Raw genomic sequence first — 72,089 nt, forward strand, 5'->3', positions numbered from 1 at the left:
ACCTTGATCAGAAAATCCCGCCACCACCAACAAAGTGCTCTCGAGTCAGTAGCTGCTCCTTTGGATGCCCACTGCAACTCCCTCTGTCATTGGAATTTGTGACACTCTTCAGGAATGGTGTCACATGTAAAGGTGATTGCACTCTTTGGGTAGCCTCTGTTGTCACTCCACCACCAACTTGGATTTCAGACTCACCACTTCTTTGCACCCACAAAATACATAACTCCAGAAGTGTTGGTAGAGAATGTGGCTTTTACTAAATGCTTCATGAGACCCTGGGAAGATCTCATCACGGACCACAGAGGAAAACTTAACCTGTCCATTTGGACATCCTCTTTTGGCAATTCATGTTTTACCTCTTCTCTGCCTGGTACTCCTTCTTTACTACTCTCCCTCACACAGATTTTAAAACTGTCCCAGCTGTAGCCACTCAACTTTGGTCTGAAGAATATATGTCCCTCTGTAAATCAATGGCTTGTGGTAAACAGAGAGCATGTATGTTCTTCAAACATGTTCTTATTGATGGCAGGGGTATCTCAATTCATTTGGCTAGACCTGTGACTTTTGGGATACTGATTCCTCACAAAGACGGATCTAAAGTTAAAAGGGCAATTTGGATCTGAGTATGAAATCATAGATATTGGCAAAGTAAACTGGTGTCTAGACTTTTCTCCTTGTGTCACTGGTTTCAGTGAGTGCTTTCCCTATGAGGCACTTGTATCCTACACTCAACTTAGTCCCAGAAACACTAGCCTGGAAAATACCAACTCTTCACAAAATGCTTATTGAACTGTATTGAGAAATGTATATCACAAAATTGTGACTTAAACCATGGGTGTATCATATGTCATAATTCAGAAGCAAGCATATTATGTGAAAGGCCCCTACTCTTAAAAATAATATCCCACATAACAGTGGGAAATTAGGTCTTTGGGGACATACCCTTGAAGGGGTACTAGGGACCCAGTCTCTTCCTCTCTCTTTTTAAAAAAAATGTTTAGCAGGGCATGGTGGTGTATGCCTGTAATCCCAATGACTTGGGAAGCTGAAGCGTGAGGATTGCAAGTTTGAGGCCAGTCTCAGCAATTTAGCGAGGCCCTAAGCAACTTAGTGGGACTCAAATAAAAAAAATAAAATGTCTCAAATAAAAAAAAATAAAATGGGATAGGGTTGTGGCTCAGTGGTTAAGCACCACTGGGTTAATTCCCAGTACCAAAAAATAATAAATAAATAAATGAATATTTATCAGTGCATTATAGTTATACATAATAGTGGGATTCATTTTGACATACCATACATGCATGGAATACAATTTGCTCCATTTTGGTCCCTATTATTTCCTCTTTTCTTCCCCTCTTCCCTCCCCCATTTGCTTTTCTCTACTCTCCTGGTCTTCTGTCTATTTATTTGTTATTTTTTAAATTTGTGCTTTTTTTAAAGGTCAAATTCACTATAGTATATTCACTTATGTACATAACATAATTTGTTCGATTTCATTCCACAGTCCCTCCCTTTTCCTGTCCCTTCTCCTCTAGCTCGTTCCCCTTCCTCTACTCCACTGACCTCCTTTCTATTTTCAAGAGATTCTCCCTCACCCCCATGTTTTATTCCTTACTTTGCTCTAGCTTCTACATATGAAAGAGAACATTGGACTCCTGATATTCTTAGTCTTTGACTTATTTCACTTAGCAGGATGTTCCTCAATGCCATCCAATTACTGACAAACGCCACAATTTTATTCTTTTTATGGTTAAGTAAATCTCCATTGTGTATGTATGTGTATATATATATATATATATATATATATATATATATATATATATATATATATATATATATCACATTTGCTTAACGCATTCATCTGTTGACAGGCACCAGGGATAATTCCATAACTTGCTTGTTGTGAATTATGCTGCTATAAACATTGATGTGCCTGTATCACTATGGTATGCTGATTTTAGTTTTTTTGGACAAATACCTTGAAGTGGGATAGCTGGGTCATATGATAGTTCTTTTCTTATTCTATTGAGGAATCTCCATACTGTTTTCCAAAGTGGTTGTATTAATTTGCTGTCTCACCAACAATGTTTGAGTATGAGTATACCTTTCCTCCCATAGCCTGGCTAGCAATTATTATTATTATTATTATTATTATTTATATTCTTGATGTTTGACATTCTGATTGGAATGAGATGGAATCTCAGTATAATTTTGTTGTTGTTTGCTTTGCATTTCCACAATTGACAGAGATTCGAACTTTTTATTATATGTCCATTGGCCATTTGTATTTTTTCTAGTTCTGGGAAGAATGTTGTTAATTTGATTGGGATAGATAGCATTGAATCTGTATATTGCTTTTGGTTGTATGGCCATTTTATCCACATTAATTTTGCCTATCCCCAAACCTGGGAGGTCTTTCTATCTTCTAAGTTCTTCCATTTTTTCCTTCATTTTTCTATAATTTTCATTGTAGATATGTTTTAGTCAGTTTTTTTTGCCACTATAACTTAAGGATCTGACCAGAACAATTGTAGAGGAGGAAAAGTTTATTTGAGGGTTCACAGTTTCAGAGGTCTCAGTCCATAGAAGTTCAGCACCATGTCTTGGGGCTCTAGGTGAGGCAGGACATCATGGCAGAAGAGTGTGGGAGAGGGAAGCTGCTATCATGATGATCAGAAAGCAGGGAGAGAGACTCCACTCACCAGATACAAAATATATATCCCAAAGCTATGCCCTCAGTTCCCACCTTCTCCAGACACCCCCTACCTGCCTTCAGTTACCACTTAGTTATCCCCTATCAGGAGATTAATTCACTGATGGGTATAAGACTCTCACAACCAATCATTTCTTCTCTAAACCCTATTGTATTGTCTCACACGTGAGCTTTTGAGGGACACTTCACATCAAAACCATAATATTCCACCCCTGGCCCCTAAAAGCTCACAACTATCTCACAATATTTTTTGTCCATTTCCAAGAGTCCCTATAATTTGAACAGTTCTGAGATTGCTCAAAGTTCAAGTCCAAAGTTTTCTCTGAGCCTCAAGGCAATATCACATTGTGAGCTCCTATAAAATTAAAGGCAATTTACAAGTATCCAATATATACAGGTACAGAGTAAACATTTCCATTCACAAAAATAGGGGCATAGAAAAAAGGGATGGGACCAAAGCAAGACTAAAATCCAGCTGGGGAAACAAGAGCTGTCGTTCTGTGTTTGGCATCTGGCGCACATAGCATGATGTCCTATCCAAAGGGCTTGTGTAGCTCCAACCCTAAGGCCTTGTTGGTTGCAGCCCAAGTGGCCTTTATGTTGGCTTGTCTCTGCTCAATTCCTGCAGCTTTCCTAGAATGATGTCTCACGTTACTGACATTTCTTAATTTTGGGTGTCTCCACTGCAATTTCAACTTCCTCCTCAAATCTCCACACTTTCCCTTCTCAGGAAGTGCCCATAGGGACTCCAACCCTGCTGTACTTTGCCTGGCTTCCAAGGCTTTCCTTTGAAATCTTGGTGTAAGCCTCCATAATCCCCTAACTCCAGCAGCCTGCATTCCTGCAGAACCAAGTACCACATGGTTGATACCCAGGTCTGCCACCATTTTGAGCAGTTCTCAAGCTTCCACGGACCCTGCAGCAGCCTCTAAGCGAGCATATTGAAAAAACTTCCTAGGTCCCCTTGAGCAAGAAAGGTTCCCCACTTGTCTCTTTTCAAGAGAATTTTCACTTTTACTTCCTTGAGCATGGGATGAATGTGGTCTTGCCATCTCCTGAGATGCCCCCAAACTTTCTTTCTTGTTAACTTTGGCTAAATCTTTAGGATTAGTGGCAGTAATGTCTTTAACAACTGCAACTTCCTTAGACGCAGTTTTACTCCTACCTTTCAAATCCAAGTGTTTCATATTTCTGCTCTGCTTTCTGTTCCTGAATATCACAATAAACTTGGCTAAAAGCTGCCAGCAATATCCATGTCACCACCTGAATGCTATGCTGCCTGGACATTTCTTCCACCAGATTAAGAAGCCCATCACTTTTAAAATCAGCCTCACAGAAAGTCTCAGGACGCAGGAAAAATACAGATAAATTCTCAGCCAGAACATAACAGGAATGGCCTCTACACCAAATTCTAATACAGTCCTACTTTTCTAAACCTCTTGAAAACTTTCTTCACTGTCCACGGTCCTATTGGCATTCTAGTCTTCTGAGCACCCACCAGAATTGGCCATTAAGCTCCACTTACAACAGTCTGAAGGATTTACAGCTTGTAATGCTAAGCATCTCAAAATTCCTCCCACCAATTCCAAAATGCACCAAAAACTTCTGAACCACCTGGTTAGGTTAGTCACAGCAACAACCTCACTTTTCAGTACCAATTTCTGTTTTAGTCAGATTTTTTTTTGCTGCTGTGACTTAAGGATCAGGTCCTTAAGAACAATTGTATAGGATAAAAGGTTTATATGAGGGCTCATGGTTTCAGAGGTCTCAATCCATAGAAGTCTGGCACCATTCCTTGGGGTTCCAGGTGAGGCTGAACATCATGGCAGAAGAGTGTGGCAGAAGGAAGCAGCGCACATGATGATGAGTAAGCAGAGAGACAGGTCTCCCCTTGCCAGGGACAAATATATACCCCAAAGCATGTCCCTAATTCCCACCTCCTCCAGCCACATTCTACCTGCCTTCAGTTACCACTAAGTTAACCCCTATCAAGGGATTAATTCACTGATTGGGTTAAGACTCTCAATACCCAATAATTTCTCCTCTGAACATTCTTGCATTGTCTCACATGAGATCTTTTGGGGAACATCTCACATCAAAACCATAACTAGAGATCTTTTACCTCCTTAGTTATATTAATTTGCAAGCATATGTAAATTTTTAGGTTATTATGAATGGGGTGGTTTTCCTCATTTCTTTCTCAGTAAAATCATTATTAGAATATAGGAAAGTTATTGATTTAGACATGTTGATCTTGTGTTCTATTACTTTGCTGAATTTACTTACTAGCACTCGTAGTCTCCTGGTAGAGTATTTTGGTTCTTCTAGGTATAGGATCATATATCATTAGCAAACAGGGATAGTTTAACTTCTTTTCCTATTTGTATCCCTTTGATTTCCTTCTCTTGCCTGATTGCTCTGGCTAGAATTTCTAAGGCTATATTGAATAGAAGTGGTGTGAGTGGGCATCCTTGTCTTGTTCCTGATTTAGAGGAAACACTTTTAGTTTTTCTCCATTCAGTATGATTTTTTGGTTTTGGTTTTGTCCTATATAGCCTTTATAATGTTGAAGTAAGTTCCTCTATGCTTAGTTTCTCCAACAGTTTTAACATGAATGGATGCTATAGTAAGTCAAAGGCCACTTCTTCATCTATTGAGATGTTCATATGATTTTTGTCCTTAATTCTATTTATGTTGTGAATTATAATTTGTGTGTATTGAACCAACCTTGCATTCTTGGATTAAACTCACTTGATTATGGTGTATTATCTTCTTGATGTGTTTTTAAATGTGGATTCCTAGTATTTTTAATTTTTTTTAATATTTATTTTTTAGGTGGTGTTTGACACAATGCCTTTATTTTATTTATATGTGATACTGAGGATCAAACCCAGGACCTCGCACATGCTAGGCAAAGACTCTACCACTGAGCTACACTCTCAGCCCTAGTATTTTTTTTTAAAGGATTTTTGCATCTGTGTTCATCAGGGATGTTGGTCTGTAGTTTTCTTTCCTTGATGTGTCTTTGTCTGGTTTTGGTATTAGGGTTATACTGATTTCATATAATGAATTTGGGAGTGTTTCCTTCATTTTTATTTCATGGAATAATTTGCAGAAGATTGGTATTAGTTATTCTTTAAAGGTCTGGAAGAACTTGGTTGAGAATCCATCTGGCTCTGGGCTTTTCTTTATTGGAAGGCTTTTAACTATTGCTTCAATCTAGTTGCTTTTTATTAGTCTTTATTAGTCTTTTTATTAGTCTTTATTAGTTTTTTTTTTTTTTTTTGGAACTGGGGATTGAACTCAAGGGCACTCAACTACTGAGTTTTATTTAGAGGCAGGGTCTCACTGAGTTGCTTAGTGCCTCACCATTGCTGAGGCTGGCTTTGAACTTGTGATCCTCTTGAGCCACTGGGATTACAGACATGTGCCACCACGCCCAGCTGTCATTAGGTTTTCTATATCTTCAAGATTCAATTTTAGTAGGTTGTATATGTCTAGAAATTTGTCAATATTTCCTAGATTTTCCTGTTTAATAGAGTATAAATTTTCAAAATATTTCCTAATGATTCTTTGGATTTCAGAAGTGTCTTTGGTGATATCTTCTTTTTCATCTCTAATTTTATTGATTTGGTTGTTCTCTCCTTTCTTTTGGTTAATTTGACTAAGGGTTTATTACTCTTGTTTATCTTTTCAATGAACCATCTTTGTCTTGTTACTCAGAATATAACATTCTAATTAGGATCCCATTCTTGTGGTTATACATGGTGTAGAATTTCACTGGTCATGTATTTATATATTAACATAGGAAAGTTTTGTCTGATTCATTCTATTGTCTTTCCTCTTCCCTCCTCTTTACCTTCCCTCATTCTCCTCTGTCTAATCCCAGGAACTTCTAGTCTTCCCTCCCTTCCCCCCTTACTATGTGTCAAGTAACACACACGTGTCAGAGCAACATTTGGCCTTTGGATTTTGGGGATCAGCTTATTTCAGTTAGCATGAGTCTTCAAATCCATCCATTTATTGGCGAATGCCATAATTTTATTCTTCTTTATGGCTGGGTAATATTCCATTGTGTGTGTAAATATACCATATTTTCTCAATCCATTCATTTGTTAATGTTAAAAAGCATCAAGTTTGGGCTAGGGATGTGGCTCAAGCAGTAGCGCACTCGCCTGGCATGCGTGTGGCCCAGGTTCGATCCTCAGCACCACATACAAACAAAGATGTTGTGTCTGCCGAAAACTAAAAAAAAAAAAAAAAAAAAAAAAAAAAACCACAAAAATATTAAAATTCTCTCTCTCAAAAAAAAAAAAAAAAAACAACATAAAGTTTGGTTCCATAGCTTAGATATTGTGAATTGAGCTGCTGTAAACATTGATGTGGCTGTGTCACCGTAGTAAGCTGATTTTAAATCCTTTGGGTATATGCCCAGGAGTGGGATAACTGGGTCAAATGGTGGTTTCATTCCAAGTTTTCTGAGGAAGCACCATACTTCTTTCCCGAGTGATCGCACCAATTTGTCACAGAGATTTTGGCATGTTTTATTTTGTTTCTCAGAATTTTTTAAAATTTCTTCAAATCTTCTATAACCTTATTGAAAAGGGTATTATTTAATCTCCACATTTTAAAATGTTTTCTGTTTTTATCTTGTTATTTATTTCTAATTTCATTCCATTGCAATCTTCTAGGATACAAGAAGTCCCCCACCTCTTCTCTCTCTGTAATTTCTAAGACTTGCTTTGTGACCTAAAATATGATCTATTTTAGAGAAGGTTCTGGGGGCATCTGGGAAAAAGGTGAATTCAGTTGTTGGTGGGTACATGTTCTGTAGATGTCTCTTAGGCCCAGTTGATTCATAGCAATTTTTTTTTTTTAGTTCTAAGAGTCTCTACTAAGTTTGTGTCTGAATGACCTATCTATTGATGAGATAGGTATATTGAAATCACTCAGTATTTAGGTTTATCTGATTCTTTATATTGAGTAGGGTTTGTTTTATGTGCATAGATGCACCAACATTATTGCACTGATGTCTAAGGCATAAATATTTGTTTATTTATTTTTAAGGGTTGATAATAATTTCTTTTTATTTTTGAGGCATAATTATTTATGATCATTATATATGGTTGTTGGACGATTCCCTTAGCCAGATTGAAATGACCTTCTTTGTCTCTTCTGATTAATTTTGGCTTGAAGTCTACTTGGTCAGATACTGGAGCAGGTAATCTTCTTTGCTCTTGTTCTCCATTTGCACGATGGGTCTTTTTTCAATCCTTTCACCGTCAGCCTATGGGTATCTTCTTCTGTAAGGTGATCTCGTGCAAACAACATGATTTGATTCCGCTTTTTAATCCATTCTGCCAATCTATATATTTTGATTGGAGAGTTTAGACCATTTGCATTCAGTGTTATTATAGAGAGAGGATTTTTATTTCCTATCATTTTGATTTCTTTCTGATATTTAATTAAGATTTAATTTTCCCTTGATTATTCTAATGAGATTATCCATATCTTCTTGGACATCTTCCAAGACTTGTCTCTCTTTTATCTTAATTTGCTTCCTGGCAGGCATAAATTAAGCAGGCTTCTCCATCATATGCTCCTACCACGATGTACTGTGTTGCCACAGGCCCAAAGCAGTGGGTTCAAGTGACCATGGATTGAATCCATGAACCCAAATAAACCTTTCCTCCTTTAAGTTGATGGATGAGTTTATTTAGGTATTTTGTCACAGGAACAGAAGGCATATTAACAAAGTAAAAGCTTTTATTGCTAAAAAGAATCAAAACCTTATACATACTGGTACCACTCAGAAACATATTGTTAATCTGCAAATATTTTGATGTGCATATGAGTCCTTTCTGGATTGAATTAGTATAATTCCATTGCATTCTTAAAATACCATGTAGTTATTTTGGATTTCAGTGGTGGGAAGGGATTTTACTTGTGTTTTGGATTTGTTGATCTCTTGTAAGTGTTTGATAAAGAGTCAAGAAATACATCATTAGGGCTGGAGATACAGCTCACATGCTTGCCTCACGTTCACAAGGTCCTGGGTTCAATCTCCAGTACCCCCACCCCCCAAAAAAATACATCATTGCTCCTAAAAGAACAGAAGAGTTGGTAAATATTAATTATATGATTGTGAAAACTTTGAGTTTGTATTGTCAGACTCGGAAAGAGTACATTTGGATGATTTCAGTTGTATTATTTTTTGTTCCCTTCTCATTGTCAAATGGTCCTTTAATGAAATGTTTTCCTTTGTAACATCTACCATACTTTTTTTGAGGTCATCTTTAATGTGATGAGGATGCAGCCATCAATGTTGTAGCCCACACACTGAGAACTCCCCAGGATAATTTTAATGATTCTGGACATTTCTCTGGGATAAAGAGCAGCTGCCTCTGTCAGGTGTTGTTGACAATGTCATAGAAGGAGATATTTTCAATGTGTTTCATGTATAAATGTCCCTTTCTATCTGTGGATGATTTGGCAAGAGCTTTGATGATCAGGGCAGAAGAGAGAGGTGCTAGCTCATTCTGGCTCTTTCTATTCTGAACTGTCAGTTTCATTGGAAGCCACAGACTGCCTTGGCAATGTCAATGCCATCATCTGCTTTTCTGAAGGCAGACCCAGGGGACTGATTCGGGAGCTTACTCGGATACGATATCCACTTCCATATCTACTTGGCACACACAAGATGTGCAGCTTTGATTTCCTTGGGTTGCACTTAGGTGAAACGATGACTGATGTTGGCTGAACCCGAATGCTGGACCATAGAAGAAAGTTATACCTTCATCTCCTCCAGCCAAAAGCTGGGAGTCAGATTTATTCTTAACTAAAAATTCAGTTGAATGTTTAATCGAGTGCATCCTGGTGTGGTGGAAAGAGAATGAACTAAAAATTAGAAAACTGGCAGCTGAGTCCTTTATTACAATGATTATTTGTCCTTGAGCTTGTTATTGAACTTTTCTGAGTCTCAGTTTGCTCATCTGTCAAGGAGCTGTGACAATACTGACCACGATTATTCCATAGGATTGTCTGGAAGATGAAAATAGCATAGTGGATAAACAATTCATTTGATAAATTACAATCCATTATGTAAGGTGATATTCCTAACCATAAAATAACCTTCAAACAGTATTAATTATTCCTGGAAGAATAGGTTTTTGTGTGAATGTTCTAATTGTCTGAATCCATACAATTTTATAGCTATTTATATCATTTTTTTCTCTTTTCTTTTTTTTATTGGTTGTTCAAAACATGACATAGCTCTTGACATATCATATTTCATACTTTAGATTCAAGTGGGTTATGAACTCCCATTTTTAATTTTCCATTCATTTGATCAAAGAAAAGAGATTTTGGTTTGGATCTGGAACGTCCTTCGATGGTTCATGTGTTGAAGGTTTGGCCTCCAATGCAGCAATGTTCAGAAGTGGGTTTTTAGGGAGATAATGGGATCACGAGAGCTCTAGACTCATCCATGGATTAATCCATACTGTGTATTAGTAATTTTGAATATATCATTAGGTGGTAGGGCGTAGTTGGAAGTGATGTGCACTGGGGTATGCACTGGAAGGGCTGATCTCGTCCCCAGATCTTTCTTGGCTTCTTGGCTCCCATGAACTGAGCCGCTTTCTTCCACCATGTTCTTCTGCCATAATGTTCTCCCCAAAACAATGGAGCTGGTTGACCAAGACTAAAACCTTAGAATCTGTGAGCCAAAATACAAATTTCCTCCTCATATGTTTGTGTCAGGTATTTTGGTCACAGCAATGAAAAGCTAACACATTTGCTAAGTCCTTTTATGTGTTACTTAATTTTTTTTTAGTAGTTTTAGGTTACCAAAAAAAAAAAAAAGAAAAATGAGTGAAAAGTACAGAGTTCTTATATATTTCCTCATCTTCCTCACTCCTAATTTCCCTATTACTAACTAGCATTTCACATTAATGTGATGCATTTGTTACAACTTATGGCTCAATGTTAATACATTATTATTACATAAGTACTGCAGTTTATACCAGGGTTTGTTCTTTGTGCTGTAGGTTCCGTGGGTTTTGACAAATCTGTAATGACATGTATCTACCATCGCAGTGGATCATATGCAATTGTAGTTTAACTGCCTTAAAAATCTTTGGTATTTCACAGTTTATCCCTCCCTTCTCTCTTCCTGAATCTCTGACAACCACTGATCTTTTTATTATTTCCATAGTTTTCATCTTTTCTGGAAGGTCATATAGTTGGAGTCATACAATCTGTAGACTTTATAGCTCATTTCTTTTTATCCCTGAGTAATATTCCATTGTCCGAATGCTCCAGTGTGTATGTATACTGTCCTGTTGAAGGACATCTTGGTTGTTTCCCAGATTTGAGGATTGTGAATAAACCTTCTGTAAACATTTGTGTGTGGGTTTTTGTGTGGACATAAGTTTTCAGTTCATTTGGGTAAATACTGAGGAATGTCATTGCTGGATCGCGTCATGGTAAGAGTTTGTTTAGTTTTGTAAGAAACTGTCAAATTGTTTTCTGAAAGTGGCTGTACCATTTGCATTCTCGCTATCAGAGAATGTAAGTTCTTATTTTTTCACATCCTCACCAACTTTTGATGGTGTCACTGTTTGGGATTTTGTCTGTTGTCGTAGTAGTGTTGCCAGTGATGTTTTAATTTGTGATTTCCCAATGATATATGAAGTTGTTCATCTTTTCATAAGTTTGCTTGTGATCTGTATGTCTTTTTTGGTGAGCTGTCTGTTCAGATCTTTTGTCCACTTTTTTGATTGGGTTGTTTATTTTCCTATTGATGAATTGAAGATTTGTTTGTCTATTTTGGACATCAAAAACATGTGCGTGTTTTGCAAAGAATTTTTTTCAGCCTCTGGCTTGTCTTTGCATTCTCTTAATATTGTTTGTTTTAAATTATTTAACATTATGGTCCAACTATTTTTAAATACTCTTGGTTTCCAAGTTTACAGTTGTTAAAAAGGTTGAAAAATCCTCATGCTCCATTCCTATTTACCATTGACCCTTTTGCGGTTGGTTGCATTTGTACAATGGATCAAGTCATCAAGCCCAACATGGGCCCAACCTCAAACCTCACGTTCTTAACCAGGATCATCGCTGCTATCATCTGAGAGCTGGCCTGTGGCCTGTCCAAATTGGCTGGTCTGGCGGAGCTGATTGGAGCAGCGGACATTTTTGCTGACTAGAGTCATGCTATCTTTGCCAGTTTGCTGGAATAGACACAGACACCGATTGGGTCACGCTGAAGACATTCCTGTCTTGTGAAGCAAGTCTGTTTGTATTTTAGGTTTGCCAGGACTAATGAATTAAAACATTTGGACTCTCCACAACTTGCTGTTTATCAATGCCTCTGACAGGAGGAGGGTTTTCTTTTGCTCTTGCTTTTTCTAGAAACATGACAACATCCTGGCTGTTGGAGAGGCAAGGAAAGGAGAGAGGGGTTGTGGAGGAAAGCGGAACAGGGAGGTCCCGTGGGACGCTGGGGTCTGGGACAGAGCAGGTAGCAGCGTGCAGCCCTGACAGCTGTCCCTGCTCCTCAGAGTGTCAGCGGCTGCTATGCAGCAGGTGCAACTGGGTTGCTTACTGAGTCTTCACTCCACAAAGGCAGCGACTGGCCAAGGCAGTGGCTGGTCCTGGATTACACAAGTGCAGACACTCAACTAAGTGAGGTAAGGCGACAGGTGTGAAAAGCGAACAAACTGCTCAGAGCACCAGCACCTTAACCAAAGCTTGGTCACAGTCTACAGCCGAAAGCAGGACACAGTGTCCCCGAGGCGGTGGGATGGAAAGGCAAGTTGGTTTAGGGGGTCTTGTGGTAGATGCTGTGTGGAACTCAGAATCCATCTCAGGCAGACAGATGTTTTCTGTTGTGCTGGGGAGGGGGTTGTAATTAGCTGTGTTATCAATTCCATTTCCTGTAGCTGGAAACTGTACTAGAGATCTCTTTACAAAATCCTGGAGGTAAATATCCATCTCTTGTGCTTTATTTCTTGCTGCAGGACATTGTTGGGAGATTTACCCAAAAAGGAGTGCCGCTTTCTGTTCTTTGATAGTATGATAAGGCGGCTGGGGATTATACAATGTGCAATAGCAAGACTTTTTCTTTTAACTACAACTTTTGGGGATTTTGATGGTTTCTTTAAACTTGAGATAGTCTGTGCTGTTTCTCCAGGAACAGGTGGCTAGAAAAGTACTTGACTCTAAGCAGAAGAAACCACAGAGACATGTGTCAGAGTTAAGACAGAAGGAATCTTGAGCAAGAAAATGTAGCTTTATGTTGCCCTTTTCTTCAATGCGTCAAGCCACTGTTTCTTTGTAGCTTAGAAGTATAATACATGGAGGGTAGGGTGCTTATTTGTGTATTGCTATCTGTGTTAAATGAATGGGCCCAATGTGATGCTAACTGGGTGATAGATAGATGCTGTTTTTTTTCTCTCCAAAGCTGTACTAGGTGTTTAATATAAGTGCATTCTCTTTGCATATACTGGATGAGATGATTCCAAACACATGGATGTCTAACTACACATGCATATACACACTTACTTTGGACCTATATGTAATTGTAAAAACAAAATTCAGTGTTCCAAAATCTATTTTTAGATACAGAAAAGTTATGGGAAAGAGTCAAAAACTTTGCTTTGAGAAAATGTCCTGCTACAGCAATTCCCAGAATCTTGCTAGGTTGGCTAAAGAGATATTTATATTTTGCCATTTTTAGAGACATTTTCCTCAAAATATCATTCAGGTTTTTTAGTTTGCTGTCTACATGAGAAGGAGAGTATAGGGTTTAGGGGAAACAGGACCAAAAATAGAAAAGTTAAATATAAATATCTAAATAACAAAGATATCATGTATTTATAACAATATCTTCCCTTAGTCTCTCTGAACACCAAATTATCAAATATTTTGTTTAAAGTGTATTTAGGCTAAATTATCTTATAGCACAGAAATATTTATTTATTTAGAAACAGGGTCTCATTGAGTTGCTGAGTGCCTCCCTTTTTGCTGAGGCTGGCTTTGAACTCATGATCCTCCTGTCTCAGCCTCCTGAGCTGGGATTACAGGCTTGTGTCACCATGCCCAGCTATAATAGAACTTTTCAGTGTGAAGGAATACTTAAAAGGTGATGTAGGTAGAGATTTTTGCCACATTTCATTTGTTTTAGATGTATATTGCTAAAGTAATTTCTGTATAAGCCAGAAAAAAATTTAATGGAGCAAGTGGATACTTTTGAAATAGGAAAAGGACGTTTACCAACTCTCCCCTCTAATTTCCAAGGGCGTTCAGAGGCGTGATATTGGGTAAAGTGACAAGGGCTCTCTTTTGTCCTCACAGCTGGAAGACCCAGGAGAAGGCCGGGCCTCAGGTGCCCACATGATTAGTACAGCCAGGGTACCTGCGGATAAGCCAGTACGCATCGCCTTCAGTCTCAATGACGCCCCAGGTATGCTCTGCTGGGGGTGTGTGTGCCTTCCTCATTCCCTCCTTTCCACCACCTCCTCTAATTGCACAAGGATGCTTAAATTTGCATGTGTGCATGACTTAATGATGAGAAGGTATATGGTATTCCATCATGCAGTTAGGCTGTGGCTTCCAGAAATGGCTGGGGCAATGTCTTTCCCCACGTTGATGTGGTTGTCTTAGTTCATTTCTTTCTTTCTTTTCTTTCCCCTCTTTAGCTTTCTTTTAGAGTAAGATTCATGGAGATAAAAACCATTCCTAAGGATAGCAGAGTGTGTCATTGTTAAAACTGCACGAGGAAATGTTGATTAAGAGCTGGCAGTTGGCTAGGTAATGTAAAAATATCACTGTCCCCGTTCCAGCAACATTTGTTGAAGCCGAAGTTTGAAGTGGTTTCTCACTGGTTTCTTGCTGGTGCTCCCACACTTCCGGCTAAACAAACAGACCTCAGCAGGAGTGATGAATGGGGCAGGTGAGGCGGGGCCTCTGGAAATAGTAAGGTCTGAGGTGAGGTTGCCATACTTAGAGCCCTTCGTCATGGCTCCCCTCAATGACCTCTTAACACACATATTGAATTGCACCACCTTTGAACAAGGGACCTCATGTGGTGGGAGGTCACAGCGGCAGGAAAGGAAGGCTTGGCCCTCCTCCACTGGCATTGGCCATTGTTCTTATCTTAACACCACCTGCTAAAACACATGTTCAAACAGCATTACCGTTTAAACTAGGGGTCTTTTGAGGACTGATTCTCTCTCTCTCCCTGCAATACTATGTGAGTGTGATGCTTTAAAAATTAATGATTGAAAAGGGACAGGATATTTCCAAAATAATGTGAAGTAAGGAGCTGGGCTCTGTGAATTCTGATGTGACACAGTCAATGCATTCTTGGGGTTACTATACCAGGTGATTATGTAAGTGACACATCTACCCTGGAGTTTCCGGACCGTGTGGTCTGCAATGGAGGACATATTGCAGAATGGGGAGGGGAATGCCTTGACTCTTTGTGATCTATTTTTCCAGAATTCTTCCCATGACTTGCTGTTGTACAATGTCCCCACTCTGGGGTAACTCTGTTAAACAGTGGTGGAGAGAAACCCGCCCAGTAGGTGAATTAATCCAACATAACACAGAAGTGACAGCTGCCATTAGTTGCACTTGTCTTTTGTATTTGGATTCACTTTTATTATTTCCAATTCCTAAAAGAACCGTGTGATGAAGGTATGAACATTATTTATAGAAACGGAGACTGAGACCTACAGACCACTCTGTTCAAAAGTAATAGAATTCTAAACTCAGGTCCTTAGACTCACATGTCCAAATTCTTCATTATTCCCAGTTCCTTCTCTAATTGAAAGAAGAAAAACCCTTTCAGTTTTAAACACATTTCATAAATCCAAGATTTCAGGGAAAGTCAGTGTGTAAGTGAGTAGCTCTCAAGATAGATGCATCCAAATTCATAACCCACAAAGGAAGGAACTGCATGGTTTCTTTCTTCTGCTCATGTCCTGTATGAAAAGAAGAAGCTCTTTCATAATGAATAGTCTTTCAAAGAAAATTTCAGAATATAAAACTTGCTTAAATCCCAATTGATGTTATTACATCATCATTTTGGACCAGAAAATAAATGCACTAATCAGAAGAGAGCCATATAAAGTGAATCTTGATATTTGGGCTGCATGAATGAAATCTTCTTGAAGTACAAAATGTAATTTATTTGCCATAGTCTTTGAACTCTTCTGGACCCTGATGGGGAGTTCTCATAATTTTCATCAATGAGTTCAAATTGCTTTGTCCCAATCTCTGTGTTTTTTTTTTAAACATCTCAGGAATGTCCATTTTTTTGCCATTACTCTATTTTTAATTTGTGCAATATAGTTGTATATAATGTTGTAATTTGTTCTTGTATATTTGTGTATGCACATAATACAACAATAAAATCTGGCCAGCATCAATCTCTATTATTTTCCCCTTTTCCTTCCCTTCTCCCTCCTTGCTGTCCCTTTCCTCTAGTTTACTGATCTCCCTTTGATTTTTTTGAGATCTGCCCCCTTCACCTTTCTTTTCCTTTTACTTCTCTAGTTTCCCCATAAGAGAGAAAATGACCCCTGACCTTCTGAGTTTGGCTTATTTCGCTTAACGTAATGTCTACGAGTTCCATCCATTTTCCTGCAAATGATACAATTTCATTTTTCTTTATGACTGAATAAAACTTCCTTATGTATATATTCCATATTTCTTTATCTAAGAATGCTCACTTTTAAAATTCATGTTTTTTAATAGATAGTTTCAAAAAGGGGTTATAATTTATTGTAAGTAATGCCTATCCTTGAGCCTCATAAAAACATGTGTATGAAGGCTTATGATGGACATGGCAAAATTCACTTTTTATCTTATGATTAATATGTCTCCTTATCTCTAGGAAGGGCACCTACAGAGAAAATCTAAGGCAGGAGCTGGGGCTCAGTATTTCTCAACTCTGGCCCGACTGAAGTGTTTATCTGAGAGCTGAATGTTTTCTCTGATATGCAGATACTAATTCACAATAAGGGTGTGGGGACTATGGAAGAATAGAAGTACTCTGGATTAGGCAGAGAGGAGGGGTATGAGGGTAAGAAGAACAATAGAATGAATTGGATATTATTACTCTATATACATATATGATTACACAACTTGTGTGATTCTACATCATGTGCAACCAGAAGAATAAGAAGTTATACTCCATTTATGTATGCTGTGTCAAAGTGCATTCTACTGTCATGTATGACTAATTAGAACAAAAAAAAAAACATTTAAAAATGCATGTTCAAAGGTCTTGTATATTCCAATTCAGGAGATTCATTACTTCTTTACAAAGAAAGAGAAATGTTTCCTCCTGTGTTTATGCATGCCATAAATGCAAGATTTCAAAGACTAGTCAGGGCCAGAACTCTGAACTTTTCCATGCACATAAGTTGTGAGTGTACAAAAAGATGCTTTTCAGATATTTGGGGACACTCCCTTCAAATTCTTGAATAAGGAGCATGTAGGGTGTCACACAGACACTTGCTGTCATGCAAGCTGTGCGTGCCTTTTGAATTCCAGTGCTTGTGGCTTTCAGACCACACATTTAGGGGAAAAACATCCAAGATCTTAGTAGTAAATGGGAAGCTAAGGTGAATTTTGGAGGTAATTCCTTATTGTTGAATTTATTTATTGATGAATAAACAGAGTTCAAGAAAAAGGAGACATCTTTGCTTATAAATATTGAGATGTTTTTATCTTATGAACCTGACCTTTCAGTCATTTTAGGTCTTTTTGTTGTTGTTGTTTTGCATGTATTCCTGAGATGATTTATTATAGAAGTTAAAGACATAGGGCTTTGGAGTTGGAGATTCATAATTTCTAGACCGTCTCCATCGTTATTTGTGTGATCTTGGATTCAAATTTGCTGGGATTCAGTTTTCCATAATATGTTTATAATAGTAACAGGATTATTGTAAGAATGAAATGATGATACCATATAGGTTAAATATTTAGCAAATTACTTGATGCAAATTAAGCATTCAACTCTTCCTCATAATTGTGATAATTGATTTTGTAGTGTTAAGGCAAATGTAAACTAATAAGTAATTGTAGATCCCACCTACATCTCCTACTTGACATCAGGGTAGCTCCCCCACCCCAAGCCCAGGGATGCTTAACCACAACCCTAGCCCTTTTTGTGTTTTATTTTTGAGTAAGGGGCTTGCCAAGTTGCTTAGGGCCTTGCTAAGCTGCTGAGGCTGGCTTTGAACTTGTGATCCTCCTGCCTCACCTCCTGAGCCACTGGGATTACATGCATGGCTCAAGGTAGATTTTATGGTGCAAATGGGCTGTAGTTATTTAGGGACTAGTTATCTTGTTCGTGGATTGTGAGTGTCCTGCTCCTTCTCTGATCATTAACTGACCTTTATTTAGTTTCTGTGTTTCCAACACTCTGCCAAAGGTGATGGGATGCACAAAGAAGGGTACAGCATGATCCCTCTCATGAGCTTTATAAGGTAAAGATATTTGGGAAAAAAAGTCCATGTTGGCAATGGCTTCTTGGAAAATGTAATAACCAAACCTAACTTAAAGGCAAGAAAGTTATAGAAAGGCAATGCAGGAAAGGAGTCATTTCTGGATTCCAGGTATAAAAAAGGGGGCACATATCTTCTCCAAATAGAAAACATGAACCAAATCTAAAAGTCAAGAAGAGCATGGTATATTCAGAAAATAACGATAGTGAATAGTCATTGGAGTAGAAGTCTGAACTGTAGAATAACATCATGCTTCCTACCTAGTCCTGTCTTGAGCCAGGCAATGTGCTGTAGGCTTATGGGGAAAATTATTTAGATAGCAATAGACTGGAATTACTGAGCAACAGACTAAAGTTAATGAAAGTTCAGCAAAAGAGTTTCTACTTGACCAGAAACAAGTGCATTTCAAAAGTCCTTAAGCAAAAGACTAAGATGATGATAATGGTAAAAATTTGGTGGAATAGTTCAGGATGTGGAGAGATGAGAGAATGGAAGAGGCCTTGTATAACGGTACAGAGAGACAAGTGATGAGAATCTGGATTTAAGAATGGAACAGGAGGACTGAATTCATAGTATGTTTTGAAGAAAGTGTTGACAGAACTGGGTGATGGACAGACTGCCTTTGGTGGATGGGTGTTAGTTGGTCATTGTTCATTGAAAGCAGAACAAGCCACAGACTTCAAATAGACCATGGAATTCCAGGAGTTTAAATAAAGGAAGCAAGGTTTGGTGTAAAAATTAAAAAAAAAAATCTATCATCTATTTTATGATCTTACCATCAGAGCCCTTCATGAAAAGATACTTAGCTAATTGTAATTCCTGGAAACAGAGATGCCTGTCTTTAATAAGAAAATGAAAAGATCCTTATTACTTCTGAATGAGAAACCCCAAAGAGTTAACTTTCTAATCTACATTCTTTATGGAGTTAATTTTCTCAATAAAAATATGCAGAAGAGAAGTATGAATCCTACCTCTTGGGTTATTAGAGAATCATGGGCTCTTCTCCAATTAAGAAATTCTAGAGCTGCCCATCCAGACGTTAGGATTTCATGTTAATTACTTGAGAATTTTCTTTTTCTCCAGCTGAGCTAAAGTCTGGCACACCCGCATGTAAAATTAGACTTTGGAACATTCTTTCTTTTTTGTTTTTAGTTTTTATTTAGAAAGAGTCAAGGACACCAGTTTCAGCCCAAGCTGATAGCTGCTAACATTTTTGTTTTTAAAAAATTCTTTCAAGCATTAGAATTTTTCATGTCTGGGCACAAATTAATCATATGTCATTTAGTTAAAAAAATTCAGGACCCATTTCTTTGGTATCTTTTTAAGACAATATAATTTTCTCTGCAAATATGGGGAATGGGGATGGAAGTAAGAATTTTGTGGAGTAGCTGAAATACTCACCTTGAACGTAATTTAACGAGTTGGGAATGGTGTGGTTGTTTTTTGTGTACATGTGTGAAACTGGCTCTCAGTAAAACTGAGGGTCATTGTTCCCTTTCTTCAACTTTCCCTAACTTGGTATGATTTTCCCTACCCTTAGAGCCCAAATACTTCTGGTACTCTCTTCTCTCCAGATTCTTAATCCTTCTTCTTTGGAAAGACTCTGGAGAACCTCAGCTACACTTAAACTATAAGTAAATATTGAGGTTTACCTTTTTATCTCTCTCCATGTTTTGTTCTTTCTTTGTTTTTCATACCCATTCAGTAGGAAGTTAAATGATAAATCCCACTAGATACCAGGCAACTTGATAAGGATGGCATTAAGAGAAGTCAGGAGTTATGACAGACGTTTTGAATTCTCTCAATTCATCTGTGCCAGCCTGAGTCTGTGTTTAAAGCTGCCCCAGAACCTGGTGACCAAATTCAGAAGAAAGTTCCTCAAGGCTGGGTGAGAGGGGGTTTCTCCTACATTTGCATCCTGCAGGGGGCACAAAGTTGGGAAACACACTAGAAGCTTATTGAAGACTTACAAAATCAGTAGTATAATGTGGCTATTTGGAGATCATTATTATTAATGAAGATTCTTTGGGACTTACTGATTTTCGTCTGTTGCTTAAGGTTGTAAAGAAAGGCCAGAAAGAGTGTTGATTGAGCACCAGGTGCTTTTACTTGTGTCATCTCCTCAATTTAATCCTGGCAACAACCCTGCAGGAAGGTGTTGTCATGTGCATTTAATAAATGTGCAAATGTTGGCTAGGGGGATTAAGTAATCTCGAATCAAGTAGTCAATAAATAGTACTAGGATTTCAAAGCCAGGCCCTCGGGCTACTTTTACTTCCTACCCATATAGTAAGAAAAGCCTGTGTGTCCCTGACAGCAGATAACTCTCCTGTGGTCCCGGGTGATGATGAAGAAAGGTTGCTTCTCATATGCTGCTGTAGGAAAGAGTAAAAAGAGAGGTAAAATTTTACTTAGTAGTGTGATGCACAACACATATACAGTCATCCCGAGGTTTCTGACAGCACTGGTTCCAGGCCCCCTTGTTGATGCTCAAGTCCTTCATGTAAAATGATGTAACATTTGCACATAATCTATGTACATCCACCTGAATACCATAAATCATTTTTAGAGAACTGATAATATCTAACACAATGTCAATGCTATATAAACAGCTGTTATACTGTATTGATTAGAGAGTAATGACCAGAAAAATAGTCTCTACACATTCAGTAGAGATGTAATATTTTTTTTCTCCAATATTTTTGATCCATAATTGGTTGAATCTATAGATGTGGAACCTATGAATGCAGAGGGTGACTCTATGTCCAAGAGTCTTTTCTTTTTTTTTAATATTTATTTTTTGTAGTTGTAGTTGGACACAATAACTTTATTTTATTTATTTATTTTTATGTGGTGCTAAGGATCGAAACCAGGGCCTTGCACATGCAAGGCAAGTGCTCTACCACTGAGCCACAATCCCAGCTCCCAAGAGTCTCTTCTTGAAGCAAATGTTTTTGAAGGAGTATAAGCTAAGTCAGTCAAAATATTCTGATAAGAGGCTGAAATAAGAGATTCATAAATGATAGCTACAATAATAGTGAATAGGTGAAAGTTTCTAAGAAATATAAAATGTGTTCTTCAACTCAATCATGTCTTCCATTGTAGAAAAATGTCTTTGAGTCTACTGATGCATGGTCTTGCTTGACTGATCATTTTAAGTACTGGTTAGGGTAACATGGTGTCTATTAATGGTAAAGAATTGATAATTTCCTGGGGGGGGCGGTCATACCAAATCTCTACTTCTATCCATCTCTGTTTTCACATCCATATCCATCTCTATACCTATATTTTTTTCATTTTGTGGCCCTGAAAGTCCAATGTACATTAAAGAATTCATATCTCTAATATTTAATCAGTAGAAAGCAAAGTTTTAAAAAGCTTTTGATGTGGCTCAAAACTGTGTGATGATCTATCAAGAACATAGGTATCTAAAAAAAGTTTTAGAAGTTTTTTGATGTATTAGAAATGTGTGTTGACAGCTGTCTATCACTTTTTTTTTTTTTTAGAGAGAGTGAGAGAGGAGAGAGAGAGAGAGAGAGAGAGAGAGAGAATTTTTAATATTTTATTTTTTAGTTCTCGGCGGACACAACATCTTTGTTGGTATGTGGTGCTGAGGATCGAACCCGGGCCGCACGCATGCCAGGCGAGCGCGCTACCTCCTGAGCCACATTCCCAGCCCTATCTATCACTTTTTTATTTCCAAAAATAAAATATCAATCTCAGTTTGGATTTGGAATAAAAGTACTCAAGGCCTTTTATGTATTAGTTAAATTTTTTACAATATATTCTAAAGACAGTGTTTGCTTTGAAAGGGAAATAACTTTTCAACTTCTGATTTAGATGAAAAGAGTAAATCCATAACTCCCGAGGTAATGGCTGTACCAGGGAAATCTCCAACTGTCAAGAGAGAAGTAAGTAGAGTCAGAGGTCTTGACCAAGGTGTTCTTTTCATACTATTCAGATGATAAAGAGTAACACTCCCAAATACTACCTCCACAAACACATATACATGGACACTCAACTGCGTTAATTCCACATTACCTTTGGTTAGATTTATGGTGCAAGGAATGGAAAATAAACTTCATGAAGCATCCATTATTATTACTGATTATTTCCTAGGTGCCAGGCTTCAGGCTAAGAAATTGACATCAATAACAAGTTTCTGAGATAAGTTAAATACTCTGCCTATTTTTCAGAGGACAAATTGCCTCAAAGAAATTATGTTGACAATTCACATTCACCAATTAAAAAGTGACCAACTCGAAATACTGTCCTACTTACTGAATGTTGTTCCTGTTGACTGTCTCTTTAGTGGTTGGGAGCTTCACGGGCAGACACTTCCCAGGATTAGCCTCAGAACCCCATTTATCTGCCTTTAAATCAACAGTTTGTCCCTGGTGCCCTGCAGGGCAGTCTCTAGAACAGCAGGACTCAGAGGTCATTCTGCAGGCAGGAGCAGTTACATACTTTGTGGGGCTCAGAGCAAGATGAAAATGCAGGGCTCCTCACTCAAAAATTACAAAAATTCAAGGCATTATAACAGAGCATTAAAGCAAGCATGGGGTCCCTTGTGGGCAAAGTGGTCTGTGTAATTGCCGGTCATGTGTGCATGAAGCTGGCTCTGACTGCAGGAAATAGAGGCATCTTCAGAGGATCCTGAGCAGGGCCCGCCTCTTGCATTCTAGTTGGGGAGTGGAGTGGGCAGGGGTCTGTCTTCTGGGCATGGCTTCTCCCTCTCCTGGTACAGTCTCTTCTGTGTATTAACCTAAACTGGAATTTCCCAATGGAGACCCCAATTACGTCTATGCTGATGAGCACAGTGGGAGGGGGAGATAACCAATCCCAAAGTTAAATCAAGATATTGTCCAATCAAGATATTGTTTAGAACAGTGGTTCTCAAACACTGGTTGCAGACCAAGTCAGACTTTGATGAAGTTTTCTTCTCTCATAAAACAAAAAGAAAAAGGGCATGACAGTGAGGTTGTTTTAGGGTATGTTTGCTCATGTTCACAATCAATTTATCCAGAATGGATGCTCCTTTATTCCAAGATTCTTATGATCTGGGCATTAAAATGTTCTCTCTCATAAAGAGATGTTATGGATGTACAGTAATTGTTTTTGAATCATCTTCCCTAGCTAAATAAAAAGTTGGATGCTCCGAGGCATGATTCCAAATACTGGGGGATAATTTTCAGGGGTTCATGAAATACAAGCCTGGGAATCCATGGGCCAGAAAGTGAAGAAAAGCAGAGTAGCATGTTAAAAAGAATCCTGAGAGGGGAGATACCCCTTCATCTCATATGGCCACCAATCATGAAGTCTTGGGGGGCTCCTTTCCCTTTGGGTCTTTGTCCTTAGCTTTGCTTTGAGAGGACTGGGCCAGAGGATTGCTTGCTTCCTCTCAGCTTCTGCATCCTCTAATAACTCAGATGGCATGGCAGTGAGGATTTGGATCACAGAGTCAGTGTGTCCTCTTTATCCATTCCATGGAGAAACAAAGAGAAGACAGTTTAAGGGAATCTGAAGACAGAATCACCACGGAAGCAACCCAACAGCTGCTTGGTAGATGCTGAGACGAGCCCATCATAGAATGTACTATGGTATGTTATAATGGTTGGGATACCAACAAGAAAGTTCTATCTTAAGGACCATTGGCTTAGTCACACAGTGTTTGCCAAATAAGCAGTGAACATCTGCTTATTTAAAAAATTCCTCTTTAATTCATTCTTTAATATTTCATCCTCTAAAAAATCCCTTAGGATACATTTTGCTTGGTCCATTAAACCTACATTGTCGTTTTGAATGAGGTGCTTTCCAATTGCTTCCTTAATGCATTGAAAAATATAAGGTAATTTACCATTTTAGCATAGAGTCTAAGTCCCTGCTTTGCACATAACAGACACTCTATAACCTTCGGGTAAGATAAATTTTAATAAAAAATATACTTGCACTATGATTTGTTCTATTATAAACGCATCTAGCAACTGTTCTTCCTTTCTTTCTTGTTGTTTTTAAGCTAAACATCCCAGGGGGTCTCTCGGTATAGCTACTGTACAGACTACTTCGTGCTTCTGGAATTGTCAAAACAAACTTAACTGCTCTCAGGAACTCTGATCCAGTATCACTGTCAAAATGTTTTACAATGATTCGGCCAAATGTTTGTGGAACAGCTGTGCTACTCGTCTAACTGAGTCATTTTCCTTCTTTCCTTTTGGCCCATTCCTGTGATTCATCATTCCACTTTTAGAATATTTGCCTATTTTTAAAACCAGTCAAACAAGACAGCCACGGTTTAAAAGTAAACACCCCACACATCAACTTGGGGCAGCTCTGTGAGCTGCTTCTCGAGCCCTCAAATTCCTGGCAGGCAGGGATGCCAGCTAAACCAGATGGCATGGAGCAGTGAAATACAGGGTTGGCTTGCAGACTTGGTAGTCTCCTTACAACTGTCTTTGGTTTTCTTATTTCCGCTGCCATTTCCTGCTTGGGTTAATCCAACTTGATCCATTCTTTAACACAAGGTTTTTATTTTGCTTGTCTCCAAAAACATCTATTATATGTTTATTTTCATGTCAGTCAGTTAGACTTTCATTTCAACTTAAGAAGTCCAGTCTTAAGCCTTCATTTATCTGGAAAATTATCTTTACAGTCACATATAATATACCTTGACATAGTATAACTATAAATGATGGCATAGATTCAATATTAAACTTCATTAATCCTGGGTCACAGTAGTTATTTTCTATCTATGTTACTACATTAGAAAAAATGAATAATTTTTCCTCCCTTTTTAATAATTAAGCAGGAAGGAACATGACATTGTAGAAGGCGAGGTGGATTAAGTCTCAGGAAGCATCTGAGTTCCATTCCTGAATATCTCCTAGAATTCTAGAATTCTCTGTCCACATTTGTACTTTACAGAAGTGTTTTCTCCTTCCAACAAGTGCCTGCTTTTCTGTGATTATTAGGGTTGGGATGCCAAAATATAATATGTCCTCAATTATCTGTGCCAAATTTTTCTGGCCTTGGACCCAATGAGCTAAAATAATCATGGTGTCTAGGTTTTTGAAATTGTACTGAAATAAATTAAATGCCTCTAAGACCAAAATCGGTTTTACAGAGTATAAATTTCATAATGCAGGCTCTTTCTATAATGGGTCAGCAGTGGCAAGTGGATATTTCTGCCTTTTGTGCAGTTCTTTGCAAGTAATGGAGTGAATTGAAAAGGCCACAGCAATTGGCTAGAATTTGTCACTCCTAGTCTTGGAAGGAAGATAGCATTCCAAGAGTCTGTGGATTGAGTCTTCTGTGAAACTAAGTAGCATCAATGAACCCGTGGACATATACTGACTGGCCCAGGTGTGGGTACAAAATGGATTCAAGTGAGGTGGTGCATTGCTTGGTTCAAAGCCATTTCTAAGCAGGAGTATTATTATCCTCTTTACTGAGAAAGAACAAATGCTATTAAGTGACAGGACACCTGAGGTATCTGGCAGAAGTTAATACTGCCTTTGTTTAAATGATCTTTTTGGTAAGTATCTTCCAGGTCTCCAAAGAGACATATTCCCTTAGAAACGAGGAGTACTTCATGTACTGCATTTTATTTGGGCTGTGCTATCAGTGAGTTGGGAGGGAATAAAATTGGCCTGCTAGACTTGTGAGCTCTTTGTAGATTCAACTGAGAATGGAAAATGTTTCGTTGTTGTTTTTTTTTTAAAAAAACTGTCTGTATTGAACTTGTACATACTCCCCCCCACCATTATTCCCCAAACAATACAGTCTAAAAGCTATACATTATTGACATAGAAATTAATTGTAGAATTAGAAGTAACTTAGAGATGATCTAAAGTATATGGAAGGATGTGCTGAAGTTATACATAAGTACTATTCCATTCTATAAAGGACTTGAATGTCCTCAGATTTGGTATAATGGGAAGTCCTGGACTGAATCCCTCTTGACACAAATGTACTTGTTTCTTCATTGAATAAAGCCTGTATCATTTCCTCTAGTTCAAAAAGAACACAACCAAATTTTTATTAATAAGTTTGGTTATGTTAGTGAGAATATAAAGAACCATTATCTTTCCTTGATTTATCATAATTTAAAATGGCTTTTTTAAAAAAATTGTTCTTTTAGTTTGTATTTTGTGGTATTCTCAATAGTCATGTACTGAGGTAGGTACTGGAGAAGGATGGATGATGGCCCCTGAGAGCCAGAGTTGACCTGGAGAGATGGAGGTGCTGTTTACCAAGGGGCTCTTCTCTAGTACCAGGGTGGGGTCAGTAGGCTATTCTTGAAGACATTCTTGGGTAACTTGGGTTTTTTTTTTTTTTTTGGCAGTACTGGGGATTGTGCGTGTGAGGCACGTACTCTAACCAACTGAGCTATATCTCCAGCCCCCAGTGACTTGGATATTTGAGGCTTTCTTTCTTTCTTTCTTTCTTTCTTTCTTTCTTTCTTTCTTTCTTTCTTTCTTTCTTTCTTTCTTTCTTTTTTAAGAGAGAGTGAGAGAGAGGGAGAGAGAGAGAGAATTTTAATATTTATTTTTTAGTATTTGGTGGACACAACATCTTTGTTTGTATGAGGTGCTGAGGATCGAACCCGGGCCGCATGCATGCCAGGCGAGCGCGCTACGCTTGAGTCACATCCCCAGCCCTTGAGGCCATATTTCTGTCAGGTTTTCTCAGATGCTTCTGAGATTGCATTTTTTTAAAAAATATTTCTTTTTTAGTTGTAGTTGGACATAATATCTTTATTTATGTGGTGTTGGTGATCGAACCCAGTGCCTTGCTAGGGCCAGGTGAGCACTCTACCGCTGAGCCACAACCCCAGCCCTGAGACTGCATTTTTTTGATCTAGCTAGTCTATTGCCAGTCTGTCCATGTGAGTGCTTCTGAAGAAGGAGGATGGGGCAGCTGAGGACAGTTGCCACAGCTGTCTGGGCTCCAGCTGCCCTGAAACAAGTCTGTGGATTCTGCCTCAGGTGGGGAGGGCTGCCTGGTGTGTGGGTGGCTTGCTGCCCTACCTGCTGTAACCCAGAGCGAGTTCCTGATGAGCTGCCTGTTGGTGCTGGTTTGTAGTGAGAGCAGAGGGCACGACCATCAATGTTTGTGACGCTTCAGTGCAACTAATGCTTCTGTTTTTCAGTGGAGTGTTCTGCCCCATTGAGGTTGTTCTGGCCACCTCATTAACACCTTGTTAAGCACTTTCCTGCATATCATATGTTTTGGTTTTGGCTAATGTGGGAATTTTGAAAGACAAGTAGCCCTTATTAATTGTAGAGCTACCAGACAGGATATTGGAGGATCCTGTGTGTGTGTGTGTGTGTGTGTGTGTGTGTGTATGTGTATTTTTTCTTTAAAAATTTAGTCAGTCCAATTAACCTCTCCATGCTTCTATGTGTACATAAAATGAGCAAAATTTCTCTTACATTCTGTCACCACTGAAGTGATGAAAATAACTGAAGCAGTAGATAGTGACAGTTTAACTATTGCACTACAAGGCTGGTCCCAGTAGGGTGAGCTTAAGAGCTAAAGGCTCTCTAGTGAAGAATCATTTTATTTTCATGTTTTAGATGATACACCTCCTGAAGACCCTATTCCTTTGGTCTTTCCAGAATTAGACCAGCAGCTGCAGGTAAGTCTTTCTGCTTTCCTTCTTAGTTTTGCAAATGATAGTGAGCAGGGGAATGGCCTAATTGCAAAAGACTGACTTGAACACAGAATGGGAGCTTCCAAGTCCTCGATATTTGCATTGCTGGAGTTCTGAAATCAGGTTGAAGCCCTCATGGAGTACCCTGGCTAGGTACCCAGACATCAAATGCTTACGGTATAATCAAACTCCTATTTTCAGGGGTTCTGGAATCTGGAAAAGAGATTGGTTCCTGCCCCTCTTTGCTATGAGATTTCTCTGGGCCATTGGGATTTTGGCCCTGTTTGAGGCTAATATTTAACAATAAACTCTGCAAAGAAAATTTGTCATGGTTTCCAGGACTTTGAAATAATCTTTCTTGCTCTACTGCCTGCCCCTCCCCAGTTCTCTGAAAACTTTTAGTGGAATATAATCATTGTGAATTAAACCTTCTGAAAACTTTGGTTTGATCCACAAGAAAAATAATTTGTAGCCAGGTACAGTGGTGCACGCCTCTAGTATTCCCAGTTACTTGAGAGGCTGAGGCAGGAGGATCACAAGTTCAAAGCCAGCCACAGCAACTTAGTGAGATCCTAAGCAACTTAATGAGGCCTCAAAAATACATACATACATACATACATACATACATACATACATATAAATAGGATTGGGGATGTAGGACCCCTGGGTTAAATCCCCAGTATCAAAAAAAAAAAAAAAAATGGTGTGTATGTATGGTTTCCGGATGATCTTTTAAAAGATTTCTCATTTGAATACACCAGAGTTTTTTTTTCTTTTAGGAGATATTCATGACATTTTAAAATTTCTTTGGATGCTATATGGTGATTTCTGGCAAAGATGATTTTAGAAAGAGGTTCTGCCTAAAATACCTGGATGCCAAGCTTGGGTCAATCATTCACTTGAGTACTTAACTTGGATATGTGAGGCCATATTTCTGTCAGGTTTTCTCAGATGCTTCTGAGATTGCAATTTTTTTTCAATATTTATTTTTTAGTTGTAGTTGGACATAATATCTTTATTTATTTATTTTTATGTGGTGTTGGTGATCAAACATTTAGGCAAAACTAATAAAAATCTTAAATTCTGCACACAGATGTTTTGCTTATCCGCCACCTTTTCCTCCTAATTATGGATTCTAAAAGCCTCTAAGGAGGGATCTGTAATCTTTAGTTTCCAACAGACCCTGACATGCTGTACTATAGGATGAGTATCCCTTATCCAAAATGCTTGGGAACAGAAGTATTTTGGATTTTTAAAAAAAATTTTGAAACATTTGCATATATATGCATATGCATATTTGCATATGTGTGTGTATATACACACACACATACTTGTGGATGGAACCCGTTTCTAAACATGAAATTCATTGAGGTTTCATATACACCTTATGCAGATAGACTGAAGATAGTTTTGTACAGTGTTTTTAGTGCACCTGTGTTTTGACTGTGACCTATCACAGAGGTAAAGTGTGGAATTTTTCACTGGTGACATAATATCTGCACTCAAGAAGTTTTGAGTTTTGGAGCATTGGGATTTTCAGGTTAGGGATGCTCAAACTGTATCTTATACTCAGTAGTTTTTTCCAATTGTGGGTGTGCCTGGTGTCCTAAAGTCATTTGAGCTTGGGACTTCTTTTTTTTTTTTAATTTGTATAATTCATTGTAAAATATCATTTTTACTTTCTCTTGATTACATATGTTTCTTTTTAAAAAAATTTTTATTGTTGGTTGTTCAAAACATTACATAGTTCTTGATATATCATATTTCACATTTTGATTCAAGTGGGTTATGAACTCCCATTTTTACCCCGTATACAGATTGCAGAATCACATCAGTTACACATCCACTGATTTACATATTGCCATACTAGTGTCTGTTGTATTCTGCTGCCTTTCCTATCCTCTACTATCCCCCCTCCCCTCCCCTCCCCTCCCCTCTTCTCTCTCTACCCCATCTACTGTAATTCATTTCTCCCCCTTGTTTATTTTCCCTTTCCCCTCACTTCCTCTTGTATGTAATTTTGTATAACCCTGAGGGTCTCCTTCCATTTCCATGCAATTTCCCTTCTCTCTCCCTTTCCCTCCCACCTCTCATCCCTGTTTAATGTTAATCTTCTTCTCATGCTCTTCGTCCCTACTCTGTTCTTAGTTACTCTCCTTATATCAAAGAAGACATTTGGCATTTGTTTTTTAGGGATTGGCTAGCTTCACTTAGCATAATCTGCTCTAATGCCACCCATTTCCCTGAAAATTCTATGATTTTGTCATTTTTTAATGCAGAGTAATACTCCATTGTGTATAAATGCCACATTTTTTTTTTATCCATTCGTCTATTGAAGGGCATCTAGGTTGGTTCCACAGTCTTGCTATTGTGAATTGTGCTTCTATGAACATCGATGTAGCAGTGTCCCTGTAGTATTGAGCTTGGGACTTCTGATCCAGGACAGACTTTGGTGGATATAGAAAGAACCAAGAATGGGCCCATATTCCACCCAACATGGTGTTCCTTTCTGTTTGCTTCAGTTCTTATCACCTTGCCAGGTGCACAGGGTCATTAAAAGCCTTGGAAGCAACTAGGTCATGTTGGAGGAGATGGTGTCCCAACTTCTGGCGTGCTCTCTAAAAACCAACCCAGAGCAACTCAGGCTCTGGGAGGAGCCCACATTGTCGTGTCTCCAGCAGTTCTGGGCATGGCAGCAATCTGCTACTGGCCCCTTGATTCAACAGAGTACTCTCATGGGGGAATAAATGATGATTGCAGAGGAGGTGGGAGGGTTACAGTGATTACCACACAGCTGTCAAAACACAGCTTCCTAATCCCTAAAACTTCCTCTCTAGCCGTCAGTCATCTTATCTCCCTCTTCCGTGGTCCCCCATGCTTCTTTGACCCAGCTCTCCTGGTTCCTGGCATCTGATTTCCCTTCCTCCCTCCACCAATATGTCCTCTTCTTTTCAGCATAGAGAGCTCCTCAGCCTTCCTGTGCTCACACTGCATGCCATGCTGCTTGCTTAGTCTGTAAGCTGCTGCTGGTGCAGTTGGGATTGTAAAATAATAACACTTTTCCCCCACTTACTACTTTTCCCTTTTATATTGTTATTGCAAAGCTATTTTATCATCATGGAAATTAGATGAAAATAAAAGTAAACATATTTTGAAAATAAAAAATGAAAGCATATTCAAGATCTTGTTCCTACATCAAATTATGGAATGTGAATTTTACTTTTTTTTTTTTTGTATTGGAAGAAACATTTTTTTCCCCCATTGGGAACTTTAATGATTTCCCCTGATCTGTGGAACAGTCTCCACAGGATTCTCAGTACCCCTGACAATTATCCAGATAAAATTTCTGTTAAAGCATCACTAAGTCCATTCGAATTTTATAGCTTTAATTCTATCTGACATGTATTAGAAATTAAATCTATTTAATTATTTTACTCCAATGAGATGATTTCATCTTCATTGGTCTTTAATGAGGCAGGGAATTGACAGAATGCTTTCTAGCTCAGAGGTCTTCATATTTTTTTCCCCTTTAAATATGGAATCAGTTTTCCTTATCCTTAGCAGACAGAACCTTCTCAGCCTTCCAATGAAACACATTTAAATAAGTGTATGTTTATTGGGTGAAGGATGTGATTGGATTTGTTACAAACATTTGCTGAGTTATTAGTACACTTGGTTAAGTTTGTCTTTGTCTAGAGCTGCTGCCTGTAATCTTTACTCTACACTCTGGGGCATGAGTAAAAAAAAAAAAAGCAAGACAGCAAGGACCGAGACAGAAAAACTAACAACTAATAGAAAAATGACATCTAAAAGCAGATTCTTCCTTCTGTGTTAAGCACATGCATTTAAGCCATTCTGCAGCAGGAAGTCTGTTTTGAAAGCAATGAAAATGCTTTGTGTTTAAAGGAAATAACCCATTACAAGAAGAGGGCCGCCTTTATGGGCAGTCTCACGGGCTTTCACTGCACAATTATGGTTCTTGGAATTTTTTTACTACCACAATCCATTATGGAAGAATAAAAGTTGGGTTGCAAAAGCATATAAAATACCTTGTGGGTGTCACTATTTGAGAATGGACTGTCTCTCGATTGCCTCTGTTGAAGCCTTAAAAACTTGCCTATTAAAAAATGGATGTTGTCAGGAGATTATTGCGTGCCCTACATTTTGCAACCTCTCAAACTTAAATTCCCCCAGTATATGAGTGCCTGCTCAGTAAAGGGTGTTTCCCTACAAATAATTATATATATATATATATATATATATATATATATATATATATATGTATAAATACTTTGTAATTTTTTGATTTAAATTTTTTAAATTATTTATATATGAGAGCAGAATGAATTACAATTCTTATTACACACACAGAGCACAATTTTTCATATCTCTGGTTGTATACACAGTATATTCACACCAATTCATATCTTCATACATGTACTTTGGATAATAATGATCATCACATTCCACCATCATTAATAACCCATGCCCCCTCCCTTCCCCTCCAACCCTCTGACCTATCTAGAGTTTGTCTATTCCTCCCATGCTCCCCCTCCCTACCCCACTATGAATCAGCCTCCTTTTATCAAAGAAAACATTCGGCATTTGTTTTTTTTTTTTTGGGGGGGGGGGGATTACAATCTTACTTGATCCTTGCAATAATTGCATAAACTACTATGTGTCCACTTACAGAAAAGAAACTTGAGGCCAAGTTTTGGTCTAAAATAAATTTCCTAGTCCCCACTTTTCCTTAATACTTTTTGTGGAATGAATGGGCTGCTTGAATTACTTTGATAGGTGGAGGTTTTCTTGTATTTGGTTGTCATGGTAGTTCTGGAACAGTCTTGTAAAATTTGTTCTGACTTTCTGATATCCAGTGCACATTCCTTGGTAATTTATAAAGCATAGCTATAAAATATCCATTTGGTAGATACTTTATCACCAACTTGACCCCCAAGATTTTTCTGTTGCTTTGCCAAGAATGTGGACATGTTTGAGCATGTAATTCATGGTACTTCTATTTTCACAAAGCCAAAAAAAGCCCTGTGCAAGAATAGCAGTGACAAACATTTCTCTTGATGTCTCTATTAATGCAAAATGTTGGGCAAGAGATCTCAGGGTAAGGTAGGTGTTAAAGCGAGCATCTCTTTATAATATTCACTTGTGGGCCTTGGGCCTCTGCCCAAGGGCAGGTGGAAGGTTAATTTTACTTTGTGCAGATTCCTTTCTTGGGACTAGATTTCTAAATTTCCTATGCCTATGCAGGACAGTATTTTGGTAGAGCTTTAGATCATACAATTAGTAGAAATAAGGCCCAATTCTATGTACACTTTAGGGATAAATGAAAAATTCTTACTTTTCTTCAAATTTCAGTTTTCTTCTATTTGGAAAAGAAGTAATGACTGACCTCTCTCTGCACTGAAAGATGGTAGAATCCTTAAACAGTTCCAGCTTTTGGGTCAAAAGTAAGACTGTTTCACACCTTGGTAATATTATGATGTTTGGAAACTCTTGCTTAAATCAAAAGTATGCTATCATGACCCAAAGCTATGCTATAATGTAGTTAGTATTAATTATATTGAAATGAGGAATATAGTTTTATAATCAGGCAAAAGATATGACATCAAGTAAGTTACAATAAAAAACATGGTTATTAGCATAGATTGATGTGGGTTTGATCTCAGCTCCACAGTAGATTTGTGATTTGGGGCATGCTATTTATTCTTGCCAACCCTTACTTTTCCTAACTGCAAAGTGGAGATAACAGTATCTTTCTCACATTGTTGTGGGAATTAAATATGGTAATGAGTAGATCTAGCACAGTCTGGCAAAATAAGTGCTCAATTTAAATGAATTTCCTTTCCTGGTGAAATTTTTGATTGAGTGGAATATTTAAAACAAGTAATTTATCTTGATTTGTGCAAAGTGAAATAAAACAAGCTTGCCTTTGGATTTTCAAGTCAGTTACAGAGTTTTTTGATGCTCTCTTCTTGTCACCAAGGAAAGGTACTTGGAAAACAATGTGATTTTTTTTTCCTGCTAAATTGAGCAATAGCTTCAAACGCTCTATAGTCCTCCCATCTGATCGGAGATGACAGTGACAGGTGTCCCTGTGGTACACACTGAACTTGCCTTTTCTCAGACAGAGTCTGATAAGTCCAGAAACTGATGTCACCTCCACAAATAAACAATTTCATAGCTTCAGTTGAGAACCATAATATCTTGTTATCCAAGCAGCCTCTCCAGAAACTTCTTTTAGGTTTTGCATCAACACATGAATATCGGGAAATGAAAATGGTAGAAAATAAAGAATTCTCAACATGAAATGCAATTCTAAAAGGCTCATATAAGCACTGACAATAGCGAACATTTTCTCTCTCATGCACATGTTGAAAAGTATCTCATAATTAGACTGATATGACCACACAGAAAACACATATAGATACTTTGGAGCATTACTATAGTAACTTCAGTTTATTTTTGGGAAGCCTAGTTAGTGGTTATTAGGATATTAGAATATAACTTATTGGAAAAATCATGAAGACATTCTTGAGTTATTGCCCTCTTTTACATTGCTTACATCAACCAAAAGGATTTAAATATACTTTACTCTAATGTAATATAATGCATAAGTTACAAGTAGTAGTGCTTACTTGGATTATAATGTAGATACTATGGAAATATCAGTTCTTAAAATACGTTAAAATACTTAAAATTTTAAGATAATAGAATTTTTATGATGGGAATTAGCCTGGACAGTTTTTCCTCTTAGTTTTAACAAACTATGCTTGTTAATTTTGAGACATTTCGATGCAACAAAATTTTTGAAAATTTTTTGTAGCTGTAGATGGACAGAATGTCTTTATTTTATTTTATCTTACTCTGTGCTAAAGATCGGCCCCAGTGCTAGGTAAGCACTCTGCCACTCAGCTACAGCCCCAGCCCAAAGATACAAAAAGTTTAAAACAGACAACCCCATTCACCCCAGAAATAGGTAACCCTGAGAATCAAGAAATAAACACAGAGTCTGCTCAGCCACTGTAGAATGCTTAGCTTCCTAAATATATCTTCCGTGTGGGAAGCTGGGATAGGAAAATTAAATTCTTGCATGTTTAAAGTGGACGGGCCAGTAGTATTTGCAGAGGCCAAGTAGAAAACGGAAACGCTTAAGCCGGCTTTGCCCCTTGCAGAGGGATGCTTGGCCGGGCCCTCTCCCCTGGGACCCTTTCCAAAGGCCGGAATCCACCCAGGAGGAGCTTGCTGTGAACTGATGGCCCAGATGCCTGGTGTGGCTCAAGGCGGCATTCTTGGAATAGGACCCTGCGGTTTCTCTCTTACTTCATCTTGTTAAATCGGTCCCGGTGATTGGGCTGGGTACCAGAGATAGTAGCAGTTCCCACAAACTGCCATGAAATTTAAACCCTTCTGGAGCTCCATCGTCCTCCCACGCTGCCATGGCGAGAGGCGGAGATGGGAGAAAGAGGGTGAACGGGCAGTGCCACCCCCCGGGCCTGGCCTCATCCAAGCCCCAATCAGTGTCTTGAATATGTATGTTTTGGATTCCTCTTGTTCGGTAGGCAGCATTTCATTTTTTTAAACCAGAGTTTGGAATAAAAGTATCCAAAGTGTGGGAAATAATTTTTTTTTTCAAAGTAGCATAGTAATGGAGAATATTCATTCACAAGGCAAATTTCTCCTCCTGATGTGAAAAGAAATGATCACATCAATAGTTTCTTTATTGCTTGTCCTTAGTCCGCATGGGATTTTAACTACAATAATATAAGAAAAATAGTCCAAGTCAAGCAATGAGAATGGAAAAGGTGTTACTTAAAATTAAAGTTAATGAATGTTTGTCACCTGGTCACTGTGGGCATTTTTTTTTTTTTTTTTTGTACTGGGGATTGAACGCAGGGCCTTGTGCATGTGAGGCAAGCACCCTACCAACTGAGCTATATCCCCAACCCCTATTCTTTAGTTTTTAACTTAACACAAACCTATGCTCAGCTGATCAGCTCACAAATGCCAGTTGCTTTAGATGCCACGTTGCTTAAATCAACTGGTAGCTCCATTTTTAAACTGGAGACATAATTCTCATGCTTTTTGGCATCTATTTTCTCAGGCAGAAACTTTATTTCAATGAACACTGTTGGTCATACATTGTTGCTTAACCTGAGCCGTTATAAGAAGGTAAGAGAGAATCACTGTCGTCTTGGACCTAATGAAACTACACACATGCACACCTTATGTTATAAGGCAATGAGAATATGCTGTTACACAGAATAACGCTTCCATTATTCTGTCTCTACTTTTTATATTATGTATAAAACCTAAATATCTCAATATTTTTTTTTTCATCAGAATTGCTGTTGGGTTGAGAACATCATGTTTTTGTTTTGTTTATAATACTGGGATTGAATCCAGGGGCATTTTACCACTGAGCCACTGGCATTTTGTCCAGCCCTTTTTATTTTTTATTTTGAGACAGGAGCTCACTCAATTGCCCAGGCTGGCCTTGAACTTTCACTCTTCCTGTCTCAGCGTCCCCCCTACCCTCAGTTGCTGGGATTACATGGGTGGGCCCTCTTGCCAAGCAGCATCCTATGTGTTGGAACAAATTCTCTGTTGAGTTTTCTGGGCTAGGGTGAATGTCTAACAATGTTATTCATCGTCTAAGAACATTAGATTCTGCTGGCTAGAGGACATTTTAATTTGCCATCACCATTCCTGATTAGCAGTGAATGGATTGGGATTATAAAGGGGTGAGGAACTTGAAGTTTTCTGGAGAGAAATTTGGGAAAGAGAAAAAGTCTGGGTACAAATGCAGTGAGCTTCAAATAGGGAATCCTGGTAGCAATGCTTCAAAGGTGAGTCAGGGGCAGCAGAAATATCTGATGAGAATTTTTTTTTTGCATTTTTTAAAAAAAATTGTGGTACCCCCCCATTTACTAAAATTTATCATTTTAGTAACTTTTTTGGTGATTGTGATTATCATAATTTCTTTTTTTATTTATTCTTTTTAGATATACATGATACTAGAGTGTATTTTGACATATTATATATCCATGGAGTATAACTTATTCTAATTAGGATCCCATTCTTGTGGTTGGACAGTTCAGTAATGTTAAGTATATTTACACTGTTATACAACCAATCTCCAGAACTTTATCTTGTAAAATTGAAACTCTATACACAATAACTTTTCATTCCCCTCCCCTGCAGTCTCTGGAAACTAGTAAGATAATTTTACAATATTATGGTGGGTTTTGCAATATAATTTCTTTCCTTGCTCAAAAAAAAAAAAAAGGAAATCTACATTGCTCTTGAATGTTTTCCTGAAAATTAGGAAACCCTAAAGTGGTGGTGAGTTATAGTAGGGTCTGGAGGTCTGGGTGAAGACAGCTTGCAGGGGTTGGAGGCTGAAATGATAACTGCCGTCTTTTTGCTCTTGGAAATGCACATTAAATGATAGCTTGCTCTTTTTAATTGCCACTTTATTGTGGTAAATCTTGAAAATATTATTATGTATAGGTTGCATGTTTATTTCTGCTAAGATTGCATGAGGATACTGAAAATATCCTGAAATACTTACTACTTATTTTCATGTACCCTTAGCGGCATGATCACACTAATATATAATAATATCTTCAGATTCCCTACAATAAAAGTGTCAATAAAAAAAATGAACAAATTAAACTTCCCACTTAAATAAAAGCATTGCAAAGTAGCAAGCAAAGGGTGAGGGGGGTAGTTTTCAATTTTCCTTTTTCATTTGTGCAGTGAAGGACATTTCTGCCTTTACATGTCTGCTGTCTTCTATATTTTCTTAAGCATGCAGATTCTTTACACAGAGTTCTTGAATCTTTTGGCTATTTCATAGGTTCCTATGCTGCATTTGTGGATTGGATACCTGTGGGAGGCAATTATGTACTAAACTCATTTGAACTGAGTGTGGCCTATGTGGTAGTCATCAGGACAGGATAGGATGTGTAGTTTTATGTCTGCCAGTAAGCAAATCCTTTAACAGGGCACAGATGATTTAACAGCTTGGCTAGTGAGCCCAGGGTACATTGCTTTCATTCCCCTGCCTGTTATACCTGGTAATTTGCCAGTGTAACAGGTGAAAATTGATGAGTGGGTAGCGATTTCTGGGACACAGACTGGAGGAGCCAGGAGTTCTGAATTCCTTTGGCAACAGCTTCATCTCATGGTGTGAATTATATTGTAGTACTACTATGCACTACTTTTCAATTTATTTCTATATACAAAGGGAGAATGGTTCCAACAGGCTGAGTTTATGCTACCGGCATGCACATGGGGCAGTAGGGAAAGATGGTACACAAAAGATTGTTATTATAAACATATATATTTTAACATTTTTTTTCAGTTGTACCTTTATTTTGTTTATTTGTTTTTATGTGATGTTGCAGATTGAACCCAGTGACACAAGTGCAAGGCAACCACTGAGCTACAACCCCAGCCCCATGTTATTTTATGTGTGTGTGTGTGTGTGTGTGTGTGTGGGTGTGGGTGTATGATTTTTGGTGATGGGGAGGTACTGGGAATTGAACTCAGGGGCATTCACCCACTGAGCCACATCCCCAGTCCGATTTTGTATTTTATTTAGAGACTGGGTCTCACTGAGTTGCTTAGTACCTCACCACTGCTGAGGCTGGCTTTGAACTTGAGATCCTCCTGTCTCAGCTTCCCAAGCCGCTGGGATTACAGGCATGTGCCACCATATATTTTTATGTCTCAGGCAAGACAGATTTCACATGAAAGTAAAATTGATCCAACTCTTTTTCTCTTTTTAAATTTAATTTGTGATTGGCATATGTTAATTGTTCCTATTAACGGGGTTCAGTATGATAATTCAATACATGCATAGTTATTTAGAATCTTATTTCCTTTAGAACATTTTTACTCAGGGACCTCATGGTAAATAGGGAGGGTCATTTTTTAAAAATCAATCAGATGATAAATTTTATTGAATTTGTATTTCGCCCTTTGAAATATGTGTCCTTGAAGAATGTGAGAGAAGCAAACAGTAAGAAATTCACTAGTTCTGAATTTACTAATATAAAATCAGAACAGGATCTCATCAGGTACATGGCTTACACATATAGACTATTGTGAACAATGCATTAGACTGAAGAGCCTATTTAACAATGAACTCATATTTTTCAAATTGTATATACTTTTTTCTATAAATAATTGTAAAGGGTGATTTCAAAAAACTCTTTAAAAGACAATTAACTAGTATTCTTAAAAAAGTGTTTTTTCCCCACATGCTGATAACATAGAAATTAGAATAATAAAATCAGGAAAGTTAGTTCTTTAAAAATGATTTCTAGAAGTAAGGGTTTTGCCATGGTATGTTCAGAAAGGGTTGCCATGCTGGCCTCTCTGACATGAATGGGAAAAAAAAAAAGGAGAAATGATATGTACGCTCTTGTGTTCATGTTATCAGCAGGGTTTTATTTGAGGTCTGGTCTTTCATGCGGAATTATTAATGCTTGCAAGTGTTATTTCCAGCTCACCATGATTTCTTCAGGTTGGATGAGTTTCTCAGGGATGAGCCATTTTTGTAAGGCTACTCCATTTTGCAGGATGAAATTATGCCTGTGGGCTACCAGAACAGACAGTGAGGGGTAATTGAAACAGACAACTGAAGTATTCCCCCACACAATTGCCCTTTTCTAAAGCTGTATAAGATTTCTGGAGGAGAGCTGCAAAATCATTAGGAGACATTTTTCCAACAACACATGGCAAGTAATTGAAACGTAATGGGTTTCAGGACTCTGGCTCAGGCCCGAGATGCCCATGAATGTCATTGGAAGATGCACGTGATGACTATCAGTCCACCTTTCTATTTTCAGTCAAATAGAACTCACCAGACTTTGTCTAATGTTGATTTACAATGCTGCTTCATGCAAAAAATCTCCCTCTAAAGAACAGGAGCAGAACTAATTGTTGGTAATGTATTCTGAAGCAAAGAAATGGACTGATTGTTTCTTCTTGTTGTTTGCAAAGCCTCTGCCACCTTGTCATGACTCCGTGGAATCCATGCAGGTGTTCAAACAGCACTGCCAAATAGCAGAAGAATACCATGAGGTCAAAAAAGAAATCGCCCTGCTTGAGGAAAGAAAGTAAGTACTAACCACGCCCCCCAAATACTCATTCTCCTCCAAGCACCTTCTGTTTTGCAAAGGCTGGAGGTGGGTGAGAGGGGAGCAGGTTGTGGGAATGGTCTAGATAAATGGTCCTGCTGTAGCTTGAGTGCTTTACTTCATGGAGTAGCAAAAAGAACAGAGGGGTGCTTTTACTCAAAACTTATTATTTTTTTTAATAAAAGATTTTGGTTCAGGAAATTAAATTGAAAAATTACTACCTAGAGTCGTACTATGTTCTCTGTAAATGTGCCTGAGGCCCTAGAGCGCTTTGGCTTGGAGTGGATTTTAATTAATTTTTAAATGGTAGAGTTTCTACATTAAATGGAGAAGCCACTGGGATAAGTTTTTGGAATAATGGAATAATGCAGATGTATTAGTTGTCCAACTATTTTATAGTCTGAATAAATTTTTGTCTTGATGGCTCTTAATACAATTACAGTTCTGCTATAGGGGATTATTCAGTTCTATTAATTAGAGTATTCTAATTTTGCTCACCTATAACTTTTTGTTTCAGAATCCCCCTTTTTAACTGCACTCAATTCTGCTTACATCTACCCAAGTGACTCCTCATTTTCTTATTTCAAAGCAACAGCTTTAGACTCTTTGACTTTCTACTATTGAACAGTTAGTACTTATACATTTATTAGGGATATTTTTGTCACTACTAAGTGGTGAGTGCCATAAAATCATGGAAAGTTAGATGTTGACCATCTTCAAATTCTGGAAGCCTGGGCAATTATGGCTAAGAAAACCATTGTCCAATGCATGAAACAGAACTCAAACATAGTGTGATTCTTAACTTTTATTTCTTCTTTTCCATCTTACTGGAGTGACACATGATATATATTTATTACTAGATTTTTAAATGAGAGAAAGTGAAATGAATTTTGTTTACAGAAACTTAAATTCTTAGTGCTCTTTTAAGAATCCCCAGAATAGTGGTTAGACAACATGACTTGGTGGTGGAGAATGGACTTGGGGAGCAGACTTCTGTACTTACTCTAAGACCTCATTTAGCTCTTTTTTACTTCCTTGCTCTTCCATGCTTCAAATCTAATATTCTACCTGGACTTTGGTTATATGGGATTAAAAGATGTTATTAAGAAATCAGAACAGGGTACATGTCTGTAATTCCAGCTACTCAGGAACCTGGGCAATTTAGTGAGACCCTGCCTCAAAATAAAAATTTAAAAAGGAGTTAAGGTATAGATCAGTGGTAGAGCACTTGCTTATCATGGGTCCAATCCCCAATACTTACATAAATAAATTAGTAAATAAAATCAGAAATACAACATTTTCTTCATAAATCTGAGGGTTCCTTTTGGTCTGTGAGCTTTGATAAGTTGCCTGGAACACTCAGGTTGCACATTTATATAGTCTGCTTCTTAAAAACAATTTTATAAAAAAAATTAAAGATTATTAGTGATGTAACAAATGTTGCATTCAAAGGAAGACTGCCATAATCAGAAGTGTGTGTGTGTGTGTGTGTGTGTGTGTGTGTGTGTGTGTATGTGAACTGAAGTGGTATGATAGAAAAAACCCCAGATAGTTTTGTCTTTCTTTGTAAATGCTTTAGTTCGAATTTATTGGAATACTTTGTTACTTAAATTAAACCCATGTATGGCATTTTGGGAGCAACACAAGAATCATCCACTAAATTATATGTTCTGCAAGTTTATATTTTTATATATTTATATTTTAAAAAATGATAGAATAATAACATGAGAGTTAGTCATATATGGTCTTTGAAATATAGCCTTACTGCTTGTGTTGGGAAACAGGATAACTTGTGGGTACCACCACAATATTAAAATAAGAAAAGGCATAGTCAACTTCTAGAAAGAAGATGGCTAGCAGACTAGCAGAAGTACTTTATACAACCTTCCAGAAACATAAAGAAGTAGGCTATCCCCTTAGTTAGATAAGCCTGTGTATGCTTCTGCAGAACTCATCTTAAATCCTCCCCAAACCTCTTATCTGATGCTTTCCCTAAACAATGGATGTATCACTAGTTTTCTTCTTCCTCCTCTTCCTCCTCTTCCTCCTTCTCCTCCTTTCTCTTTTTAGTTTTCTTTCTTTGACATAAAGTTTCTCAAATTTTTTTCTGCATTCCCGATTCTACCATCTTGGTTGATGCAATAACTGGTGTTCCTGCCTATGGTTTCTTGTTGCTACAAAGTGACAGCCAGTTTGGGGCCTGGATTTCAAGAGCCACCATAGTCTGCCTACATACAATGTCTACATCCCTCGCTTCAGTGGCATTGGCCTATTCACTTTTCCCAGGTAGGAGGAGGATCCTTCTGCATCTGAGGCCTGTTCACACCATGTTCTTGGCCCCTTTCCTCCTCTGTGGCTGCCCAAATGCTGCCCAGCGTGGCTGAGAGTTCAGCCCATATCCCTGCCCAGCCATCACAGAATGATCAGTACTTTTCCGGAGCAAAAGAAGAGTCGCTAGAATGATTCTTTGGTACTTTTTATGAATCAGTATTATGGATGGCTGTCTGTTTATTTCCTATTTTTCTGACTGTGTATAATTCCCGCAGACATAGATACCCTTTAGCATCTCTTTGTATCCTGGTCATCTGTCATAGACCTGTGTGTGCATAGGGTCAAATATGAGTAAGGTTGATTTGGAGTAGCCAATTATAGGTTATAGTAAAATCCTTTGTGTGCACATACTTTATTTTTAGTTTGTGTAGTCTATATTTAAAATACAGTCAATATCAGCAATAAAGTGTTGCTAAGATAAATTGTTAAATAGGGAAGTCTGGTTATATTTATAAACAAATGAGTCTCATCCTCCAAGAATTATTAGCAGTTGTTGTTTTCAGTTAACACTGTACTGAAGCAGAAATTCATTTTACAGCAAATCTTAACCTCAAGTCTTTGTTTTCAAACAAAGTGAAATGGGCCAGATGGATTTGACCCAAGTAATTAGCTCTTCAGTTTTTTTTTTCTTTTTTGATGATTGATAAGAATTTCTTCCTCATCATTTCATAAAGTGTGGCTGATTATGTTGCCTCCGGTGGTTGGTTAGACCAAAGAAAGATGCTAACTAAAGTAGTTTAAAAGAGAGTTTTTCTTCGTTGGAGTTATTCATACACAGCTTGTAGTTTAAATTTCAGACTGAACTTCTCTCTCATCTCCAGAGGAGGTCTCCCTGGATCAAGTTTGGGAGAATTTGCAGCGGTGAATGAGAAAAGTTGCTATAACTATTATTTTTAATCATGTTATTGCATGGATAAAGAAGTCAAACACTTTTAGTATCATACACTTACCCTAGGATTAATCCAGTTTAAAGAATCATTCCTGGCTTATGAATAGTGAGGCAAGAGAAGCTCATTTCTACTTTTATTAAACTTTTTTTTCTTTTTACTATTAAAAAACCCACAAAAATGAGAACTTTATTAAAATTAAAACATTATCAAGAATTCTGATGTCTTTAAAGAACTCCTGCTATCATTTTTAACCTACTTGTTTCTAGGCCTTTTTGCATGTGAATATATATCTCCACATAATCGCACATAAAATAGTATGCTTTTTTTTAGTACATATTATAAGCATTTTACACAACACATATAGCTTTTTGTGTATGTAATGGAAGCTAATGGAAGTGAGATAAAATATTTGATGGCTTTTAGCTTGTCCAAAGGAGAAATCACTTGTCTGATCTATGTATTTGGTGTTTAGAAGATTGACTTAGAATAACAAACAGAGAGTGACTCTTAGAAAAGTGATTGGCTTCTTTCACTTGTACAGTGTTTTCCAGGTTCACCCATGTTGTGTCATGCATCCATACTTCATTCCGTTTTACTGTTGAACAATATTTCATTGCATAGATGTACATTTTACTTACCCTTTCATCATTTTCTAGAGATTTGGATCATTTGTATTTTTGGGCTATCATGAATCATGTTGTTATAAACATTCATATACAAGAGCATATGTTTTCAATTCCCTCTTGTGCTAGAAGTAGAAATGTTGGGCCATATGATAACTCCACATGTAACCCTTTTGAAAAACTGCCTTGCTGTTTCCAGCGGTTGCTCCATCCTCTGTTCTCACCAGCAGGGTATAAGGGTTCCAATTTCACATCTTTGCCAGGACTCATTGGGCCTTTTTGACATAGCCGTCTAGTGAATGTGAAATGATGTCCCCTTGTGGTTTTAATTCACATTTTCCTGACGGCTCTTTGTGTGCTTGTTGGCCATTTCTATGCTTTCCTGGAGAAATGTCTGCTCAGAGCCTTTGTCCCCTTTTAAGTGGTTAAGTGATCATTTCATTATTCAGCTTAAAGATGTTATGCAATCTCAGTGAGTTCAGGCAAAACATTAGAAGGTGGTTTTATATGTGGTTCCCACAATCATTGCGAGATTTATATTCTCATGTCTTTAAAAAATATGTAACATAATAACTGAGGAAGCAAGGCCTCATCTAGGGGAACAACATCCATATGTATTTCATAAGAAGAGCACAGTCTAAAATTAGCCCTAAAATTGTTTTTAGTCATGGTATTTGATTTTTTTTTCTAAAATTGTCAACAGGAGATTTTAATGTTCAAATAGAACCATTTTATTTCTTTAGGATGTTCCAGAGACAAGAGATTTTTTTTTCACAATACTTTTTTTTTTATTGGTTGTTCACAACATTACAAAGCTCTTGACATATCATATTTCATACATTAGATTCAAGTGGGTTATGAACTCCCAATTTTTACCCCAAATGCAGATTGCAGAATCACGTCGGTTACACATCCACAATTTTACATAATGCCCTATTAGTAACTGTTGTATTCTGCTACCTTTCCTATCCCCTACTATCCCCCCTCCCCTCCCCTCCCATCTTCTCTCTCTACCCCATCTACTGTAATTCATTTCTCTCCTTGTTTATTTTCCCATTCCCCTCACAACCTCTTATATATAATTTTGTATAGCAATGAGGGTCTCCCTTCATTTCCATGCAATTTCCCTTTTCTCTCCCTTTCCCTCCCATCTCATATCTCTGTTTAATGTTAATCTTTTCTTCCTGCTCTTCCTCCCTGCTCTGTTCGTAGTTGCTCTCATTATATCAAAGAAGATATTTGGTATTTGTTTTTTAGGGATTGGCTAGCTTCACTAAGCATAATCTGCTCTAGTGCCATCCATTTCCCTGCAAATTCCATGATTTTGTCATTTTTCAGTGCTGCGTAATGCTCCATTGTGTATAGATGCCACATTTTTTTTTATCCATTCATCTATTGAAGGGCATCTGGGTTGGTTCCACAGTCTAGCTATTGTGAATTGTGCTGCTATGAACATCGATGTGGCAGTATCCCTGTAGCATGCTCTTTTAAGGTTTTCAGGGAATAGTCCGAGAAGGGCAATAGCAGGGTCAAATGGTGGTTCCATTCCCAGCTTTCCCAGGAATCTCCAAACTGCTTTCCAAATTGGCCGCACCAATTTGCAGTCCCACCAGCAATGTACAAGTGTACCCTTTTCTCCACATCCTCGCCAGCACTCATTGTTGTTTGACTTCATAATGGCTGCCAATCTTACTGGAGTGAGATGGTATCTTAGGGTGGTTTTGATTTGCATTTCTCTGACTGCTAGAGATGGAGAGCATTTTTTCATGTACTTGTTGATTGATTGTATATCCTCCTCTGAGAAGTGTCTGTTCAGGTCCTTGGCCCATTTGTTGATTGGGTTATTTGTTATCTTATTGTCTAATTTTTTGAGTTCTTTGTATACTCTGGATATTAGGGCTCTATCTGAAGTGTGAGGAGTAAAAATTTGTTCCCAGGATGTAGGCTCCCTATTTACCTCTCTTATTGTTTCTCTTGCTGAGAAAAAACTTTTTAGTTTAAGTAAGTCCCATTTGTTGATTCTTGTTATTAACTCTGAGACAAGAGATTTTTAAGCTGTGTTCTGGGGAAGAGTCTCAGCTATTAGGAAGGGAGAGGGTGTCAGAAAGGGTATGATATTAGGGTCAACCAGAAGAGTTCCAGTTTTATCTGTTTTATTTTGGAGGATTATTTGTTTGGAAAAAAGACTGCACAGTCTGAAAACACTGAGAACCAAACTTTGCTTTTATACTCCAAACATATTTCTCTTAGATATTTACTCAGCCTCCAGAAATTAGGTTTTTACTGTCGTAAAGAAAGAGTAAGTGGAGCTATTTCTCCACAGGCATTTGCAGGATATATAGAAATGTAGGGTCAAGTGTGTCCTCTCTTTCCTTTGCTGTCTGATGTGGGCATCTGCCTTCTGGGTAAGGTATGGGATGTGAGTTCCTTTCCTAGCAGCGCAGAGACACTCCCAGGACTCACTTGGCTAGTCAGCGTAGAGACACTGCCTAGTTTGCAAAAGGATCTCCTTAAATACACGTTGGGTGAATGACTAGAACAACCGACTGTCTTGGTTCTTTGCTTTGCTTAAGGAGGCAGAGAATTGCCAAATGGATACTTTTATTTTCAGAATGAGTTTTGTGTGAAACCCCTATATCCCAGACTTCATCAGGCTGTGAGATTACACTTTCTCTGAATGCCCCAGCCATGATGATTTGGGCCCTTTATGCCACCTATTCTCATGCTGTTCAGTCTTTTAACTGGAAACTTAATTCTAGTTTAAATTTCTCCACCTAATTGTATGCCTGAAACCAACTCACAGGGACAGAATATTTACATCTCCCTAATGATAGTGCCCCCCCCCCCCCTTCTCTTACTAAGGAAGGAGGCTCCAATCCACTTTCTAGGGAGCAGAGCAAGGAAACTGTTTGCCTTTCATTTCAGTGCTTTCCCAGGACTGACTCTTTTCAGGGTGATGAATGGCAAGCGATTCCATTTTCTTTAGAGTAGTGGTTCCTAACAGGGCAATTCTGCTCCCCTTCCCTGCCCCCAAGACACGGGTAATATCTAGAGTCATTTTTGATTGTAATAAGTTAGAGGGGTATTTTGCTATTGGCATCTCATGAGTAGGAGTCACAGATGCTGCTCAATGTCCAATAAAGCTGCTACATAGCGCCACCCCTAAAACAAACAAGACCCACGATGTCAATTGTGCCAACACGGACAAGTTCTGCTTTGGAGAGTCTCCCTTCCTCCTCCAAGAGTGGAAGGCTGTCCTTTGGTTCCCAGAAGATATTCGTAGATTTGGTCATGCATTATTCATATGCAGGGCTTCAACACTGGAGTCTACACTGAGCTTTAGGAACCTCAGCTTAACGCAATCTGCATACAATGAAGGTGGACTTTCGATCTTTTTTGTCATCTTGAGGCATCTACTCTTTCTCTTATTTATGAATATTTGTACTTGGACATACATCTCTCAAGAGCCACCATCAGTGCATGTAGTCCCAATCTGCGTTTTAAGATAAAAATTGCCCTGTGAAGAAGGTATTATTTTATTATTACCCCACACTCTCCAGTTCACTGGGATCAATTTGGGGTCAATTGGTCTAACATTTCACTTTTTCTAATAAAAGTCCATAGTTAACTTTGAAAGTGCCAATGCCAAGGAAGTGGTCCTTCCAGAATGCAGAAATATTTGTCCCAGTGATGAAATCATGCTTCAGTCTCCTACAGCATAAAGAACGTCCTTAATTTTGAAATTCATTTTCATAAAGTTTTAAAGTTTTCTTTGTTAACACACTCGGGCTTTCCCTTCCCCCATTTGTCTTAGCTACAAAAACCTTTTCCAAGCATGTGGCTGGCTTAGGATGGGGGTGGAAGATTATCTACGGTAGACCCCAAGGTTATGGCTTTTATACCATTGAGCTACATCATTTGGAAAGCCAAATTACAGGTTCTTAACTTCAGAAATAAGATTCCTGTAACTCTAACCAAGAACTCAGAGGCAGAACCATATTCTTGCCAATTTTATATACCGATTTGTTCTTCAGATTATCTATTTATAAGATAGTCTCCATAGCTTGATGTGCCAGGGTTTAATTATGAATCGCTAATGGATAAGCATAAATATGTCTATAGAAATAGGTCCTGGACAGGAGACAACAGATATTTTGACAGTTTTCATTGGATATCTGTGTAATTGCTTATCAAGTACATGAAACTAATTTAGAAACCTATCAATTGAGTCTTTTTGATTCTAGTGAAGTAGAAATTATTATTGACTTTCTTCAATGCAGGAAGATAGAATGAGACAATCTTGATAATTCTTTGTAGTTATAAAATTGGTGATTTTGTGGTTTATTGTATCTACTAGTCAAAACTTTCAACAGATGACTTCAGGAGTTATAAATGAAGTCAGATAAAGACTCAGGAAAATAGTCATGGTTAGACCCAGTATTATCAACTGCCAGACCAGGATTTGAAAGCAAAACTCTATTTCTACCTAAATTATTTGTATGACAATGGTAATTTGAAAGAGGGAAAATAGAACAAAAATAGATTATCTGATTGACAGAGGATTTATAGTATGTGTCTCTCTCTCTCTACTTATATAGGTTTTACTCATTAATTTATTTAAGATAGTTAAAGACCTTTTCTAATCAATAATTATTGATATTGACTGCTTTAAACCCTGCTCAGAGGTACAGAGCTCTAACCATTTAATCAGAAAGATAGGCTTGATTTCTCCCTTTTTCTTATTAGCTCTGTGGCTTTTTAAGTTAATGGAGCATTTTGGGTTTTGTTTCCTGCCCTTTAAAATATAAATTAATCTTCCTATGAGCTACATTTTTCTTAAACTATATTCAGCAAGTGTTTATTGGAAGGCTGTTCTATTCCAAACATCATGAAGGTCAAAGGTCAAAGGTCAAAAGTCAGCAAGAGCCAAGCAAGTTTGTGTATGCATACATAGATGCCCCAGGGTGTCTTCCACTGGCCCTTGACTGGGTGCTTTTTTTTCCAAAACCTGGTTTTGCTCAGTGGGCACTAGATTTGATGCACGAGGCAGTCTACTGGTATAGAAAGAAAATGCTAAAACTTCGATTCCAATTTACTCTTTGTACTTTTTCTGAGATAACTTTATTTTAATTATTTCTTTTTTTTATTAGATATACTTATTTATATTTTAAAACCTTTATTTTTTTATTGGTTGTTCACAACATTACAAAGCTCTTGACAAATCATATTTCATACATTAGAATCAAGTGGGTTATGAACTCCCATTTTTACCCCAAATACAGATTGCAGAATCACATCGGTTACACATCACATTTTTACAAACTGCCATATTAGTGACTGTTGTATTCTGCTACCTTTCCTATCCTCTACTATCCCCCCTCCCCTCCCCTCCCATCTTCTCTCTCTACCCCATCTACTGTAATTCATTTCCCTCCATGTTTGTTATCCCATTCCCCTCATAACCTCTTATATGTAATTTTGTATAACAATGAGGGTCTCCCTCCATTTCCATGTGATTTCCCTTTTTTTCTCCCTTTCCCTCCCACCTCATGTCTCTGTTTAATGTTAATCTTTTCTTCCTGCTCTTCCTCCTATTTTAATTATTTCAAACTTAGAAAAAAGTTTCAGGGACTGAGGAGTGGCAGAATGCTTGCCTGCTATGTGTGAGGCTGTGGGTTTGGTCCTCAGCCTTGAAAAAAAAGTAAAGGAAAAAAACAAAACAAAAAAAAGGTAACAAAAAAGTAGCAAAAAATATACTTTATTAGATTTACCAATTATTAAAAATTTCTGGATTTCCCTAGTTCTACATTATTTTCCTCCCTCAACATGATAGAGATTTTCTTTCTCATTCATTAATATCTAATACTATATTTATATTTGTATATACAACATGCATCTAAATATGTGTATATACGTATGTTTTATGTATATGTATACATATACATATATGCACACATCATCATGCTCCATTGCCCTAAATACATTAGTATTTTATAATAAGAAGGCTGTCCTAATTTAACCATTGTATAATTATTAAAATCAAGAAAGCTAGCATTTATACAGAGCTATTGTTTAATTCATGGTCCATATTCAAACTGCACCAATTTTCCATTAACATCCTGCAGAGATTTTTTTTCCAGAATAGCACATTGAGTTTAGTTGTCAGTTCTCTTTGGTTTCTTTAAAATATGGGGCAGCTCACAGCATTTTTCAAGATACAGGCTGGCAATTTTGTAGAATTTCCTTCACTTTGATGTTGTCTAGTGTTCCTCATGACTATATATAGGTGAATCATTTGTGACAAAAATGCTGTAGAATGGATGCTGTGTCCTTCAACGTGAATATGGCATCTATTTTTTTTTTCATGATATCTATCTCTTCAGTGGGGATGTGAACTTTGGTCATTTGGTTAAAGTGGTCTTCTAGGTGCCTCCTCCTTTTTATTTTCTTTTGCAATTAGTAAGTGATTTGTGGGGAAACATTTTGAGAATATGTTAATGTCTTGTTCCTTGTCAGACTTTTACCCACGAGTTTTAGCACTCAATCTTATTCTGTTACATATCTATATTTGGTTATGCTTTATAATATAATAGCACATATATTATTTATGAATGAATGTACATACATTGAAATAGTCAGGTGTACAGTTTTTCTCTTTTTTGACTAACAGTCTTACATAATAAATGTTTGGAGACCTGAATAAATGAGGTGGTCAGATTATTTTCTAGCTATGGATTATTGGAACATTTCCAGTTGAATTTTTGATCAAGAAATCTCCCTATCTCCCAGTGGCCCTGGGCTTATTTTCCATATAAATTTGAATATTATTGTTTGTCAGTAATATATCAGTTCCTTTATTCTTCCCTTAGACGATGTAGTATCAGATCAGTGTCTGACAATGCAAGAAGAAGGAAGAGAAGCTTTTAGAAATGTGGTCAACAGTGGTGATGACAATACAAATTTGCACACGTTACACAAGGAGGAAGAAATGTGAGGCAAAGAATTCAGTTAGATTCAGTCTAGGTTAAGAGCTAGTCTAGGATAGGATTACCTGACTCCATATGGGAAGTGGAGCTAGTATCCTTTAGGGTTCTCATGATAATTAAATCTGGACATAGACTGTGTTAGCATCTCATTAGGTGTGTTTACATCAATGAATTATTTATAGATATTTACTGAGAATGGAATTTGTTTAAGGTTTTGTCACTACTAAGTTCCCTCCAGTACTCTTAGCCTACTTCCTCAATTCTTAAGTCAGGCCAGCATCAGACCTGTAGATAATGCTCTTTGGTTAATTTGGTCCCTTCCTATCCATGGTTCCATATTAATGGATTCAACTGTGGACCTATGCTATGTAGTTACGGTGTGTGTTTTTCTTGCTATTATTCTCTTTTTCTCTCTCTATTTTTCCCTCTCCCTTCCCCTGCCCCTTGTATTGGGGATTGAACCCAAGGGCACTATAGTATTGAACTACATTAATTTTTTTTTTAATTTTGTGAGCTGGGGCTATAGTTCAATTGGCAGAGTGCTTGCCTTGCATGCACAAGGCCCTGGATTCAACTACCACCAAAATAAATAAATAAAATAAAAATAAATAAATTTTGAGATAGAGTCCCATTAAGCTGCTGAGGCTGACCTTTAACTTGGAATCCTCCTGTCTCAAGCTCCAGAGTAGCTGAGATTTCAGGTATGCATCACCATTGTCATTATTATACTGTTATGCTATATTATAAGTACAATATAACAATATTTACATAGCATATTTTTGTATTATCATGAGTAATCTAAGGATTATTTAATGTATACAGGAGGATATGTGTGTAGATTATATGCAAATAGGACACCATTTTATGTAAGGCACTTGAGAATCAGCAGATTTTGGTGTCCCTGGGTGTTCTGGAACCAGTCCCCCAAGGATACTGATGGATAACTGTGTATTTGTAAGGACCAGCAAAAGGCATAAAAGTAATATCTGCAAGAAAGGAATTGGGATTTTTTTTTAGTTCAAAGAAGGCCAGGGAAATAAAGGAAGATAATGAATGAATTTGGAGGACAAAGACTCAGTAAGAGGCAAACCAGTTCTTCTCCCTACAAGATAACAGACAGAAACTTAATTTATAAAAATTATAAACTGATTTTTTTTCTAAGTTACTTATAATTTTGACAATTTGTTATACCCTTGAAAAGATGAGTGCTTTGGACCATTGAAGGACCTGTGGGGCCTTTTGTATATGTTTAATATATAGGATAGGTCCAGTAGAGTTGAAAAAATAGAAAATGAAATTTTGAAGCTAGAAAAATAAGTCATTGGAGGCAGATGGGTAAAAATTTAGAAGAGCAGAATGGAACATGCCAACTTCCATTGGACTATTATGGGATCATTTGATTTCTTTGCATTGAATTCCATGCTTCTCACGGTCTTGTACCCTGAATCTTCAGAAAGGAGCTCATTGCCAAGCTGGACCAGGCAGAAAAGGAGAAGGTGGATGCTGCTCAGCTGGTTCGGGAATTTGAAGCTTTGACGGAGGAGAATCGGACACTGAAGTTGGCCCAGTCGCAGTGTGTGGAACAACTGGAAAAACTTAGAATACAGTATCAGAAGAGGCAGGGGTCATCCTAACCTAAAGTTACTAAACGTGAGCATCAGTGGTTACTGACCGCTATGTACCCGCTGAAAGATTTTTATTTTAAAGGGATTGGGAGTAAAGTCTATTGCTTCTCTATTATCAACATGGAGAATATCCAGAATGTGTTTCATGCTTGCCAGCTTCTAGCTTGAAAGAAGGGATATTTTAAGTGAGATCATTAATGCAAAGCTATGACCAGTATATATTTTCAGAGATCAGAATTCTTTCCCAAAGATATATAAATACATATATATATATATATATACACACACAAATATATATTTTTTCTTATTTAGGAAGATAAGATGCTACTGTACACCAGGATAGAAAGTGATAAAACTAGAATATTGACTGACCGTACTCAGAATCATGAGCCATGAAACAAATCAGTAAAATACTCACTGTAGTTCCACATCTGTGCATTTTTAAATTTCATGCTTTTACTGGTTCAAGTCTGCTCACATTTTTTTTATTGGTTGTTCACACCATTACAAAGCTCTTGACATTCATATTTCATACATTAGAATCAAGTGGGTTATGAACTCCCATTTTTACCCCAAATACAGATTGCAGAATCACATCGGTAAGTCTGCTCACATTTAAACCGACAGACACTTCTCTGCATATATTTATGTTCAACAGAGTCAGATGTAATCCTTCAGTGATTAATTGTCCTAAGAATAAATGGTTACATATCCTGAAAGCTTTCTCATGAAAATATTAGCAGAAATCAGGTGCTCATTTGCCAGTGCTGACTTGCTGTTGTAGTAAAGAAACAGAAAAGGCTGTATTTTCTTTACTCTGCATTAACACCTGGTAAACAGCTCAGCCTTTGCTTGTGTGTGTTTGTGGGGGGGGGGGGGCTTGAGGGAGGGAATTGGGGAGTGAAAAGATATGCTTCAGACTTTGCTTTGGTGAATTTCCATGAAAACATCAGTGAAATTATGACTATTGCTTTGGATTTAAGGATATGTTTTAGACCAGTAAAAACTAATAGGAATATGTGAGTAAATTCAGAATAAAAATGATTTTCCCCTTGTTCTAGCTATCACCATGTTTTCCCAAATTGATATCTTTGTTATATGTCCATTTCTATTCATGTAACTTCTTTTTAATTAAACATGGAACAAAACTGTCACATTGTCTTTTGCTTATTTCTTAATCCCCTTTATGCTGAAAATTAGGATTGCCTAACGCTGTTTAGAATTTATTTTTGGCTGTATATGCTAAAAAAATTATGTAAAGTACCCTTTCTTGGAAAACCTGTGGTTTTTCATGCAAATAACTCAGCTCCAAAACTGATTATGATGTACTTGTGTCTTGAGGTATTTGCCCACAAAACATAAAGAATAGTTTATTTAAATAATAAAATGACCTTGGATAGATCAGTGGTTCTCACCTGGGAATGCCCCCAAGGGACATTTGGAATGTCTGGAGACATTTTCTTTTGTTGTTGCCACAGATGAGAGGGAGGGTGCCCTGGAAGCTAGAGATCAAGGGTGCAGCTAAACACCCTAACAAAGTACAAAGAATAGTGTGGCCCAAAATGTCAATAGCACCAAGATTGATGCACCCAGGGGCAGACTAATCACTGGGAATTTGGGGTAATGCTAAGCGGGAAGCATATTGCAGGGTCATGGGTTTCTTGCCTTGGTATGCGGAGTCTCTGTTATGGTTTGGATATGAAGTGTCTCCCCAAAATTCCTGTGTTCATGCAAAAATGTTCCGAGATGAAATGATTGGATTGTGAAGCTGTAACCCAATCAGTCCTTCCTAGTTTGCATGGACTGATTGGGAGGTAACTGTAGGCAGGTGGGATGTGGCTGGAGGAGGTAGGTCACTGAGGGTGTGCCCTGGAAGGGTGCCTCTTCCCTGCAGTCCCTCCCCGCTTCTCATTCTTTCTGCTTCCTGTTGCCATGAGGGAAACAGCGTCCCTCCACTACGATGTGCTGCCTCATCTTGAGCTCAGTCTTCTACTGACTAAGACCTCTGAAACCATGAGCCCCAAGTAAACTTTCTCTTCTTTAATTTGTTCTTGTTAGGTCTTTTGGTCAATGTGATGCAAAGCTGACTGAAATAAATAGTCTCTGAAGCCTTTAAGCATCTTTAGCTTAAGTTTCCTTATTTGTAAAATGAAACTTTTCGGCAGATCTCAAAGTTTTAATGCCATGTGAATCTATTTATCTTTATGCCGCTTTAACATTTGACCACAGGTGAGAATCCCTGTGATCCTAGCAGAACCTTCTCTTCTTTGAGTGACTCTGTGGCTTTATGTATAACATAAAGGAGATGTTGTTCACTAAGTTTATACAAATCCTGGGTTAATGAAATGACAGGAAGCAGAGTAACTTATCTTTTCAATATAGGGATTTGTTTTTGGTCACTGCTCATCCGAAGAGCATATATTTGTAGAATGCACACAGCTACAGTACAGCCTTCTTTAGAAATAGGGGGTAGAGAAATGTAGTTCCAAAATCTCTTTGGTCTTCCACAATGAAAATAATTTAATAGGGTGGAAGTATTGGAATTCCACTGATATTATACTGAGGAATCACCAAGTAAATAGTTTTTATATCTTTGCCTGTCCCCCACCTGAGGTTTTACATGTTTCCAAAAGACAGACATTTGTCACTCAAAAGCAAGCATTTCCCTGAGTGCATGTGTTTCCAGCAGGTTTTTATCCACTAAAACCCTGAACATCATGCATTTTATGGCAAGTCAGAGAAATCCAAAGGCAGAATTTCTTATATTATCAGTCTCATCATTTCATTCATTTGATGGGTTTCCAGCAATTTTATTTACCACTGAACATTATTTATATAATACAGATCATTTAAGCTTTTTCCATCTTTAGGAATGGGGCTGTAGCTCAGTAGAGCTACTTGCCTAGCATCAAAAGACTCTGGGTCTGATCCCCAGCACTGCCAAAAAATAAAAATAAAAAAATTATTGGCAAACATATTTACAATATTTTTTGGTATGAACAGTAATGATAATGTATATAGAGCATTAAAAATCAACACACATCATTATCCAAAGTACATGTATGAAGACATGAATTGGGTGTCAACATACTTTATATACACACAGAGATATGAAAAAATTGTGGTATATATGTGTAATAAGAATTGCAATGCAAAAAAACAAATCAGCACAGAGTTCCTAGCAGTATTAAGGTGAAGGCACTTGCTTTAGTGCTAGAATTTTAGGCAAACACTTAACTTATATTCTGCAATTGATTTACTAAAGAATCTGCTATTTGTGTGGACCTGAAAAGAATGTCCTTATGTGAGGCAAACAGTCAAACTGTAAGCATTGGCATTGGCAGAGCATGTTTCTTTATGTTACTCCTTTAGCAGGACTTGGATGTATTAGTAATTCAGTACAAATAAGCAAGTGAAAGGGACCTGGAATTCAAATTCAATTCACCAAAAAAAATATTATATACTTATCATACTTATCAAGGACAGGGCAGAGCAATAGCAATAGAGGTTGCAAAAATGAATGACATAAAGACTTGAAGATAACCAGTCTAGCTACAGTGTTTGGGATAGATTGTACTAAATAGGGAATATACCCTTTAGGATTATAGGAGTCTAGTACGAGCATGTGTAAGAGTCTTGGAGTGGTAGCAATTAAAATGGACTAACAGACTAAAAGGAATGGGAAATAGTTAAGATGAATTAGAATCCACCTGGCTTGTAATGAATTGCATCTGTGCGTTAAGAATGGAAGATGAAGAAACATAACATTTAAAATGAACCCCCATCTGTGCCCCTCTAGACCAGGTGCTATATATGAGTGTATCGTTTAATTCTTATAACAACCTACCAGGTAGCTGTAATTACACCCCCACCCCTGAAACCAGGAACTGAGGTTATAACTGGTACAAAGTCCCCAGCTCTGGGATTCAAACACAAAGGTTTGTTGATTGGTTGGTTGGCTGGTTAGTTCGTTCATTCATTCATTCCTCCAATACTTACTGAATGCTCATGCCCCCCTAAGCTTCCTGGAAGGGACAAGGGATGCAAAAGAAAACAGTAAAAACAGGGGTCCTATTCCTAGTAAGGAAGGTGGACATTTACCTAAACACTTACATAGGTAGTTTTAAAATATATCCAAAAATTCTCTGAAAAGGTGGAGACTAATTTCTCTTCCCTTTAGTGTGAATCAGACTTAAGGATGTGTTTCTAGAAAATGGAGGCAAACAGAAGAGCCTGGCAGAAGAGCCTGGTAAGAGTAGGTCATCGAAGACATTGGAGCTTCCTTCTCAGCTGCTCTCTTGGATCCGTGCTCTGGGGTGAGCCAGGTGCCGTGTTGGGAAGAGACTCAAGTGAGGCCATGGAGAGGCCCATGGGTAAGGAACGGACACCTTTGGCCCACAGTCATGTGAGTGAACTTGGAAACAGATTCCTCCAGCCCCAGGTGAGACTTCGAGTGGCTGCAGGCTGGCCGACATCTGGAGTGGAACCTAATGGAAAATTCTGAGACAGAATCACCCTGCTAAATTGCCCTCGGTTCCTGATTCTCAGGAACTTTGAGACAATAAATGTCTGCTGTTTTATGCCATTAAGTTTTGGTGTGATTTTTTAATGTAGCCATAGATAATAAATATGCCAAATAAATGGGGTAAGTGCCAAACAGGAAAAACAACAACAAACTATAGTTTATGAATGCACACAAAAACGGGAATCTGAAAGGAGGAGTCTGAGATGGTTTTCATAATGTAGTGACTAAGGAGATAAGATTCAATGGATAAGTAAGAGCTGCAGACACAAAGAAGGCAGGTGGAGGAAGAGGGTCTAGACTATGGAATCAGGTGCAAAGGCCCTGTGGCACAGTCAGACTTGAAGGTAGGCCAGTATACTGAGCATGAAGAGGTGGGAAGAATATGGTACATGATGAAGTTGTAAAGTAAGGCAGAAACTTGAAGATCACATGAAGATCTGTGGCCTTAATCCTAAAAGCAAAGACAAGAGAATTGTAAACATGTTATAGGGGTAACAATTTATTTGCTAATATGTTTTAAGAATTTTCTTTTGTAAGATGCCTCATTTTAAGTTGCTTAGAGTGCTACATCAGGTTTATACTACACATTTTTAGATGGGTGGATATATGGACAGATAGGGTTATTATGTACCTTATGTAGAGTCATAGTGAATATTTTTCTCTTTAGAGAACAAATAAGCCCAGGCTATAAAGTAGCCTGGCAGAATAAAAAGCAAGTCGATATCTGTTCTTACTATTAATATATTTAATTTGGTGACACCAATAGTCCAGCTGTTTATGAAAGATTTCTATAATCTCCTGTTTTCTAATCCTTAGCTCATGTTTCAAAGGTGCCAAACTCAGAGCATTCTTAAACAGTTGGAACTTAATTATTTAAAACAACATTTTCACTTTCACTGTTTTTCACTTTATTTTTTATTGATGCATTATGCATCATTTTTTATTGATGCATTATACATCGTAGTGGGTTCATTGTGATATATGTGCACATACCATCACTGCTAGTTTAAAAAAATGAGAGCCAAATAATAATAATAATAAATAAATAAATAAGTAAAAGAGTGAAAGTAATCAGAGCTGGGAAAGCAAATCACATCAAATGCAAGTACAGAAATTTATAAAGGTAAATAGATTAAATAACTCACAGAGCCGAGAGCATCGTCCTTTAGATTCTCTGAATACACTCCAGTTCCAACATTCTATCTTCACTAACTGGCATCGTGGTCTTCTATTTCTCATACTTACAATCAAATTCTCCCTGGAAGAAAAACTTATTGTACTTTTGAGAGTTTTCAGACATCGTGTCACAATCACATCCATCTATTTTGCTCTCTGAAACTGCAAGCGTCTGTGTTGGGCACACACACACACTTCCCAGGCAGCTCTGGAGGCAGAGAGATGAAAAGGAGAGGCTTTTACAAGCGTGAACTATTGAGGCTGTGATAATGACCTTGAGGTGATGGGATGGGCTGAGTCACACAAGCTGGAAAACAAACTTTCTTTCTTTCTTTCTTTTTTTTTCCCTCTAAGGAGTTGGGCTTTTAAAATCTTTTTATTGGCTGTTTATAGACTGAGGAGTTGAGCAGCATTGTGAGCATCAAGACTGAGTCATTGTGTGTGAAGGAAAAGCTATGTTTTTCCACAGCCAAGAAAGAAGGAATTTGCGACTGTCAATGACTAGAGTCTGCTTTATCTGCCAGGGAACATGTCTAGGCAGGGGCTGTTTTCTCAGGTCAGAGTCCTGAGAAGGGAGAGATAAAGCAGTTGTAGGACAGAGTGAAGTTACATGTGAGACCGCCCCCTCAGCTCCTGAGGCCCACTCATTTCTCATAAATGGAGTAAGTGCTGAATAAGCTGACTTCCCCCATCATTCCTGTAAATAAGGATATGACTCACAAACCCTGCAATCTCCAAAATGCCATAGATACTATGATGATTTGATTATTTAAAAATAACTGAGGAGAAAAAAAAAAAAGGAGAACTCGGTCATGGGTAAGTTGGGGGTGGTTTTGTTTGTTTTGTTTTTCATTTGAATTGCATTGTGTCTAAACCTAAGTGTTCTGAGAACATCTAGTTTGCCCAACAAAATGTTAGGGATTTATTGATTCTGGAAACTAATGACATAAATGTTCTGGTTGAATGTCAGATCCCAGGTCAGAAACAAAAGACTCACCACCCCCAAGTCACTGTGGTCTATTGGCAGTTCTCAATGTGGTCCTATGTTTTGAGGACTGACAGCATGACTCGAATCTGCCTCCAAGCTGTTGCACAACTATTTCAAAATAAATGCAGATATGTAGGGTGATAATGATAATTAGTAGTGGGGGTGATATCAACAATTTATGTCAAGCCCTCTAGAGCATTTGCTGATCTCCAGCAAGCTGATCCAGAAAGAGGGAACAAAGGATCCCTTTATTGTTAGGCAGGTACTGAAGCTCGGGACGCAGGACTTTCTGGCAAAACCAGGCACAGAAATGAGATTTAGGACTAAGTGTTGGACAGGGACTTTCTGTTTACCATGTATCTCAGTCTAATCCTACAAAAGTCAGGGTCTTGGTGGGGAAGAGAAACACACTCAAAAAGGGGTGACTCAGAACTCAACAAAGGGGCCGATTACTAAGTTGGGAGCAGAATAAAGGGAAATCAGTAGGGCTGTAAAGGCCTTGGGGCTGGCCACCTCAGGAAAGCCAAGGGCAGGCACAAGAGGAGAAGCATTAGGACCTGGACTGGGCTGTGACTACGGGGGAGGGACCCCAGCCCACCCCTGCCCTGACTGTCCTTGGGGACAGCCCTTTGGTGGGGAGCAGCTTGCTTTCTCTTGGCCAAGCCTTCCCAGAAAGCAAGAGGATAAACGCCTTGCACCCTCTCTCCTTCTGTCCCCTCATCTTCTTCTGGTGGTTCCACGGCCGACTAGAAGCAAGAGACAGGAGTGTTGCTGTGATCCATACCACCAGGCCTCGGGGCACTGAGAGGATGGGAAAGAGAGTGGACAGTGGATCTTCGGGGGTACATGGAAACTCTCCAGCACAGACTGATGAGCTAAAGAGATGGACATGCTACACTAGCAAGCAGAGGTTGGCCTGTCTTGTAGTTTTAATCCTGTGACACCCTAGCAGTACAGCTCCATTAAATGTCTGGAAGCCTGAGCCAGAAGGACAAGCAGTGACTCTTCCTTCAGGATGAACCCAGGGTACAGTTGCCTAAGAAAATACAGCATACCCATTGAAAAACTGAATTTCAGAAATCAGATAAACAAGGAAAAATTTTTAGTATAAGGATGTCCCAAAGATTGAAAGGGCTATACTTACCCATTAAAAAAAAAATGTCATTCATCGGCAGTCAATTTTAACTGAGCATGTTGTATGTTTGTAAATACAGGCAACCCTAATTAGGGGGCTGGTTTGGAGAAGGTTCTGGAAGTGTACCCTTGTAATAGCTCACCCCTCCAACCTGGTGCTCCATTAATGTATGCTTAGAAGAGAAAATGACCTGGAAGTAGAATATGTTAAGGCATCTGTGAAACCATGATCTTCAACACCAGTGAAGAAAGAAAAAAGAAAGAATAAAAGAAAAAAGCAAAAGGCAAAAGAGAAAGAAAAGAAACACTGGTCAAAGATTTTAAGGTCAAATAAAACCTTAAAATCAGTTGTCACAGGTGCAGTGGCACATGCCTCTAATCTCAGAGACTCTAAAGACTGAGAGGCCAGCCTCAGCAACTTTGTAAGGTGACCCTGTCAATCAACCAATCAATCAGTAGGATGGGGATGTAGCTCAGTGGTAAATCACCCCTGGGTTTAATCCCCAGTACATAGACACACAAAAAAGAGTTCTCACGGCTTGAAGATTTCTCCTGGCATTTAATACTAACATGCATCAAGAAACCAATAAAGATGTTTCCTTTCTTTTTCTTCTTTCTTCTTCTTTTTTTTTTTTTAAATCACCATGAACAAATAACAGGCTCAGTGTCCCTGTTCCACTGGGACCATGGGTCTCCATTGAGATGCAGTTTAAATTTAACAATGCCATTTTGATGGTCGTCACACTACAGCAGAATTTCATCATTATCTCATAATCTTGCCTTAAGGCTAAATTTACATTTATAAAGATGCTTCAAAGCTCCCCATAAATGTTTTCGAAGAGATAGCATTCCATTTAATAAGAGATTAGATTGTCCACTTGATACTGAATAGTTTTGCTTAGTTTAATATAAAGAGTCAATTAAAACCAAATTATCATCTAAGCAGGGACAATCTTAGATTATTCAGAGAGAAAAATGAGAATAAAAAGAGATGCCTTCTTTGCTTCTCAGTTATTTTTGGAAAGTTCAGAAGTAATGTTGTGAAAGACTGTGTGACGGAGCTCGGCTATTACCCTCACTGTAGACTTGGTGGGCTACACAGCTCTTACTTTTTTCTGGATACTTATAGGTTTTTTTTTTTTTTTTCTAATTTGTTGTCCAATCTGTAATGCTATCTTCTGAGCAATGGGAGTAAAAGGAAGGTAAGGATTGGAATTAGCTGTCAAGGACAGAAACCCATCAAGTAACAGAGGCTTAAGCAAGACAGAAGTGTATTTGTTCTCTTCTGTAAAAGATGGGGGATGTGTGGTCCTGGGCTGATATAGAGGTTCTGTTGCATAAAGTCTTTGGGGCCTCAATATCTCTGCTATTTTTGATGAGTGTCTTTCATTGTTATGGTCCAAGTGGGCAGCATCCATGTTCCAAGCTGCAGTGGAGGAAGGATCAAAGAAAGAGGAGGGACAAAGGAGTGGGCTGGCTGTTCTGGAAGCTGCCGTAGGTACTTCTAGTTCTACCCTTTCATGGTTAATTTTGTGTGTCAACTTGACTAGGTCCCAAGGTTCCCAGCTATTTGTTCAAACAGTATTCAGTATTGTGCATGCATCTATGAGGGTAGACTGGGTAAAGCAGATTGTTCATCTTAATATGGTTAGTCTCCAACCAGTTGAAGACTTGATTCAAGTAACCTTGGAGTAAGAGGAAACTCTTCCTGCCTAACCATCTCGACATGACTCCTTTCTTGTGTTTTTTTTTTTTTTTTTTCCCTTTCAGACTCATACTGAAATCTTGGCCTTGAGCATGCTAGCCTTTGGGTGGGAACTTCGCTGTCAGCTCTTCTGGGTCTTCAGCTTGCCAGCTACAGGTCTTAGGACTTCTCTTTCTATTATGGTTTAGATATGGGCTGTCCCCCAAAAGCTCATGTGTGAGACAATGAAAACAAGTTTAGGTGAAAGGATTGGGTTATGAGGGATTTAACCTAATCAGTGCATTTATCATCTGATAGGGATTAACTGGGTAGTAACTACAGTCAGCTAGGGTGTGGCCGGAGAAGGTAGGTCATTGGGGGTGTGCCTTTGGGGAATATATTTTGTGAGCTAGGTTTAGTCTCTCTCTGCTTCCTGGTGGCCCTGTCCTGAGTTGCTTTCCTTCTCCATTCCCTTCGACCATGATGTTCTGCCTTACTTTGGCCCAGAGCAACAGAGTTGGCCATCTGTGGACTGAGACCTCTGAAATCATGAGCCCTAAATAGACTTTTCCTCCTCTAAAATTGTTCTTGTCAGGTCTTTTGATCACAGTAATGAAAAAGCTGATTACAACAAGTCTCCATAATCACATGAACCAATTCATTATAATAAACTAATATCTACCTATCTACCTACCTATACAGGTTTTTTTTTAAATTAAGGAGGAAATCAACAGTTTTACCTTCCAACACTTCAGCATCTCATGTCTCTTTTAATCACATTGGGTTGTAGTGTCTTCCTGTATTACCAGACCAAAGTTCATGAAGCATATCTATCAGGTCCAGATTACTTCATTTTTACTATCTATCCAGAGTATTTTAGTATATGTGCTGCGGAAGCGAGCACAAAGTATTTTAAATTCAAATGTCTTTACAAAAATAAAATATTTCACTTTGTCAGCTGATACACTTGTTATAAGTGTGTGTAAAACACTGAAACAGGTTATTTAGTTTTCTCTAATGGTAGAAGTGGAAGTGAGGGTGATTAGCTTTGTACAGCAAGTAATAAGCTCCTAAATTATTGTCATTTCCTTTTTCTACCATTAGACGAAGTTTGTCAAAGGTGAAGTATGACAAAGAAAGGTTTTGACACCATGCCGAATTACTTACTCATTTCCTAGAGAGGGGATTTTGAAGCTAGTCCACTGTCTAAGGGTAGATTTCATCTTGGTTTCAGAAGCAGCTATCTATATTTTTGTAAGAATTGCTACTAGGCATTCACATCTCTATTACTACATAAGAACCAATTGAACGAGGCCACTTAAGGTTATTGCTTAATATAACCCTTAAGGTTATTGCTCTGTATTTCTTGCTTATGGTTCTTTTCATCCATGGGGAGAAGAGGAATAATATGAAGCATCAGTCTGGCTTGCTTGTACTGAACCATCAGACTCATTAGGTGGAAAGTTGAATAAACATTTACTTTTGACTTAACACTGGTACTGAACTGAAGAAAGCTTTACTCCACATCAGGACCAACTACAGAACTCTCAGGGCACTGTACCACATGAAAACATCAGGCCCCTTGTTTCAAAAATTTTTAAGAATCTCAAGACAGAGGATTCCAACATGGCGGCGGGCGCGGAGAGATCAAGTCTCTGACCTCTTCAGCTGTGCAGGCATAGGGAGTCGTAAATAACCTAAATCTGTTTGCTCAGGATCACTAGGCAATGCTGAACTGACGTGGATCTGGGGTGAACAGTCTGGGCCTCTCAGAACACACACTGAGCCCAGATCGGCAGAATTCAAGCTCCCGTTCGCCTGCTTCCCGCAGACAAACAGCTGTGACTCAGCACTAATCCATCCGGCTGAAACAACTGGTCAGCCCTTCTCATCCTACGGAGGTAAATGCCAACCGAGCCTTCATAGGTAGTGGCCACAGGTTTGAAACGGGGCTTGGGAGAGACAGTAAGGACCCACCCGTTGCATTGGTCACCCGGCAAAGGGAATCGAACTGTCGCCATTTGCAAGAGATACCACCATGGCAGAGAACTGACATCATCAGACTGCGGCGGAGGAGATAACTTCATTGAAACCTGCGGCTACAGTGACTTCTTCCCTTCCCTTCTAATACCTTTCCTCCCAAGCATCAAATAAATTCATAGGAGTAAACAGTAACTCAGCACTCAAACAGAACAAGAAGTAACATGAGCAGCTTCAAAAAGCAAGGAAGAAAAGGAGTACAAACAATGCAGGACAGCCTAAATATTCAGGAGGACCTAGAGTCATCAGAAAAATGGCATATAAAGAACTCAAGGAACACCTTAGACAGATGGAATGGAACCTTAAAGAGGATACAAGACAGCAAATTCAAGCAGCGAAAGAACACATTGAGAATGAATTACATAAACAGATAAAAGAAGTTAAGCATCTTTATCAGGAGATAGAGATTATAAAAAAGAATCAAACAATAATTCTAGAAATGAAGGAAATGATAAACCAAATTAAAAACTCAATTGAGAGTATCACTAACAGAGTGGAGCAAGTAGAAGCCAGAACGTCAGATAATGAAGACAAAATATATCATCTTGAAAAGAAAAGAGTCTAGCCAACTCAGAAAGGCTGGTAAAAAATCACGAGAAAAACATCCAAGAGTTATGGGATAACATGAAGAAACCAAACTTACGAGTCATCGGGATAGAAGAAGGTACAGAGATTCAAACCAAGGGAATGAGTAACCTGCTGAATGAAATAATTACAGAAAACTTTCCAGAAATAAAAAAGGAAACAGATATACAAATTGAAGATGCATACAGGACACTGAGCACACAAAATCACAGTAGACCAACACCAAGACACATTGTTATGAAGATATCCAATATACAGAACAAAGAGAAAATATTAAAAGCTACAAGAGAAAGGAGGCAGATTACATTCAGGGGTAAACCAATAAGGTTAACAACGGATTTTTCATCACAGACACTGAAAGCAAGAAGGTCATGGAACAATGTATTTCAAACACTGAAAGACAATGGATGCCAACCAAGAATTCTGTATCCAGCAAAATTAAGCTTCAGGTATGACAATGAAATAAAAATCTTTCATGATAAACAAAAGTTAAAAGAATTTGCAGCCAGAAAACCAGCATTGCAAAGCATTTTGAGCAAAACACTACACGAGGAAGAAATGAAAAACAATAACCAAAACCATCAGTGGGAAGTGCCTCGGTAAAGACAGAGGGCGAGGGGAAAGATAATCATGGAGAAACAAACTAAATTTTTTTAAAAAAGAATAAATAATCAAACATGGATGGAAGTACAAACCATATATCAATAGTAACTCTGAATGTGAATGGCTTAAACTCTCCAATAAAGCGACATAGGCTGGTATCATGGATTAAAAAAACAAATCCAACAATATGCTGCCTCCAGGAGACACATCTGATTGGAAAAGACATACACAGGCTGAAGGTGAAAGGATGGGAAGAAATATACCACGCACACGGTCCTCGTAAGCAAGCAGGGGTGGCCATCCTCATATCAAATAAAATCGACTTCAAGACTAAGTTAATCAAAAGGGATAAGGAAGCTCATTATATACTGTTAAAAGGAACCATTCACCAACAAGACATAACAATTATAAATATTTATGCACCAAATAATGGTGCTGCGACATTCATAAAACAAATTCTCCTCAAGTTCAAGAATCAAATAGACCACAACACAATAATTATGGGTGACTTCAACACACCTCTCTCACCATTGGACAGATCCTCCAAACAAAAGTTGATAAAGAAACTATAGAACTCAATACCACAATCAATAACCTAGACTTAACTGACATATATAGAATATATCAACCATCATCAAATGGATATACTTTTTTTTCAGCAGCACATGGATCCTTCTCAAAAATAGACCATATATTATGCCATAGGGCAACCCTCAGTAAATATAAAGGGGTGGAGATAATACCATGCATTTTATCTGATCATAATGGAATGAAACTGGAAATCAATGATAAAAGAAGGAAGGAAAAATCCTACATCACATGGAAAATGAACAATGTGTTACTGAATGATCAATGGGTTACAGAAGACATAAAGGAGGAAATCAAAAAATTCTTAGAGATAAATGAAAATACAGACACAACATTATCGGAATCTATGGGACACAATGAAAGCAGTTTTAAGAGGAAAATTCATCGCCTGGTGGTCATTCCTCAAAAAAAGAAAAAACCAACAAATAAATGAGCTCACACTTCATCTCAAAGCCCTAGAAAAGGAAGAGCAAAACAACAGCAAATGTAGCAGAAGGCAAGAAATAATTAAAATCAGAGCGGAAATCAATGAAATTGAAACAAAAGAAACTATTGAAAAAATTAACAAAACTAAGAGTTGGTTCTTCGAAAAACTAAATAACATCGACAGACCTTTAGCCATGCTAACGAAGAGAAGAAGAGAGAGAACTCAAATTACTAACATACAGGATGAAAAAGGCAATATCACAACAGATGCTACAGAAATACAGAAGACAATTAGAAATTATTTTGAAAACCTATATTCCAATAAAATAGAAGATAGTGAAGACATCGATAAATTTCTTAAGTCATATGATTTGCCCAGACTGAATCCGGAGGATACACACAATCTGAACAGTCCAATATCAATGGTTGAAATTGAAGAAGCCATCAAAAGACTACCAACCAAGAAAAGCCCAGGACCGCATGGGTATACAGCGGAGTTTTACAAAACCTTTAAAGAAGAATTAATATCAATACTTTTCAAGTTATTTCAGGAAATAGAAAAAGAGGGAGCTCTTCCAAATTCATTCTATGAGGCCAACATCACCCTGATTCCGAAACCAAAGACACCTCAAAGAAAGAAAACTACCGACCAATATCTCTAATGAACCTAGATGCAAAAATCCTCAATAAAATCCTGGCAAATCGAATACAAAAACACATCAAAAAAATTGTGCACCATGATCAAGTAGGATTCATCCCTGGGATGCAAGGATGGTTCAATATGCGGAAATCAATAAATGTTATTCACCACATCAATAGACTTAAAGATAAGAACCATATGATCATCTCGATAGATGCAGAGAAAGCATTTGACAAAGTACAGCATCCCTTTATGTTCAAAACATTAGAAAAACTAGGGATAACAGGAACTTACCTTGACATTGTAAAAGCTATCTATGCTAAGCCTCAGGCTAGCATCATTCTGAATGGACAAAAGTTAAAGGCATTCCCTCTAAAATCTGGAACAAGACAGGGATGCCCTCTATCTCCACTTCTATTCAATATAGTTCTCGAAACACTGGCCAGAGCAATTAGACAGACGAAAGAAATTAAAGGCATAAAAATTGGAAAAGAAGAACTTAAATTATCACTATTTGCAGATGACATGATTCTATACCTAGAAGACCCAAAAGGGTCTACAAAGAAACTACTAGAACTAATAAATGAATTCAGCAAAGTGGCAGGATATAAAATCAACACGCATAAATCAAAGGCATTTCTGTATATCAGCGACAAAACTTCTGAAACGGAAATGAGGAAACACACTCCATTCACAATATCCTCAAAAAAAAAATACTTGGGAATCAACCTAACAAAAGAGGTGAAAGATTTATACAATGAAAACTACAGAACCCTAAAGAGAGAAGTAGAAGAAGATCTTAGAAGATGGAAAAATATACCCTGTTCATGGATAAGCAGAACTAACATTATCAAAAAGTTGATATTACCAAAAGTTCTCTATAGGTTTAATGCAATGCCAATCAAAATCCCAACGGCATTTCTTGTAGAAATAGATAAAGCAATCATGAAATTCATATGGAAAAATAAAAGACCTAGAATAGCAAAAGCAATTCTAAGCAGGAAGTGTGAATCAGGTGGTATAGCGATACCAGATTTCAAACTATATTACAGAGCAATAGTGACAAAAACAGCATGGTACTGGTACCAAAACAGGCGGGGGGGACCAATGGTATAGAATAGAGGACACAGAGACTAATCCACAAAGTTACAACTATCTTATATTTGATAAAGGGGCTAAAAGCATGCAATGGAGGAAGGATAGCATCTTCAACAAATGGTGTTGGGAAAACTGGAAATCCATATGCAACAAAATGAAACTGAATCCCTTTCTCTCGCCATGCACAAAAGTTAACTCAAAATGGATCAAGGAGCTTGATATCAAATCAGAAACTCTGCGTCTGATAGAAGAAAAAGTTGGCTCCAATCTACAGATTGTGGGGTCGGGCTCCAAATTCCTTAATAGGACACCCATAGCACAAGAGTTAATAACAAGAATCAACAAATGGGACTTAATTAAACTAAAAAGTTTTTTCTCAGCAAGAGAAACAATAAGAGAGGTAAATAGGGAGCCCACATCCTGGGAACAAATGTTTACTCCTCACACTTCAGATAGAGCCCTAATATCCAGAGTATACAAAGAACTCAAAAAATTAGACAATAAGATAACAAATAACCCAATCAACAAATGGGCCAAGGACCTGAACAGACACTTCTCAGAGGAGGATATACAATCAATCAACAAGTACATGAAAAAATGCTCACCATCTCTAGCAGTCAGAGAAATGCAAATCAAAACCACCCTAAGATACCATCTCACTCCAGGAAGATTGGCAGCCACTATGAAGTCAAACAACAACAAATGCTGGAGAGGATGTGGAGAAAAGGGTACACTTGTACATTGCTGGTGGGACTGCAAATTGGTGTGGCCAATTTGGAAAGCAGTTTGGAGATTCCTGGGAAAGATGGGAATGGAACCACCATTTGACCCTGCTATTGCCCTTCTCGGACTCTTCCCTGAAAACCTTGAAAGAGCATGCTACAGGGATACTGCCACATGGATGTTTATAGCAGCACAATTCACAATAGCTAGACTGTGGAACCAACCCAGATGCCCTTCAATAGATGAATGGATAAAAAAAAATGTGGCATCTATACACAATGGAGTACTATGCAGCAATAAAAAATGTCAAAATCATGGAATTTGCAGGGAAATGGATGGCACTAGAGCAGATTATGCTTAGTGAAGCTAGCCAATCCCTAAAAAACAAATACCAAATGTCTTCTTTGATATAATGAGAGCAACTACGGACAGAGCAGGGAGGAAGAGCAGGAAGAAATGATTAACATTAAACAGAGACATGAGATGGGAGGGAAAGGGAGAGAAAAGGGAAATTGCATGGAAATGAAGGGAGACCCTCATTGCTATACAAAATTACATATAAGAGGTTGTGAGGGGAATGGGAAAATAAACAAGGAGAGAAATGAATTACAGTAGATGGGGTAGAGAGAGAAGATGGGAGGGGAGGGGAGGGGGGATAGTGGGGGATAGGAAAGGCAGCAGAATACAACAGACATGAGTATGTCAATATGTAAATCAATGGAAGCATAACTGATGTGATTCTGCAATCTGCATTTGGGGTAAAATTGGGGGTTCATAACCCACTTCAATCTCATGTATGAAATATGATATGTCAAGAGCTTTGTAATGTTGTGAACAACCAATAAAAAAATAAAAAAAATTAAAAAAAAATTAAAAAAAAAGAATCTCAAGACAGTGACAGAGCATTGAAGCCAAATCCCTTCCAAGTGAAGGAGTGGGTGTCACTGCGCAGGTAGCACACCTGGGACGGGGGCCTGTGTTCAGCGTTATACAGTTCGCATCCTGATGACATTGAGATCCTTACAGTACTCTCATCTCACCCCTCCCCAACGAATCCCCGAATCTTCCATTTCTTCCACAATCTTTCCTTTTGCACAACACTTAAAACAGGAGAGGGTCTCATGATACTATGTTTGGGTTCTGGAATTTCCCCTCAAAGCTTACATATTGAAGGCTGGGTCCCAGCTGGTGATGCTGTTGGAAAGTGGAGACTTCACACGTCATGCCTACTTGGAAGAAGGGTCACTGGGAGCTTCCTTGAAAGTATTTATTTCGTCCCTGAGCTCTTCCTTTCTCTCTCTCTCCCTCTTTCTCCTTCCTGTCCACCATGAGGTGATCAACTTTCTTCCAACACACCCTCTGCCATGAGGTTCTACTTCACAACAGACCTAGAAATAGCAGAAAAGGAGAAAAAATCTACCTGGATCATGAAGGATGATCAAGCAAATTAAAAGGATGTGCTCTAATCAAAGTAGCTTCTGACTTCCTTTTTTTTTATTTTATTTTTTATTTTTTTTATTGTTGGTTGTTCAAAACATTACATAGTTCTTGATATATCATATTTCACACTTTGATTCAAGTGGGTTATGAACTCCCATTTTTACCCCGTATACAGATTGCAGAATCACATCAGTTACGCTTCCACTGATTTACATATTGACATACTCATGTCTGTTGTATTCTGCTGCCTTTCCTATCCCCCACTATCCCCCCTGACTTCCTTATTTCCCAGGATACTATAAGGGGCTTCTCCAGAAACAAGACAAATACTACATACATATACATGTATCACATTGGGTAGCAGTATCTTCCTCTCTTACCAGATCAAAATTCATGAAAGATATCTATCACATACAGATTATTTCATTTTTTAGTATCTATACAGATTATTTTAAGTTTAAATATCTTTATAAAGATAAAAATTTGCTACTTTGTCAATTGACACTCTTTTGTGTTTATAAGATCCTGTGTATAACCCACATATAATATTATATAAATTATATATGTAATGTTTCATATATATATATATTCTATTCTTGTTTTTGGAGAAGATATATATATATACACACACACACACACGTATATAAAGAGAGAGAGTATGAGAAAGAGAAATTTATTAAAAGAAATAGGCTTATACAATTATGAAAGTGGGAAAGTCCTAAAATCTGCAGGGTGACCCAGCAAGCTTGAAACCCAGGAGAGCAGATGATGTAGTTCCCAAGGCCAGGATGCTCAGGGCTCAGGAGGAGCTAATGGCTCTGTGTACAGGAAGCAGGCAGGGAGAATTCTCCCTACTCAGGGGACAGCCAGCTTTTTTGTTCTATGAGGGCCTTCAAATGATTGGATGAGACCCACCCAAACTAGATAGGACAATCTGCTTTACTCAGTCTACCTATTTAAGCGCCAGTGTCTCCCCCACATAATAATGTTTGACCAAATATTTGGGGCCTCCATGCCCTGCCAATGTGACACATGAAATAAATCATCATAGATAATCTGTTGTCAAAGACTCTATATAACATTTACAACGTCTGGTTTCACATGTTAATATAAAAATTTCTTAGGGAAAATTAAATTTAGGAAGTTTATTTGAGCAAAATGAAACTAAATCAACTTGCAAATTGGGAGGCTCCCGGAACCAGAGCATGTTCTGAGAGGTCTCCACGTGGATGGTCTGATAGCATTTGTAGAAAAGTAGCAGTGAGATAAAGAAAACAACTTAATTGACTATAGTCAACCAACCACTCAGATGATTACATCTTTACCAGTTAATTATTTATAGCTTAAATAATTAATAGGCTACAGGATCTCTTATGACCAAAAAAGTTTAGTAACAGCAATTTAAACTCCATATTTGTTTGACCTATTGGACTCAGTGATGGTGTCCAGTCCAAATCCACTGTATCTTATGAAATCTGATTCAACTCATACGTAATGCAGCAATCCCAGCCAGATGGCTGGGCAGGGTCTGGTGATGCTGCATATACTCAAGGCTCAGTCTGCTGGGTACCCTGCCCTCTGCATCTTGGCCATACTTGCCAAGAGGCAGAACTAAATCTTTCTGTCTGGGCAAATGTTTCATCCAGTTAATTAGACTTAGATATTAGTCTTCCTTAACAAATATTGAAGAAATAAACTAGGAACATTTTACAAGGGCCATACATTGCTCAATGTTTGCATTTTTTTCAAAATGTTGATGTCAAAACAGCATCTTTAGCAAAGTTGAGGAAAAAGAACATTAATGATGACTTACCAAAGATGTGATGGTGTGAGAAATATTATTACCTTCTATGGCATTTGTAATCTTAGTCTTTCCCCATTTTCTGTTACAACATCAGTTTAAAACTATGGCATCAATGAATAATGAAACA

General features: G+C 38.0%; 1 protein-coding gene across 4 annotated transcripts; it reads left to right on the forward strand.

Moving 5' to 3' along the window:
• Positions 1–12,155: 12,155 nt before the first annotated feature.
• MAP3K7CL (MAP3K7 C-terminal like) lies at positions 12,156–53,662 on the forward strand. 4 transcript variants are annotated; one of them, XM_081302460.1, is made up of 5 exons: positions 12,159–12,405; positions 14,072–14,180; positions 27,810–27,871; positions 39,917–40,032; positions 52,337–53,662. In XM_081302460.1, exons 2-5 carry the CDS (start codon positions 14,111–14,113, stop codon positions 52,515–52,517), a joined length of 429 nt encoding a protein of 142 aa, XP_081158586.1. In that variant the 5' UTR covers positions 12,159–12,405; positions 14,072–14,110; the 3' UTR covers positions 52,518–53,662. The 4 variants fall into 4 exon arrangements, with proteins under 4 accessions (XP_081158587.1, XP_081158586.1, XP_081158588.1 ...); XM_081302463.1 differs by lacking the exon at positions 12,159–12,405 and adding an exon at positions 12,442–12,526; XM_081302461.1 differs by lacking the exon at positions 27,810–27,871 and having other exon boundaries at positions 12,156–12,405.
• The last annotated feature ends 18,427 nt before the right edge of the window (positions 53,663–72,089 follow it).

Source organism: Spermophilus citellus (assembly GCF_964194105.1).
Source record: "Spermophilus citellus genome assembly, chromosome: 7".
In the NCBI taxonomy this organism is placed as follows: domain Eukaryota; kingdom Metazoa; phylum Chordata; class Mammalia; order Rodentia; family Sciuridae; genus Spermophilus; species Spermophilus citellus.

Coding starts and splice junctions, on each gene's coding strand:
- MAP3K7CL (XM_081302460.1), top strand. CDS start 14,111: ATGATTAGTACAGCCAGGGTACCTGCGGATAAGCCAGTACGCATCGCC. Junction 27,872..39,916: donor AATTAGACCAGCAGCTGCAG/GTAAGTCTTTCT, acceptor TTGTTTGCAAAG/CCTCTGCCACCTTGTCATGA. Junction 40,033..52,336: donor GCCCTGCTTGAGGAAAGAAA/GTAAGTACTAAC, acceptor CTGAATCTTCAG/AAAGGAGCTCATTGCCAAGC.